Source organism: Spinacia oleracea, chromosome 3 (genome assembly GCF_020520425.1).
Source record: "Spinacia oleracea cultivar Varoflay chromosome 3, BTI_SOV_V1, whole genome shotgun sequence".
Classification (NCBI taxonomy): domain Eukaryota; kingdom Viridiplantae; phylum Streptophyta; class Magnoliopsida; order Caryophyllales; family Amaranthaceae; genus Spinacia; species Spinacia oleracea.
This window is the reverse complement of record NC_079489.1, coordinates 137309399-137368626: the sequence shown is the minus strand read 5'-3', so window position 1 is coordinate 137368626 and position 59228 is coordinate 137309399. Positions and strand designations below refer to the sequence as shown.

At 36.8% G+C, this 59228-nt stretch overlaps 3 protein-coding genes across 11 annotated transcripts; 1 reads left to right on the top strand and 2 right to left on the bottom strand.

The window, feature by feature from the left end:
• The first annotated feature begins 23398 nt into the window (after window positions 1–23398).
• On the top strand, window positions 23399–25790 carry LOC110775550 (salicylic acid-binding protein 2). Its single transcript, XM_021980158.2, has 3 exons — window positions 23399–23891; window positions 24416–24559; window positions 25088–25790. Exons 1-3 carry the CDS (start codon window positions 23514–23516, stop codon window positions 25373–25375), a joined length of 810 nt encoding a protein of 269 aa, XP_021835850.2. The 5' UTR covers window positions 23399–23513; the 3' UTR covers window positions 25376–25790.
• Window positions 25791–26501: 711 nt separating this feature from the next.
• LOC110775549 (uncharacterized) lies at window positions 26502–41504 on the bottom strand. 9 transcript variants are annotated; one of them, XR_002529800.2, is made up of 12 exons: window positions 41279–41504; window positions 41104–41166; window positions 40893–41021; window positions 34228–34314; window positions 33592–34137; window positions 32206–32688; window positions 31966–32027; window positions 31754–31859; window positions 31521–31600; window positions 30510–30845; window positions 29158–29521; window positions 26502–27055 (listed from the first exon to the last, which is right to left on the bottom strand). XR_002529800.2 is itself a non-coding variant. In XM_056840835.1 (12 exons), exons 1-11 carry the CDS (start codon window positions 41366–41368, stop codon window positions 29164–29166), a joined length of 2130 nt encoding a protein of 709 aa, XP_056696813.1. In that variant the 5' UTR covers window positions 41369–41486; the 3' UTR covers window positions 26502–27058; window positions 29144–29163. The 9 variants fall into 9 exon arrangements, 8 of the variants coding, with proteins under 8 accessions (XP_056696813.1, XP_056696810.1, XP_056696812.1 ...); XM_056840835.1 differs by having other exon boundaries at window positions 26502–27058; window positions 29144–29311; window positions 41279–41486; XM_056840832.1 differs by having other exon boundaries at window positions 29144–29311; window positions 41279–41486.
• A 5626-nt stretch (window positions 41505–47130) lies between these two features.
• LOC110775547 (nuclear pore complex protein NUP58) lies at window positions 47131–54530 on the bottom strand. Its single transcript, XM_021980155.2, has 6 exons — window positions 53969–54530; window positions 53743–53857; window positions 50547–51020; window positions 49167–49890; window positions 48142–48182; window positions 47131–47682 (listed from the first exon to the last, which is right to left on the bottom strand). Exons 1-6 carry the CDS (start codon window positions 54265–54267, stop codon window positions 47647–47649), a joined length of 1689 nt encoding a protein of 562 aa, XP_021835847.2. The 5' UTR covers window positions 54268–54530; the 3' UTR covers window positions 47131–47646.
• Between the last annotated feature and the right edge of the window lie 4698 nt (window positions 54531–59228).

Below are 59228 nucleotides of genomic sequence, written 5' to 3'. Positions count from 1 at the left end.
TTAGTAACTTTTAAGGTAGCGGATAGATTTTGACAAATTTACAATAAAGTTTTAAACAATATCCTACCTTTTATTTTATTTTAGAATATCAACCGCTACTTTTACCGAACACACATATCAGTTAGCCGCTACTTTGACAACTAACCGTTACCCGCTACTATTCACCGTTACCTGCTACTCGAACCGCTACTCCCTACTCAACCGCTAACCGCTACCCGCTATCGCTAATTTTGCCGAACAGGGCCTTAATACTCGTTTCGTCCCTAAATATTTTTCCCGTTTCTTTTTAGGTGTACTATAATTATTTTTCCGTTTCTTTTCTTTCTTTTTAAATCTCATATTTGTATGTGTTTATAACCTTGTAATTCTATTGGTTTACCAATAAAAGACATTGTAATCTCATTGGTTGATTTAAGTTTTAATGGATTAACAAAATGACACTTTTATTCCTTAAATTTTGTTGGCTTCACAACAATTACAACTATTTTGTTTTCTTGTAAAAAAGGAATCAAAAGATAACAATTTCCCTTAAAAGTACAACAATGATAGTTAATCTTAGAGCATGTGTTATGGTGAGTTTCTAGTGACTCACAACACCCTCTCTCCTTTTTGTGGGTAAGCTCACCATTATAGGTAGTGCCCCATAACATCCCCATGGTATGAGGTTGTAGTGACTGCTGGGTCACTGACAGTCTTGGCCCACGAGCCATCATCCAACTAAATTTTGACACTGTCACCTACTTGTTTGATTTTTCCGCTCAACTCCTCCCATTTCTGTTTATTTAATTGATAAATGTAGGAGAGAGAGAGTTGTAAGGATGTTCACCATTGTAGAAAAATATAAGAGATGACTCATAATAGTGACTCAAGATAGTGGAAGGTGATAGTGGAGGATGATGTAGAAGAAATATAAATTTATTATGTTTGTGAGCAACCTCACCATTGTTCATGATCTAATGTTCCATTCTCCTTAACAATCGCATAAAATAGCAAACGGGAAAAACATTTAGTGATTTAGGGACAGAGAGAGTACTTGTCTTCTGAAAATGACCTAAAAATCATTTTCTATAAAGAAGAAGACGAACAACACTATACAAAAACTTATAAAACTTATCAATTACTACCTAGGTTGTTAGATAATTTGTTATTACTAGGTTGTTAAAATTTGTCAATTAATACCTAACTTTTTAACTTTCTAACAATTGATGTCAATTGCTTTCTTAATCCATATTTCAGATTATTAGTCCACTAATAACCTCATAATTAACCCTTAATTATAATTTAATCATTTTACTCTATTAATACAAATTTAAATCCCCAAATTACCCAAAAACAAATAAAAATTATTATAAGGAGTGCTCTGTATTAGTTGGTTGTTTTTTAGTCCAAATTTATTTCTAGAGTATACTCGTATGAGCTCAATCGATAATTAAAATCCTCCGATAATATAAGACGGTTTTATGTATAATACCAACTTATTACTAAATGGCTATATTTTTTAATTAAATAGTTACGCATTGGTGTCAAATAGTTATGTTTATACTTCCAATTAAATAGTTATCGTACTTTCTAATTAATAATCAAGTAATTACAGTTAGGGGTGTAAATTGGATGGACTGGATTGGACTTCGCCAAATCCAAATCCAATCCAAAAACTTTTGGACTTGGATATTTGAGTCCGAGTCCAATCCATAAAAAACTTTCTGAGTCCGTATCTAGTCCAATCCGATCCGAATTTTTTTAAAAAAAATGCTTTATTTTGTTTTATTTTCAAAAAGTTAAACTCAAATGGTTCAACATAAATGCAAATAGCACTGTTACCAGCTAATTTTCACATAAAATAAAACGTACGAATAATAAAAATTGGGCATGAACTGCTTTAACACCTATAACTATAAGTCACTCTTCCATAAAGGGAAAATAAATAGCCTAGATATAATTGCAAATAATACTATGTCTTACACATCTAAATATTTAGACAAAAAAGGTTTCAGTTCTTAAAAAAACAAAGTTTTAAAATATATTAAAGCTTAATAATCGACCATCACAACCGACGAGAGAAAGCGAACGAGAGAAAAGTTGATAGAATATTTTGGGTTATGGGTTTTATATGGAGTGTAATTGTAACGCCCCGACCTCTAATTCAATTATTAAAGCATAATTAGCAGCGGAATTAACCTAATTGGTCGGGACATTACCTGCCGTAACTTCCTTTTTGGAAATCACAAGGCAAACATCAATCATATGCTATTAAATACTTCAATATATATATAATCCTTTATAATACCAAAATGAAAGTACATAACTTACTAAAAGTCTTTAATTAAAATTATTAAACTATTAGAACCGTAAACATAAACTAGGTGGATAATATTAAAGTGAAACTCCTCGCCACTACTCGTGTCCATCATCCCCCGCAGTACCTAAAACGGAAAACAAAACGGTGAGCCGAAGACTCAGTAACAACTACCCTAGCAACGTAAATTCATTTCAATTCACTTTATTTAATAACACAGGGAGAATAGAATAAGTAAAACATTTAATAAAACATCATATTAAATTCATTCATAAACTTTTAATGAAAAACGTCATTCATAAACTTTTAATTAACATGCTAGTTGTCGGCAAGTACGAACCGTGAAGGAATTCTCCACTGGGCCTGGGCCCATAAGAGCCTGGGCTCATCGTAACATGGGGCCTGGGCCCTGAGCCTGGGCTCATAAACCATGGGAGCCTGGGCTCGTAATCCATGGGTGGACAGGTGTCCGTGGTGCATGCATGACCGATAGATAGGAAGATGGTAGTTTATATACCGCCAGACAAACCAGGTCTTTCACTTTCATTTATCATGTTTTATGTATTTTTACCAAGCCTTGGCTTACATTTCAGTTGAAATAACTTAACTCATTTTATATCATAAATCATCATTTTGATCCTGGGATCAATAAAATATCATTCTTTCACGGCATCACATAAATATCATTTTATGAGAAAACTCAATCATAACGTCATATTTCATATTTTATAAAACTCAATCCATAAAACATGTCAAAACATTTAATTCATAAATTCAATCATAACGTCATATTTTATAATACATTTATAAGGGGATTGCGGGTACTAGCAATAGCCGTTACCTCACTTCCACGATTTTGCTAAGGAATTGGCTTGATTCGTTCGTCCTGAGCTCCGAGTCCAATTTCTTTCAAAATAGTAAATAATTGAATTAGTACTAGATCGATAAATAATTATAAAATTAATATTTTATAAATCATAAATTTTATAAGTAATGAAATTATAAATAACGAATTTTAATAAAATACAATTTCGACATTTAAAGAAAATATTATTATTAATCGAATTTTTAATCGAAATACATATATATATTTTATAACTAAATTTTCATGTAATTAATATTTAAATTCCATTTGAATAAATAAAACTAGAATCTTTATTCTCATAAAATTGATAATAAAATCTGAAAATAATAAATAATTTATTAGTAATTAATTAGATTATAAAAACTATTTATTAAAACGTAGAAATTCTGCAAATAATAAACAATTTTTATTACTCCCTCCGTCCCGGAATACTTGACCTGTTGTCCTTATCGGGCCGTCCCTTAATACTTGACCTGTTTCTAAAAATGGAAATATTCTAACAATATTATATTATTTCTCACTCCACCCCTATTAACCACCTACCCCCTACTCCATACAAAAAATAATTAAAAATTCAACCCCTACTCTCCCCCAACCCCACCCCTTTACACATTTCCCACTAACTACAATAAAATAATACCCCACTATCAACTACTACCTATTAAATTAAATAAGTCAATTCAAGTTCCTTAAACTCTGTGCCGGTCAAACCGGGTCGAGTATTCCGGGACGGAGGAAGTAGTAATTATGTATTTTGTATAAATTATTAAACCATAAGTATTGACAAATTAAAAATCTGAAAATTCAGATTTAGCCTTACCAAAGGCCCAAATGGAATTTGGCCCAATTGTATGGGGGTTTGAGGAGAATAAAAACAAGGCCAAGAAAATCTGATTTTTATTTTGCTTTGGTTTTGGTTGAGGCACGAGCAAAACAGAGAAGGAAGGGAGGAGAGGAGGAGGGAGAAAGAGAGCGTGGAGGCTGGCTGGGCGGCTCAGTGAAGAGATGATGCGCCGGTGAAGGCGATGGCGATGGTGACGGTGGTGGAGCGGCGGCACAGCAGTTAAGGGGGGGGGTGGTGATTTGCGAAACAGGGGAAGCAGGGGAGGGGAAGGTGCGAGGGAGAGGGAGAGGGAAGACGACGGGGTGGTTCTGGGCGGTGGTTTGGTGGACGTGGTTGTTGATGGTGGTTGGAGGAGTAGAGTGGTGCTGGTGGTGTGGTGGTTGTGGTGGTGGCGTGGGGCGAAAGAGGAGGAAAGGGAGAGGGGACAGGGGAGTGTCGAAGGAGAAGAGCAGGGACGAGGGGTGGAGTGTGCGGTGGTGCTGGGGGCGACAGTGGTCAGGATGGTTGAGGTGGTTGTTGTTGGTGGTAGGTGATGGTGGAGATGGTGGACGGTGGTGGCAGTGGCTGCCGGTGATGGTGGTGGTTCGAATTAAAGAAGAACTAAGGGGAGTTTATTTTCAGTTTTGTGAATTGATTTTGGTATTGAAATGTATCAGAAATTTGATGGAATTTGTAAATTTTGGAATGATTCTAGAAGGGGGAAGGCCTTGGGGCTCAAGAAATTGAACATGGACTGATTTGAGGGAAGGAGAGGAAGTCAAAACTTCCTGGTTCATGCGTGGAGAGCAAGGGAAATAAAGCAGAAATTTTTCCCCTTTTTTTTATTTTTTTTATTTTATTTAATAAATTCACAATTTTTGCAAAATTCAGAAATTGTTTGTAATTTTCAGAAATTGCTAAAAATAGAAATGTTTATTTAAAATAATTTCTTAAAAATTATCGTTAACGAAAAATAAATAATTTTAGTTTATAAATTTTTCGTTGAAAATAAATCGTAAAAACGATTAAAATAACGAAATTCGATTATTCGTAATTTAATCAAAACGAAATCAAGTTAATAAATATTTTTAATTTTAATAAATCGAATTTAAAATTTCGGGGTATTACATCCTTACCCCCTTAGAAAAAGTTTCGTCCTCGAAACTAGAGCTCAGTAGAACTAGCCATTCATAGAAATCATACAATTCATACTTATTCGTTCTATTCGCTATACAAATATGGCGGAATATCATTATAACATAATCATTCAAATAGCATATTAGAATTCATACATCTTATCGTTTCTAAACGAATAACTGGGGATATGTCGATCTCATTTGCGCTTCGACTTCCCATGTAGCTTCAGATGTCAAGTGATTGGCCCACAAGACTTTAACCATTGGAATTACTTTGCTTCTAAGTCGTTTCTCTCTTCGTTCTAGAATTTCAATTGGTTTCTCCTCGTAAGTCAAATCGTTTCGCAACATCAAGGGTTCATGCGTAATCACATGGCTAGGATCAGGAACATATTTTCTTAACATCGACACGTGGAACACATTATGCACCTTTTCCAAGTCGGTTGGTAAAGCTAGTCGATATGCTACTGCACCTACTCTTTCTAATATCTCATATGGCCCGATGTATCTTAGGCTCAACTTCCCTGTTTGACCAAATCTCATTATTCCTTTCGTTGGCGAAATTTTCAAGAACACGTGATCTCCAACCTCAAACTCTAGTGGTCTTCTGCGTTGGTCTGCATAACTCTTTTGTCTACTTTGTGCTGCCATCATTCTTGATTAGATTAAACGAATCTTGTCAGTAGTTTCTTGAATCAATTCTGGTCCTATAACACGTGCCTCATCGATATCACTCCAACATAATGGTGTTCGACATTTCCTTCCATAAAGTGCTTCGTAAGGTGCCATACCAATGGTGGCCTGATAACTTTGTTGTACGAAAATTCAACCATAGGTAGAAACTTTTCCCAGGTTCCTTGGAAATCTAAAACACATGCTCTCAACATATCCTCAACAATTTGATTAGTGCGTTCTGTTTGTCCATCAGTCGTTGGATGAAATGCAGTACTGAAGTTAAGTTTCGTCCCAAGAGCTTTCTGCAATTCTTTCCAATAGGTTGATTGATACCTCGTATCACGATCAGAAACAATCGAACTAGGCACTCCATGCAATCGCACAATAGTGTTCACATATAGTTCAGCAATTTGATCTAAACTCGAATTGCTCTTCATTGCTAAGAAATGCGCTGACTTTGTTAATCGATTAACAATGACCCAAATAACATTCATTCCCTTGGTTGATCTTGGTAAACCTATGATAAAATCCATTGAAACTGAATCCCATTTCCATTCTGGCACATCCAGAGGTTGCAACAAACCTGCTGGTCTTTGATGCTCGATCTTGATTCTCTGACATGTCAAACATTTAGCCACATACTCTGCCACTTCTTGCTTCATGTTGCTCCACCAATACACTTGCCTTAAATCCTTATACATCTTATTTCCTCCAGGGTGAATCGAGTATGGTGAACTATGGGCTTCTTCTAAGATTCTCTTTTTCAACTTCTCATCATTAGGAACACATAATCTTCCCTGAAACCTTAACGTGCCATCTTCTTGAATGACAAAACCAGGTGACTTCCCGTTTTCCACCTCACTCCTTATTCTTTCTAATTGCGAGTCCTTACATTGCGCTTCCTTAATCTCATCAATCAAATTTGGCTTCATTACCAACAAATTCAAGCAAGCATCACCTTTGATAAACTCAATTTCCATCTTTTGTAGATCATCTCGGTTGACTCGGGAAAAAGTTAGGATAGAATTTAAGTGAGACTTCCGACTTAATGCATCTGCAACAACGTTAGCCTTTCCGGGATGGTATTGAATATCAAGGTCATAATCTTTAAGAAGTTCTAACCACCTACGTTGCCTCATGTTGAGTTCTTTTTGGGTGAAAATATACTTAAGACTCTTATGGTCGGTGAAAATTTGACACGAAACTCCTTACAAATAATGTCTCCAAATTTTGAGGGCAAAAACAACAGCTGCAAGTTCGAGGTCATGGGTAGGATAGTTTTGTTCATGAACTTTGAGTTGGCGTGAAGCATAAGCTATAACTTTTCTGTTTTGCATCAAGACACATCCTAACCCATTCTTGGAAGCATCACTATAGATTACAAATCCGTCAGTTCCAGATGGAAGGGTAAGAATAGGGGCAGTGGTGAGACGTTTCTTAAGTTCTTGAAATGCACATTCACAATCATCATTCCACACAAATTTGGTATTCTTTCTAACTAATCGGGTTATGGGTAAGGCAACCTTAGAAAAATCTTGAACGAATCTTCGATAATATCCAGCTAAACCCATAAAACTCCATACTTCGGGTACATTAGTTGGTCTAGGCCATTCCACAATTGCTTTTATTTTCTCAGGATCAACAGATACACCTTTCTCAGAGATAATATGACCTAAAAATGATATTTCCTTAAGCCAAAATTCACATTTCGACAACTTAGCATACAACTGGTTTTCAATCAACATATCTAACACTTTTGTCAGATGCTCCTCGTGTTCCTCATTACTCTTAGAATATACCAAAATATCATCAATGAAAACAACTACAAACTTATCAAGGTATGGTTTAAAAATACGGTTCATCAAATCCATAAATACAGTTGGCACATTGGTTAACCCAAAAGGCATCACAACAAACTCATAGTGACCATATCTAGTTCTAAAGGTTGTCTTTGGAATATCCTCAGGTTTAATTCGAAGTTGATGGTAACCTGACCTCAAATCAATCTTAGAAAACACTTTTGCACCTCAAAGTTGGTCAAACAAATCATCAATACGGGGTAAAGTATACTTATTCTTAATAGTAATCTTGTTTAACTCTCGATAGTCTATGCATAACCTCATAGTTCCGTCCTTTTTCTTCACAAACAAGACAGGAGCTCCCCAAGGTGAAACACTAGGTCGAAAATATCCTTTTTCAAGTAACTCATCTAATTGTTTCTTTAATTCTTGTAACTCAACTGGTGCCATTCTATATGGTGCCTTAGAAATAGGGGTGGATCCTGGAATTAATTCAATGCTGAAATCTAATTCTCTTGGTGGGGGCATACTAGGTATTTCTTCTGGAAAAACATGGGGGTACTCACAAACAACAGGTATGTCGGTAATGGAAGGTCCAGAGGTATTTAAGTCAGTAACACTACACAGATAACCAGATAAACCACTCTCAATCATTTTACGTGCTCTCAAAGCATGGACAATTTGAATCGTTGGTTTTCTTACTAACTTACGGAATGAAACTCTATCTCCATCTGGCGTTTTAAGGGTCACACTTTGCCTCGAACAATTAAGGTTAGCTTCATACTTAGTCAACCAATTCATTCCCAAGATTACATCAAATTCAGATAGGTCAAAAGCTATTAAGTCTGCTCGAAACTCAACTTTCTCTATTACAATAGGGCAATCCTTATACATGGTTCTACATTTCACAATTTCTCCACTAGGAAGGGAAACACTCATAGCATGAAAGTCACAATATGGTTTCAAATTTAAACATTTTGCAAACAATGGAGAAATAAAGGAATGTGAAGCTCCAGAATCAAAAAGAACATGGGCTGCTAAAGAATGGATAGAGAAGGTACCGGTGATAACATTATCATTCTCATCTTCCTCATCCTGTCTCATCACAAAAACTCTTCCAGCTGGCGGTGGTCGGGGTGGGTTGCGGCTTGAACCTCCTGTGTTGTTGTTGTTCCGACCACGATCGTTGTTAGTTGAAACTGGTCCTCTCGTGGATGGGGTTACCTGCTTCGGACAATCTCTGATGTAATGATCATGGCTCCCACATCGAAAACAAGTGTTCGATCCTACACGGCATTCACTCTCGATGTGGCCTCTTCTCCCACACTTGGCACATTCTTGTGCCCTGTTATTCTGGTTTCCACGATAACCTTGTCCTTTGTTTCCAACGTCGTTCCTCCTTTGGTTTCCCTGATAGCCTTGGTTAGGCTTCTTTGCTCCTCTTGACTTTGGTTTTCATTTCTCCTTTTATACCCAACAGTCTTCGCTTCTCGAAGTAGTACCACTCTCTCTACATTAGATGCAATATCAACCATATCCTGGTATGAAGTAAACCTCTGAGTGGACAACCTATCCTGGTACTTAAGGTGCAGACCTCGCTCGAAACGGTTCATCCTAGACTGCTCTGTCGACACCAAGTCTGGTGCAAACCTTGACAAATCCATAAACTTATTTGCGTATTCCAACACGCTCATTATTCCTTGTTGCAAGTGTAGAAATTCATCTTCTTTTTATTTCCTCAAGGATGGTGGATAAAACTTGTCTCTCATTAACTTCTGTAGTTCGTTCCAACCAAATCCAGGCCCATTCTTTCGTTCCTTGTTAACTTTCCACCATAATCCTGCTTGACCCGTCAAGTAAAACACTGCGAAATCAACTCTCCATTTCTCAGGGCACTGCAGGGTTTCAAACAACTGATCAATGCGACTTATCCAATCCTCGAACTCAACTGGATCGGGCTTGCCATCATAGGATGGTGGGTTGAGTGACGAAAAGTTCTTGAACATCGTTGCGCTCTCGTTCCCACTAACATCTTTCTTTTTCCGAGAATCATGGACTAATTCGGCCAACATTGCACTCACATTTTCCAATCGTTCCATCCTTTCCTCATGGCCATTAACATGGACATACTCCTCGTGAGTAATGTCGTTATCATCGTGAACATGATGCTCGTTGCGAGCTCCGTTGGTAACATCGTTGTGTTAGGTTATGATTCATATGACAAAACATAAATCATGCGGAAAAACCATAAAGCCAGGAAAGCATATTATTTACACATAATCATTTAGCATAGTTTAGATGCATACACTTTGTTGCGTGCCCTCCCTAGCTGCGCCCGAACCGAACAAGAACAAGTCTTTAGGACTCCAAGTGTCGTCCCTCCGTAGATAGTCCATAGTACGTTCGGATCCGCCTCAAGATTGACCAACTAGAATCGCCCTTAAGGTGCTAGGATTTTCGGCTAGGTTAGTGCAAGTGTATGGCTGAATTTTCTTTCAAAAACTTACCCTTTGAATACTTCAATTGTATCTATAAATTATGACCCTAGGCTCTTATTTATAGAGGTATGGAAAGGGAATTGGAATCCTACTAGGATACGAATTAATTAAACTAGAATCCTATAAGAACTCTAATTAATTAATTTATCCTTTTAGGATTATGAATTTAATCATATACCAAATCCTAATAGCTTTAGGAATCGTGCATGAACACAAACACACACACGCACTGCAGCCCACGAGGGGCGCCCATGCGCGCGCGCGCTCAGCCCACGCCACGAGGCCCGCAACGCAGCCATGGCCTTGGCGCGCGCTGGGCCTGCCTTGCGGTGGGCCTGGGCGTTGCCTTGGCTTGGCGTGTGGCGCGCGTTTGGCTTGCTGGGCGATGGCCCGGCTTCGTGCTGGGCCTTCGTCCGGCAGGCCTCGTCCGATGCTTATTCGTACGATACGCTTCCGATTAAATTCCCGGTTCCGGAATTCATTTCCGATACGAACAATATTTAATATTTTCGATTCCGGAATTAATTTCCGTTTCGAACAAATATTTAATATTTCCGTTTCCGGAATTATTTTCCGATTCCGATAATATTTCCGATTCTGACAATATTTTAGTTTCCGGCAATATTTCCGATTCCGGCAATATTTCCATTTCCGTTAATTTTTTCCGATACGTACCATGTTTCCGTTTCCGGAAACATCTACGACTTGGATAATATTTATATTTCCGATACGATCCATATTTCCATTTCCGGCAATATCATCGTTTCCGGAGTATTCATTTCTTGCTTGTGACGATCTCAGCTCCCACTGAAACCAAGATCCGTCGATTCCGAATATCCATAGATGGAGTATTTAATGCCATTAAATACTTGATCTGTTTACGTACTATTTGTGTGACCCTACGGGTTCAGTCAAGAGTAAGCTGTGGATTAATATCATTAATTCCACTTGAACTGAAGCGGCCTCTAGCTAGGCATTCAGCTCACTTGATCTCACTGAATTATTAACTTGTTAATTAATACTGAACCGCATTTATTAGACTTAACATTGAATGCATACTTGGACCAAGGGCACTATTTCCTTCAGTCTCCCACTTGTCCTTAGGGACAAGTGTGCATTTACCTAATTCCTTTGTCGCTTGATGCTTGCTCTTGAACATAAGGTAAGAGTTGTCATCCTTATTATGTCCAGAGGTGTTTCTCGGTTTCAGAGTTCAACTGATCAAATAAACAGATAATCATAGCCTATGATTCATCCGAGCACGGCCATGCATTTCACAGTTTCTAGCTCTCCGAGTGGCCTTGTACAACTTTTAAGCATCTCATCCCGATTTATGGGAGGACAATCCCAATCTTGCGATCTTGAGATTAGACTTTGTTTGATAGGTGATTACCTGAGCGTTGCCTTTATAGCCTCCTTTTACGGTGCGACGGTTGGTCAACGTCAAAGTAACTAGTTCTCAAACAAGTAATCTCAAATCACTCAGGTATTGAGGATTTAGTGTCTAATAATTTTAATGAAATTTACTTATGACAGATTTTCATCTCTTACAGTAAAGTTTCATAGGTCAGTCCTATACTAGTCTTCCCAAAGTAAGTATCTATGCAAATGATTATGACATTGCCATGTCCACATAGTTCAAGAAACAGAACTACTAGTCATCTTGCATTCTAGTCGTCTAACGTTTTCTATGCGTCCAATTTTATAGAAAACTCCGACCAGGGACCATTTTCAACTTTTGACATTCAAGTTCACTTGATAGACATTTCTTAGTCACAGGACTGGTCCTGACAGTCTATCTTGAATATTTCGTCAAATTGAAGGGACTCATCATTTAATACTAAACCAAGATTAAATGGATACATTTCATATATGATAAATGTTCAACCCCATTGTTTTAGAACCATGGGCCTCAAACCCATGTTTAAAACAGTTCATGGAATTCAAAGCTATGCTTGATTTCCAGTGCTACAATGTGAGTGTTGCTTCTCACTTGTTGCATAGGTTTATTTATCATGCTTTGCCAATCTTAATATCCTTTTCATCGAATGTTCTTCGAGATATGATGATAAGATCTTTTGAGTTTGTTTATTTTGTGATCTAGTCTTTTCTTGCTTCAAGAGTGGTTCTACGCATTTTTCAATGAAGAACCATCAAGCCAGCAGACATGTGATCTACCCAAGTTCAGTGAAGAACTATAATATAAACAACCCTGTTTTATTGCTTCTTAGGCAATAAGTACTTTTACTTTAACTTTATAGGTTGCTAGTGATGCTTTGTTTGGAATTACCTATCCAAGCAGTTCACAGATATGTGGAATACTTTCCAGCTGTATCTTAGAACATAGAAATTAATATTTTAATTTTCCCACGCAACAACTCATGGTCTCCAATCCATGTTGCCATTTCAAAACACGGTGCTCTTTAGCTCGTCCTTGTCAATGGTTAACTCCAAAGGGTCTTGCTTGATCCTTTGCCAGTGTTTACGCGTGTAGCATCAATATTTAGCATATCTTTATTTCCTTGAATCAAGAACTATTCCTATGTACCTTTTCAAGTACCATAAGTATTCTTGATCTCAATCTAGTTGATCTTCACTTAGATCAATAGAGATTGGTATATGTTCGTCATGCCTAAAGTCATACGATACGTTTTTGGCGATCCTCATATTATATCATACATGATAAATTCTTTTGCAGAATAATTCCCAATTGAATTCTATTCATGTAACTTTAGCTCATTCAATTTCAGTAGATACTGAATCTAGCTAAATTCTTTGACATGTAATATAGGTTAAGAATCTTACTTAGATTCTTTGATGTTTAACTTAGTAAATGCTTATACATAGTTCAAACATCCTTTACTTAGATTTATTCATATGGGTCAAATGTCTCCAATGGAGACTTTCGTGTTTGATTTAGTAAATGTCATTACTTAATCCAAAACAATATTATAAGATCTTTGTAAATAGATCTTAATACCCAGTATGTACTAAGTTTCGCCATGGTCCATCATTGATGAATAATTTCAAATCTAAGTCATTAGCATTTGAATGTTATTTCACAATAGAGAGATATGTGTGTGATACACATAGGACCAATTAAGTTTCACGTACTCCCACTAAACTTCTTATATATTTATAAGAATCATGTACATTTTATGAAACTAAAATTCTTAATAGCTTCACTAAAATGCGGTTTCAATTCCCAATTGCTTGCTTAAATCTGTATTTAGATTTCATAAGCTAGCTTTCCTTTTTCAAGCGTTTATTTGGATCCACAAATCCTATGACATACCATGTACATAGTTTCTTCCAACATTTGATTGAGGAATATGTTTTGTCATCCAATTGTCATATGTATCCATATGCAATCATTGCTTGAATTATAGACTTGAGCATTACGATTATTTATGAGGTTTCAACACAATCCACGCCGTGAATTTGCTGGTAACCTTTAGCAACTAATCTAGCTTTGTGTGTGAAAACAATTCCATGTTTGATGGTTTTTATCCTTAAAACAAACTTGCAACCAATAGGTGTGAAACTATTCTTGCAAATCAACAAAATTTCAATTTTGTCATCAAAACATTGAGTATGTTTTATGGCCTCTAACCATTTTAGGGAATCTGGGTTTCGTCATAGCTTTCTTACAGGTCACAAACTCATTAATCTACATGATAATAGTTTGACTGTAAGTTGTAGGTTTCTTCACTATCTAATAGAAGAATTGCATAGTGACCTGAACTCCATGTTTCTTCACTATCTAATAGAAGAATCTCATAGTTTCAGTGACTTGAACTCTATGCCTACTAGGTTATAGAACATCAAACGATAGAATATCAACAGACACTTGAAAGATCTTTGAATATTCTGTTCTCCTTGAAGCACTTGTAAAGTCTTCTAAGAGATGTCTATTCTTTAAAGCCACTTCTAAAGTCCTTAAAGAATACATGTTCGGATTTTCTAAAGAACTTCGAAAAGCCTCCTGAATGTCCGTTTATGTTTGTTGTTCGCCTCGAAGACTTTCGAGGTCTATTTTCTCCCACTTGTCATTTTGGAAACGAATCTCCAAAAGGACATTATTTCGAGCAAACAAACATTATGTTCTCAAAAATTCGTGGTAGAAAGAATAACCTTGTGTCTCATTTGAATAAATCACAATGAAACATATATCTATACTTGGGCCTTAGTTTGTTGAATAACAAACACTAAGCTCCCACTAAGTTTAGCAACTCTCTAGATATATATTATCGAAAAGATATTCTGAAATTACTTTTCAATAGCTTTGACGAATTTGGTTTAGTTTGGTGGTAGTTGAGCATTTTGTTTTAGAAATTATAGGAAAAGTCTTTATGATCCATCATTGATCGAATCAAGTACTAATCGACTTCGATCATTCCAACTTAGATATGCCATATCTTATGGAGCTAGATTGTGAATTTTACTACACACAATTATTGATGATCATTCTTGACTTAAGTAATCATCAACATGATCTAACCTGGATCTTTATGATTTCTTGCCAAGTGGGATTTATATTCTGAATCTTTGAACTAGCCAAACAGATTCAAACTTATATCACATTGAGTAAATAAACCTATATTCACTCAAATCTATGTGAAATAATAAAGTCATAAAACCTTTCTTTAGCTTTGAACTCTATCGTCTAGGCGTTCTAACAATAATTCATATCTTTTGTTACTTTCAACAAGTAAGACTAGCTTGTCTTGAATTGATCTAGAAATCAATCAACTTTCAAAAGTCTATCAAAATAGAGCTAATGAATGTTAACTTGTTGATATGGTCTAAGCAACAGTGCCAAAGATTAGTGGAACTCAAATCAAGGGGTTGATTTGAACCTAGTAATGTTTTATTGTTAAAGAGTTGTTTGTTTTTAATCAAGCATATTGACTCAACCCGTAAATGACCATTTCATTCAAATAAACAAACAAACAAGCATTGTTTTCGTTCTTCTGAATGTGAGTCTTTCTGTGTTTGAAGCAGAAATTTAGGTATGTTGATTATGGAACAAAATAGCCATTAAGTTCCAGCCTTTGAAAGGACTTAAAACAAACTAGATGACCCTACAACTAATGTAGCATTGCCATGCTTCATTTCCCACTTGTAGGTCATTAGTGTATCCTAGCTTCCAATGTTTGAGTTATTACCGAAGTAAGAACCTCAAGCGGTATATGATACCAAGGAAGTTTGATTGCTAGGTCACTTCTCTTTAAACATAAACTTATAGGTGGAAACGAAATCGTAAAATTTCTTTCATTTGTTCCTTATTTTCCTATTTCTTGTACCCTTTCTTATAGTCTTAAGAATTGAATTCTTTAGTGTTGACTTTTATACATTGTTTAGACATGTCCAATGTCACTCCAACAAAGTTCTTACCATTTTAATTTATGTTGAATATTTTGTTTCAACTAGATGATCTTACCAGAAGCTTCTAAAGTTCTCTAAGCATCGATCTATTCGAATGTCTAGGGACTAGACTCATTCGAGAATCAAATGGACAAAGATTTTAGGTTGTTAACCATTGGTAAAGCTGAGCGTTTAAACTTAATGCTTTATGATCTCAAAACTACATTGTATTTTGAATCCACAAGCACCAATCGGTTCGCCATTCGATTTTGATACTCGAAAACAACCATAAAAATCACTAAAAGAAACGTACATTTAAATTTCTCATTTTCTCTCATTTCCGTGAATCGTTCTTGGATTCATTACCAATCGAGGAAATTTACTGTTACCTTTCTAAAAGGATTTACCGCAGTGCAAGATATTTAATTATAAACAATAATTAAAACATACATTGAAGCATGCAAAGTCTAAACATTTATCATGAATAATAACTTGAAAATTAAAGCAATCATGCAATTCAAACAAGTTATTAGCATTTTATTCGAATTTATTGTTCCGGCAGGTGTGAATAAAATGATTCCAAGACCCTAAAATCATTGAAGAATTAAGCACATTATGTTTGACTCAATTCTAAAATATTTTAGGTAAAGCAAAAGCCTTTTGCTAATAGTCTAGAAACTACTCTTGGTTGATAGGTACGTCTAAGAACTTATTAGGAAAACCTATCGAATTTGCCACGACATAAAAGGACTCCTTACTTATATCGTTGAGTTTCACCAAAACTAACATGTACTCGTGATTTTATGATATGAGCGAGCCAGAAAGGTAATTATTTGTGTACCTTACCCCTTTAGTATCGATAAGTAACACCTCGCTATGGCGGAAAACTATTACTAAGATCGATGAAGAAAGGATATCCAAGTAAGTGTTATTTTGGCATGGCACCTTTTAACTCAATTTTTAAGTTTGGAACTTAAAGCTCTTACTATGTTGGTTAGATTTTAAGTGAACTAAAATCCTTAATCATGCAACATAATCAAGCATTGATCTCATGCATATTTAAGACATATTTAAAAGCAATAAATAACTTAAAACATGCATAAGATAAATGTGATCTAGTATGGCCCGACTTCATTTTGAAGCATCAACTTCAAAGTCCGTCTTGAAAATCTCCGTGGGAGGCACCATTTTCTTCAAATAGGATAAGCTATAATTAAACTAATTACAACTATTTGATGGTACGCAGACCATATTTGAATTGAAAAACAATTTTGGTATTTTAGACAAATTACATTCAAATTAATGGTACGCATACCATATTTTCTATCCTATTTGGGCCATACTAGTCACTTCATAACCTGCAAAACAGTACATATGCAATATATACCATTCACCCATTCATTATCATGAATGGCCCACATAGCTGGTTAGTAAAACACGTTATGCATCACATAAATATTTGCAGCAATTAATCAAGGGCACCAATAATCTACCAATTATTCAGTCCTTATTAATTCTAATCAAGTTGTTTAACCTTAAGGGATTTGTAGACCTAATCAAGAGTTTATGACTAAAATGCTCCCACTTAAACCAATAAATTCATATGCTTTACTAATTTTAAACATAAAAATGTATTTCTAGTCTAACCGAAAACATACAAATTTAATTAAAATTTAAAGCTCATATAAATTTATAATCGAATACATTAATTTAATTTATTTCAGTTGAATTAAACGAATTTAAATTAATTCAAGATTTAATTTTAGTATAATTAGTATAAATAAAATTTATAATAATTATAATATTCAAAATCAAAATCCAAGAAAACAATTTAAATTTTGAATTTTAAAATTAATTAAAATCGTTTCCGAACTGAAAATTAAAATTAAAATCAAAACGTACCAATCGCCGCGAGACGAGGCACTTGGGCTTGCGCCCAAGCCCCATCAAGCTACGAGGCAGCGCGCCCCGTTCGATTGATCGTAGCACAAAGCACACACAGCGACACGCCGCAACTGGCCACGCTGCGCGCAACCTTGTGATGTGTCGCGTGTTGCTGCGCAGGCCAGCGCGCGCCGAGCGAGGGATCGCTCCCTGCTCGCGCGTTCTGCTTGTTGGCTGGGCGAGCCAGGCGCGCTGTGGCGCGGCAGCATCGCTGCCCACACGCGTCTTGCTCGTCGCTCGTGCATTGCATCGTCGCCCTCGCCCATCGCATAGCACACACGCACACACGCATGGTTGTGTTGCCTCGTGCGCGCGCCATGTGCTATGTTGCTCGTTGCATTCGTACCGCACGGGCGACGAGCTCCCTTGCTCGTCGTCGCGTGCCCGCACTATACAACACCCCTTAAGGGTAACACGTAGCTTCCATTGCTTTGTGCGTGCAACTTTAATGAGCGTTTTCATAAAAATTTAAAATTTTTAATTCAAAATTAATGACAAATTAATAAAACATATTAATTTCATAATTTTAGGGCGAAAAATCGAAAATTTATTAATCAATTAATTTCCGATTAACATGGATTCAAATCTAGGTCATAGAATTTAAAAATTTAACATAAATTAACAATTTTTTATGGTGGATTTTAATCATAAGTACCTAATTAAACTATTAATTAATTATAAAAATCAAATTAATTCTAAATTATTCGAATTTCAACAAATTAATCATAATTACGAATTAGGTTGTATAATTAACAAGGCTAGGCATTCAAACTTGTTAAACATATACTGTAGGTCAATCAAAAATTGAAGATTTATCAACAAGAATCGCAAATACTTAATTTAACATCTTAAATTTACAAATTTTTGCGTTCGAAAAACTAAAACCTCCGAAAAGTCATAGTTAGGCTTCGAATTTGGGAATTCTGGGTTCGGATGAAAAAAAAAATGTCAAAATTTTAGAATGCCTTTTACATGCGGAATTGACACAAAAATCACTCGATTTGGATGAGTAACGAAGAAGCTGCCGAAAAACTGCGTACAAATAATTAAATAAACGCAATTTGCAATTAATTGACAATTACGAAAATTAATCACCCCTTTTAATTCCTTGCAAATTTGTGAAATTTAACCATGTTATGCAATTTAGATTATGAAAATAATAAGAGGCTCGTGATACCACTGTTAGGTTATGATTCATATGACAAAACATAAATCATACGGAAAAACCATAAAGCAAGGAAAGCAAATTATTTACACATAATCATTTAGCATAGTTTACATGCATACACTTTGTTGCGTGCCCTCCCTAGATACGCCCGAACCGAACAAGAACAAGTCTTTAGGACTCCAAGTGTCGTCCCTCCGTAGATAGTCCACAGTACGTCCGGATCCGCCTCAAGATTGACCAACTAGAATCGCCCTTAAGGTGCTAGGATTTTCGGCTAGGTTAGTGCAAGTGTATGGCTGAATTTTCTTTCAAAAACTTACCCTTTGAATACTTCAATTGTATCTATAAATTATGACCCTAAGCTCTTATTTATAGAGGTATGGAAAGGGAATCGGAATCCTACTAGGATACGAATTAATTAAACTAGAATCCTATAAGAACTCTAATTAATTAATTTATCCTTTTAGGATTAGGAATTTAATCATATACCAAATCCTAATAGCTTTAGGAATCGTGCATGAACACAAACACACACACGCACGGCAGCCCACGAGGGGCGCCTATGCGCTCGCGCGCTCAGCCCACGCCACGAGGCCCGCAACGCAGCCATGGCCTTGGTGCGCGCTGGGCCTGCCTTGCGGTGGGCCTGGGCGCTGCCTTGGCTTGGCGTGTGGCGCGCGTTTGGCTTGCTGGGCGATGGCCCGGCTTCGTGTTGGGCCTTCGTCCGGCAGGCCTCGTCCGATGCTTATTCGTACGATACGCTTCCGGTCCGGTTCCGGAATTCATTTCGATACGAACAATATTTAATATTTCCCATTCCGAAATTAATTTCCGTTTCGAACAAATATTTAATATTTCCGTTTCCGGAAATATTTTCCGATTCCGATAATATTTCCGATTCTGACAATATTTTCGTTTCCGGCAATATTTCCGATTCCGGCAATATTTCCATTTCCGTTAATATTTTCCGATACGTACCATGTTTCCGTTTCCGGCAACATCTACGACTTGGATAATATTTATATTTCCGATACGATCCATATTTCCGTTTCCGGCAATATCATCGTTTCCGGAGTATTCATTTCTTGCTTGTGACGATCTCAGCTCCCACTGAAACCAAGATCCGTCGATTCCGAATATCCATAGATGGAGTATTTAATGCCATTAAATACTTGATCCGTTTACGTACTATTTGTGTGACCCTACGGGTTCAGTCAAGAGTAAGTTGTGGATTAATATCATTAATTCCACTTGAACTGAAGCGGCCTCTAGCTAGGCATTCATCTCACTTGATCTCACTGAATTATTAACTTGTTAATTAATACTGAACCGCATTTATTAGACTTAACATTGAATGCATACTTGGACCAAGTGCACTATTTCCTTCACGTTGATAGCATCAATGGTCGACATTCTGCATTACATATCTTATCAGATTGAAGCGAAATAATAATATAAAATAAACCCTTTGATCCCGTTCCTACACTCACACTCATATTCATTTTAACTTAGCAAGATTTTAGAAAATTCTTTTTAACTCATTCCTTAAAATTCTTTACTTGAATCCTAATTAATTCTATTCGTGCGAAAGCCCGTAAGGTTTAGCACTTATGGTCCAGAACCTTTGCTCTTGATACCAAAACTGTAACGCCCCGACCTCTAATTCAATTATTAAAGCATAATTAGCAGCGGAATCAACCTAATTGGTCGGGACATTACCTGCCGTAACTTCCTTTTTGGAAATCACAAGGCAAACATCAATCATATGCTATTAAATACTTCAATATATATATAATCCTTTATAATACCAAAATGAAAGTACATAACTTACTAAAAGTCTTTAATTAAAATTATTAAACTATTAGAACCGTAAACATAAACTAGGTGGATAATATTAAAGTGAAACTCCTCGCCACTACTCGTGTCCATCATCCCCCGCAGTACCTAAAACGAAAAACAAAACGGTGAGCCGAAGACTCAGTAACAACTACCCTAGCAACGTAAATTCATTTCAATTCATTTTATTTAATAACACATGGAGAATAGAATAAGTAAAACATTTAATAAAACATCATATTAAATTCATTCATAAACTTTTAATGAAAAACGTCATTCATAAACTTTTAATTAACATGCTAGTTGTCGGCAAGTACGAACCGTGAAGGAATTCTCCACTGGGCCTGGGCCCATAAGAGCCTGGGATCATCGTAACATGGGGCCTGGGCCCTGAGCCTGGGCTCATAAAACCATGGGAGCCTGGGCTCGTAATCCATGGGTGGACAGGTGTCCGTGGTGCATGCATGACCGGTAGATAGGAAGATGGTAGTTTATATACCGCCAGACAAACCAGGTCTTTCACTTTCATTTATCATGTTTTATGTATCTTTACCAAGCCTTGGCTTGCATTTCAGTTGAAATAACTTAACTCATTTAATATCATAAATCATCATTTTGATCCTGGGATCAATAAAATATCATTCTTTCACGGCATCACATAAATATCATTTTATGAGAAAACTCAATCAAATCATATTATAAAGAATAATTCAAACAAATCATAATTAATTCCCACAATCCATAAAACATGTCAAAACATTTAATTCATAAATTCAATCATAACGTCATATTTTATAATACATTTATAAGGGGATTGCGGGTACTAGCAATAGCCGTTACCTCACTTCCACGATTTTGCTAAGGAATTGGCTTGATTCGTTCGTCCTGAGCTCCGAGTCCAATTTCTTTAAAAATAGTAAATAATTGAATTAGTACTAGATCGATAAATAATTATAAAATTAATATTTTATAAATCATAAATTTTATAAGTAATGAAATTATAAATAACGAATTTTAATAAAATACAATTTCGACATTTAAAGAAAATATTATTATTAATCGAATTTTTAATCGAAATACATATATATATATTGTAACTAAATTTTCATGTAATTAATATTTAAATTCCATTTGAATAAATAAAATTAGAATCTTTATTCTCATAAAATTGATAATAAAATCTGAAAATAATAAATAATTAATTAGTAATTAATTAGATTATAAAAACTATTTATTAAAACGTAGAAATTCTGCAAATAATAAATAATTTTTATTAGTAATTATGTATTTTGTAAAAATTATTAAACCATAAGTATTGACAAATTAAAAATCTGAAAATTCAGATTTAGCCTTACCAAAGGCCCAAATGGAATTTGGCCCAATTGTATGGGGGTTTGAGGAGAATAAAAACAAGGCCAAGAAAATCTGATTTTTATTTTGCTTTGGTTTTGGTTGAGGCACGAGCAAAACAGAGAAGGAAGGGAGGAGAGGAGGAGGGAGGAAGAGAGCGTGGAGGCTGGTTGGGCGGCTCAGTGAAGATATGATGCGCCGGTGAAGGCGACGGCGATGGTGACGGTGGTGGAGCGGCGGCGCAGCAGTTAAGGGGAGGGGGTGGTGATTTGCGAAACAGGCGAAGCAGGGGAGGGGAAGGTGCGAGGGAGAGGGAGGACGACGGGGTGGTTCTGGGCGGTGGTTTGGTGGACGTGGTTGTTGATGGTGGTCGGAGGAGTAGAGTGGTGCTGGTGGTGTGGTGGTTGTGGTGGTGGCGTGGGGCGAAAGAGGAGGAAAGGGAGAGGGGACAGGGGAGTGTCGAAGGAGAAGAGCAGGGACGAGGGGTGGAGTGTGCGGTGGTGCTGGGGGCGACGGTGGTCAGGATGGTTGAGGTGGTTGTTGTTGGTGGTAGGTGATGGTGGAGATGGTGGACGGTGGTGGCAGTGGCTGCCGGTGATGGTGGTGGTTCGAATTAAAGAAGAACTAAGGGGAGTTTATTTTCAGTTTTGTGAATTGATTTTGGTATTGAAATGTATCAGAAATTTGATGGAATTTGTAAATTTTGGAATGATTCTAGAAGGGGGAAGGCCTTGGGGCTCAAGCAATTGTACATGGACTGATTTGAGGCAAGGGAAATAAAGCAGAAAATTTTCCCCCTTTTTTTTATTTTTATTTTATTTAATAAATTCACAATTTTGGCAAAATTCAGAAATTGTTTGTAATTTTCAGAAATTGCTAAAAATAGAAATGTTTATTTAAAATAATTTCTTAAAAATTATCGTTAACGAAAAATAAATAATTTTAGTTTATAAATTTTTCGTTGAAAATAAATCGTAAAAACGATTAAAATAACCAAATTCGATTATTCGTAATTTAATCAAAACGAAATCAAGTTAATAAATATTTTTAATTTTAATAAATCGAATTTAAAATTTCGGGGTATTACAGTAATTTGATTCTTTTTTGTTGTACATAGTAAATAAAAGCCCAAAAATCACATATTTTACAATAGTTTTAAATTACATATGTTAATCTATAAATAAAATCAAAAAACTTCGGACTTAATTGGATTATTGGACTCCAAAAGGTTGAGTCCAAGTCCAATCCAGAGATAATTGGACTTTGTAATTTGAGTCCGAGTTCGATAAAAAAAAAAAAATTATGTCCGGTCTAGTCCAATAAATTTGGACTGGACTGGACTGGGATGGATTGAACTTTGGACTTTTCTCAATCCACTTACACCCCTAATTACAGTTTGTATTCTAATAACTGCATTTTGTTCATAGTATATTTATGTTTTTTTCTTTAATATTGACATTAACAATTGTATGCAACACTAAAGAAAAAACATAAATAACGACGATCTAAAAAAAATGTACTTAATGCTGGATTGTGCCAACTGCCAAGCTAAGTGAAACAGAACCAATAAATGTGACATAACGACGATGGGTCCATTACTCCATTGTCCATAATACCATATGTACAAGTTCTTCCATTACGCAACGTAAGTGTACACCGTTATTACGAATCAAATAAATTCCTAACCACATGCACTAGAAACTAGAAAGTCAATAAGAGAGATAGAGATAGAGATAGTGTTAGGGATATAGATAGAATGGGAGACGACAACGACTCCTGCACGAAACATTTTGTGCTAGTTCATGGGGCATGCCATGGAGCATGGTGTTGGTACAAGGTTAAGCCCCTGATTGAGGCCGCCGGTCATCACGTGACACCGCTCGACATGGCGGCCTCGGGGATCAACCTGAAAAAGATCGATGAAATCCAAACACTTAAAGAATACACAGAGCCGTTGATTCAGTTTTTGACAGCTCTACCTGATGATAAGAAGGTCATACTTGTTGGGCATAGCCTTGGAGGATTCAATATAGCCATGGCTATGGAAATGTTCCCTCTAAAGATTGAAACTGCTGTTTTTCTAACGGCATTTATGCCTGACCATGTCCATACTCCTTCCTTCATCTTTGATCAGGTAATTCACGTTTATTAAAAAATAAAATAGGAATGTATTGAACGCTTGTAGTTAAAAATTGAAAATTTGACATTCTCATTTGCACGTAGTAATACTCATACTTGTTAGTGTTCCGGGTAATATCCCTAAATGTTGCATATAATTTAAGTTTATTTTATTCATTTTTAATTCACTCATAAGTTTCTTTATGCATGCATTTATAAAATGAGTAATTTCTCTCCGCTTTCAACTCCATGTTAAGTTCTCCCAACAAGAAATTGGTTTTCCATTTGGTGTTCATTAACACCAATTCTTGGTTGGTTTCATTATCTCTGTTCATTTCTCTCTTATCTTTCTACCTCTTTTATAATTTTTTATTCACTTCTCTCCCTTGAACACCAAGAAATTGGTGTTTGATAAACATGCTCTTAAAGTATATAGTATATTTTTGAAAATTTCAGAGGTATATATACGAATTAAGTTAAGTTCATGGGTATATGGTGAAAAAACCGTAATAAAAATGAGTAATTTCTTTAATGGTGTAGTTCATTGCAAAAAAGGGTGATGGAGTCAAAGATTTTTGGATGGACACCGAGTTCAAGAGCTCCGGTGATCCAAATGAGACCCCGACGACAATGTTATTCGGTCCACAGTTCATGGCAAAGCTGTATCATTTGTCTCCCCTTGAGGTAATTCTTTTTTTTTTTTTTTAAATGCACCACTTGCTTCTTAATGAGTATTTCTTTTCAAATGCGTCAATTCCACATCTAATAATTTGTAATTTAAACCTACTTAAATTTTGGATAACTTGCAATTTTGCAAATTTATACCTACTGACCAAGTTACATTAGTAATTACATTAACTTAGTATTACCTCCATTTTAAAATGATTTTTATGCTTTTTATTTTAATTTGTTTCATAATATTTTTTGCACTATGCTTTATTCTATTTGTGAATATGAATTTTTATTGTCTTACCCTCTTAAACCACAATATTTACAACTTTTCACTCACTTTCTCTTACTTTATTCATTTTTTTTTTTACACTCACCCCTTTTTAACCATCTACATACTTTATCCATATTTTATTGTATTCAACCATATTTTTACATAATTTTCCCTATTTTATTTTAATATGTACAAATAGTAACCGTAAAGATCATTTTGAAACGGAATTCTGTAATGCCACTTGATTCTAATTGATGGAATGGTATAAGGATTTGGAGCTAGGTATGACATTGAAAAGGCCATCGTCGATGTTCGTTCATGATACATCGAAGCCAGAGGCGAAGCTTTCAAAGGAGAGATATGGAACGGTAAAAAGTGTTTTTGTGATATGCGAAGAAGATCAAGGGATATCCCAAGCTTTTCAACAATGGATGACTGAAAATAATGGGTTGAAAGAGGTGAAGAAGCTTAAAGGCTCGGATCATATGCCTATGCTTTGTATGCCTAAACAACTTTCTATTTGTCTTCTGGAAATAGCCCACACTTTCCAGGAGTGATACTCGCTCAAACCATTGTTAAAAGTGACAACCCGAAGTCATTGTTCAGCAAAAATCACCGAAAGATACTGTCATAATGTTACAAAATAAAAATCACATAATTTCTATTAAACAAAATAAATCGAAAAATAAGAACTAAAAAAAATCGGAAAATAATTTTGTTTTATAGATATTACGTAATTGTTTATTTTAATAACATTATGGCATTATATTCGAATGATTTTTGCCGGAAAATGATTTCAGGTTAAAATTTAAAATGGATGTATAAGTTTAAATTGTATTTGGCAAAATTAGAACTTTGTGGTTATAATTAGCAAATAAGGAACGTTATTATTAGGTTGTATTTGTCAAATTTACCTTCTCTAAAAGTACCATCGTTGCATATCAAACATTTTATATACCCTATTTACATCAATGTATTTTGCAGTCTTTTTCAGCAAAGAAGTCTACGGATCTGCCGTAGCCGTGAAGATAATTTCTTTATGATTCGATCATTAAATTGTAGTCGAAAAATAACATATTTTTCGATCCCGCATAAATCTTAATTTATCACCGTCTACCCGAGTATGGGCAATGAATCATAGTCCTCAAATTACCAAAAATAGTTGTTGATTTTGTAATATCACAATTAATTGATCCGACAGTAGTCCCACTTGCTTTAATAGCCTACGCACTTACGCACTTACGCACTTTGCACAATTGCACTTAGCAGCATCTCCAGCAGAGTCTGGCAAGTGGCAACCAGTTTAGATTTTAGGGTATGGTCACATTTTCCGAATGCCGACATGTAAATAAGGGGAGACTCTTATCTTGACGACTCTTAATCTTTCCCCTGCCACCTAAGTTATCAAAATATACATAGGGATAAAATTTTCACTCTGCTCCAAGTGTAGTTTAAGGCTCTTTGCCCATCTTCATTTACTCCCAACATTTATTGATCTGATTTCCCCCCACTTCTTTATCAATCTTGTAGGCACACAATCTGGCTCCCAGATTTCCAGCAAATAACATCCACAAATCAAGTATCGGATTGAAGTAGATGGGTCGTAGAGCCTTAAATATTGAGGGGATGCAAAATTGAAGTAGATGGGTCCAAAAATAATCAAAATTCTGTCCAAAAAGAAAATGATCATAAGAGAAATTACTAAATAGCCCTTGATAAGGGTCATGGACCTCATGGTAGCCTCCAGAATCAACAAGAACATGAAGCATTGAAGCCAATAGATAAGATCTATGCCTTTAAAGAGTATTACAAGCCTTCCCTTGTATTGATGGCATTGTTGTCCAAAGATAAGGTCGTTCTGGTTGGGAATAGTCTTGGAGGAAGGGTCTTAGGGTCATTAGCTCATTGCCCTTTATAAGGAAAATTCCTCACAAAAATATATCAGTAGGAGTTTTCTTCACTGCCTTTGCGCTTAACACCAAACCATCATTTGATTTGTAAAAGAAAAAGCGCATCTTTTATGGATACCGAAATTATATGAAAAGTAGTAATAATACGCTAGGTTTAAAATGTCATTTCTTGCTTACACTGTTGAAGTTTGCTGAGTCAGTTCCTGAAGAATTCTGGTTCAATACACAAGTCTGACATACGACTCCCCAGGAGAGGCCTTGACAGCAACGCTCTCGTAGGAGTATATATAGACATCCTTTCTTCCCCAACTCCATCAACACATGATCCTACTTAAAATTCAATGGAAAATAAGAACAGTTTATACAGTAATAAAGTAAATAATATGAAAATTTTGTTGAAACTTTAATATAAAAAAGTGCCAAGGAAATTTGAACTTCATAGGACTACTTTGCACATCACATCATACTTCTGCATTGAAAGAACTCTAAAAAAAAACCTCAGTATGCACTTAAGACGGTAAAGGATTTTGGCACGCCACTTTGTTGATTTTGGCACAGATTAATAGAGCACAGTTTCATATGGTCTCACAATAGGTGTGCCAAAATCACTTCTCGCTTAAGAAACATAGAAACTAAGAATCATGCTAGAAAGAAATATTCTCATTTACTTTTGACTATACTCTAATAAGTACAACATTTCAATCGCATTGCAATATTTAGGATGCTCGGACTGTTAACATGACTACATGAGTGTCACACTGGGGCATAAATCTGAGAGGCTAATACAAAAAGTTTCGAACTTGAAGATACAAGGACACTATATCAAATGTCTCGAAGTTAAAAGGATGTGGACCCAAGGATACCGATTTTGTTATACGAGTACTCCTTGTACGTTTTAAGTTAGAAAGTATAAAGACAACTTGATCCTTTTGGCAAAACTTTGTGTATAAATGACAATACGCATTTAGAATGTCATCTATCTGACACAAGAACTTGAGCCAAAATGAAGATTCTGAGCATTATACTTGCCAAAAAAAACAATGTCACAAAATTGCTGGAGTTTAGCTTAGCAATGAAGTTGCAAAGACCACCACCATCATTTTTTGCTGCTGATCTGTCAAAACCAAGGAAATTTTCCAACAATGGTTCTGGCTCAACGAGGCTAGTTTATACCGTTAGTAAGGAAGACAAAGGGGTTCTGAGGAAATCGCTAGAAACCAAAATGAGAATTGAGAATAGTAGATACCAAGAGGCAAGGTAGACAAGGCATGCTGATCTCTTGATGCTGCTAAGCCAGCTACAAGGGCATATAACTACTATACGCTTTCCCCATGGAGATAGCTAGTACTTCAACATAGCCTCATGCTTTAGCAAGGATTTCACCCTTTCAATTACACTAGTATTATGCTAGAGTACTCACTGAGATAACTAAGGCATTGGCATTCATTTTTAACATTGAAACTCTCTATCATACAAAATGTTAAAGGTATACAAACAGAGTACAAACTTATACTTTTGTCAAAGCACTTCATTTTCTTTTTCTTATCTATACACATCTGACTTAAATTACATCTTTTTAACAGCTAACATATGACTTGACTTGCATAATGGATTAATAAAATACTCCCTCCGTCCCATAATATAGTGCCCGTTTGACCAAAATCACGGTTATTAAGGTAAAGTATAACATTGATAATAAAAACAATAATTATTTGTTCTTTCAAGATAAAGTACATGTTAGTTGGCTTTTATGGAGAGAGAAATTAGAGATTAAAGGTGTGTACATAATAAATAGGCCTAAAAAAGACAAAAATCAAGCACATGGGTTGAATAAAAGTCAAAAAATACAATTTTCAAAGTAAAAATTAATGGTTTAAAATAGAAATAGGCACATCATTTAGGGACACCATTTTAGGAAAACAGGCACTATATTATGGGACGGAGGGAGTATAAAACTAAGATCTTTGCATAACATGTACTAGGCTTCTAGCTTAATCAATTGTGCAGATTATTCTACAGTCTAGATGGAGACATAATGTCGATAAATAAGAGTGGATTGTCAAAATTATATTAACACCAATAAACCTATAGACATGATAAGCATACAGCCATACAGTAAACAATTCTCTACAGCAGCAAAGAGATAAACCTGTAAATTTAGAATACAGGTTTATGGAACAGCATTTGCACTAGGATAAGGCTTCACTTTTGCAGCAGTAGTTTCTCCTCCCATCCAACACATATAGGGAATAGAGATTAGGGTATTAGAGAGTGAATGGCTACAATGGATGCAAGACACTCTAATTATTTCACAATCAGTACGGTGATGACTGTTCCAGCGTTTTCGACAAAAAATGATTTCAACGGATGTTAAAGAAAAATAATAATTCTGAAACATGAATGTATTGCACTTACAGAAACTGGCATACCGTAGATCACTTTAAGAAGTTGAAACTTGAATACAAGCCTCCCGCATTCGAAGCTAAGTAAGATCCAAATTGGTTGAACATGAATACTGCTTTGGTTCCACCTCCGTCTAGACAACATTCCAGGCAGTAAGTGCAAACGAAAGCATCAAGGATACTGTATACCATGGCACAAAAGCTGATTCTTCAATTATGAAATTATCCACCCAATGTTTCCAAGAACATCAAATCCTTCTTGCAGCTTAGAATTACCACATTTGCAAATGAACAAAGGGGCTGCACAAACGACGTAGATGCCTATATCTTCTGTCTTAAGAGTGCTAGAGTCTAAACAAGTTGATCACAGAGCTCCTCAAACCTATTTAAACTGCAAATTAAGAAAGGTTACTTAATCTACTTTTGGACTTTCAAGAACTGGTCAACTGCTATGTAGCACCGAAGCTCTCATGAAGCTTGCGTTTTATGTTTGCGAACATGGAAACTGAGACTCAAGGAAACTCAACGAAACACTTTCTTTCTTAGACCAGCAAGTTTTCCACCTCAAGTTCTTTACAGTTAAAAATTGATTTTTATTTTCTTTATCAGAACTCTTTTTCATAAACCAAACTAACTAAAGTACCCTCTTCACTTACATTGTTGTTAATGATAATAAATAAATAAATAAAAGAATATTAGATTTCGAAGCAAAACTATTCATTTATTGCTTAGTTTTTATGTTTCCAGAACTACACATTTCCTAAATGTATAGAAAGTGTGTTTCTCCGTTTCGGTTTCCCTTTTCTATGCTACATAGGTAAAGGGTATTGAATCCATATTAATCTAGTATAGAGAACAAACTGACAAGGACACGATAAAATAAAATAAAATAAAAACATACTACCACTGTTCCATATTGATCTTTACGCTTTCTGTTTTAGTCCGTTTCACTAAGTTCTTTACAATTTCACCTTATTCTGTTTTTGGCGAAGTTTTTCAGAATTATACTTTATACCCATTTAGCCAACCACCAAGTTACTCACTTGAATTGTTTGGTAATTAATAACTACTAGTTTTCCCATTTTCACAAACATTTCTGTGCAAACAATAACTGTAAACATCAATATGAAAAAGAGGTATTAGATATCATTAGATACCTGCCATTCCCATTAGCACATTTGAGAATTACAATTTCAATGTTAAAGCATACTAGATTGAATGACAACTATATCTAATGACACCACTGACTTTTGAACAACACCAAATACCAAAGGGGTGAAAAATTTAGGACCGACAGGAGAAATTTTATTACAGCTCCAGCATAAATTATACTGAAAATGCGCCACAGTTATATAGGGGTAAGTTCTAATAAAACATACCGTCTTATAAGCACTTCTGGATTATATGGAAATAACTTCCTCTTATGAAGCTTTCTCAAGGCGCTTTTCAGAGAAAGCAAGCATCCTTTGGCACCCTCAACTTGCAGGTATCTACTCCCGAAAAACTTGCTGCCCAGATTGAACTCTCCTTGGTTTTGCTCAGACAACAAGCCAAGCTTACTTTGCCCCGTCGTATCAATCCGCCCATCAGAAGAATCCTCATGAGATGCCCTTCTTCTCTTGCAACCCTCTTGAGAAAATCCTTGGCAAACAAGACTTTCTCTGACAGAGTACTCGACAAATAGTTTCCACGAATCACACACAATACGCAAGCACCTGAAACAAAAATCACAATTCACAGAGTTAGATATCAACTTTTATCAGCTTTTTTCACTCAAACGTATCTCAATTCTCAAACGAGTATCAGAAAACAAGAAGTGCATTGCAACACACCCACCTAATCCACCATGGCAGCCCATTCTGCATACTTACGCAAGGAAATAAGCAAAACAGAACGGCTAGGAGCAGCAGCTATATGGACAAACAAGTTCGGAAGCCACTAGGAAGCGTGGTTAGGCATCAAGGAGGAACTAAAGCTCGTTTGTCTTCTACAACTTCTTTTATTGCTTTGTCTTTTTGTAAGGGATTTGTAATTAAAAGGGGAAGAGGGGAGAGACTGTAGAATCATCTTGGTAGTATTGGATAGTCTTGGAGAGAGAAAACCTCTCGAAAGTTCTCATTTTGTTACTCAAAGCTTTCAGCTTTTATCTATCAAACAAAAATACATACTTCCTCTATTTTGTGCTTATAATTACCTTATTATTGCGAGGGAGAATCTGGGTTCGTTCCATGCATCATACATTCATACACATATATTCACAAATCACAATCAAGGAAATATGACTACAGACTACATCTTGAACATATACAGTCCGGATCACAGATATATAGACCTGTGATTACTAGTTCGTACTCGAGTGTAAAATAGACAGCAACTTGTAAAAAACTTGCCTTAACAGATATTCGGCACATTTCCCTCCTACGTCTTTCGAAATAAGATAATCAAGAAGCAGTTGATGATCATATTGCAACTGCAAATAAGAAAAAAACTAAACGTTCGTAACTCTTTTGAAATTAATGCTGCAAGAATAATAATCACATTTCTATCTAACTGATAAGCCACATCTGAACAACAAATTATAATATGAACAACAATTTTCACCATTTGTATAGTACATACTTACTTCCGCAAGAAATACATGAAACAGAAGCAAAGGGTTAAAAAGATTTGACATGTAAAAAAGAATGTCGTCTTCAGTGTCATGACAAGCCCTCCCCTGTTCAGAAAACCTGATACAAAACAAGAAGACTTATACAGCTGATTCTGGGAAAATTGTAGCAACTGGCTTGCGAACACAAATCAACATAATGACAAACTGAAATTCTATACACTTACAGTCTATCAGCCCATGAAGGTATAGTGAACATCTGCAGGAGTACTTCAAATAACATATCATCCTATGGTACAATAACGAACACTCAATAAGCAACTATAAAGACATAAGCTGGAAAAGCAAATACCAGAGATGAAACAAGAATAATTTTATAGCTAAAAATGTCTCACCAATATGACTCATGAGTTGACCTAGAAGAACACAATTTAACCTGAAACAAACTCCTTAAAAACAGAACAAACCTCTTGCATGTAAAATCTGATGAAGGATGCAGCAAATTTGATGCACTTATCAAGATTTATCCCATTTTCTGATAACACGTTGGAAGGAACATGACCCTGAAGCCACCCATGCAACTGAAGTAGCCCCTTCTTTTTGGCAAAACAATCTTTGACTGTTTTCAAATCAGATTCAATGAATGAGTTTGGCCTTGCACAAGTACATTTGAAGTCAGATGTTTTTCCGAGGTTAATCAAGCTCATGGTCCATCTTAAGAAAAGAAAAACAGATTTCCTTTGTAGATGGTGTGAAGACAGTTGACAAACTTCTTGGTCATCAAGAGACAACAAGAAAGGAGAGCCATCCAAAGTATCATTTTGACCACATTCAAGCTCAGAAATGGAACTTGAGAGTAAATCTTGATAATATTCATGAAGTAGTTGCAACCACAGAATGAGAACTGAACAATCAAGTTGCATATGAATGCTAAGTTTTGTCATCAACATCTGTTCAGTACCAGGAGTAACTTAAGTATACTGATAAAGCTAAGATGGGAAAGAACTTCAATTATGTAAAGGACCAAGCAAAATAAACACAGACACTAAAGATCAAGCCCAACAGGACAGCAACATGAGAGAATGCAATCCAAACAAGAAGTAAAAATTACGACCAGAACGAGAAGCTTAGCCGCAAAATCATGATGATGAACTGACCATGCAACTTTAAGATCCCTGTATTAATTTTCACTTTCATCATCAAAATAAGGTTCTGTATAAAAATCACCCAAGACACCCTCCCCACTGTTTACATATGCTGTGACTCTGTGAGGAAGGGGAGGCAATGCTGGCATTCCATAAAGAAGTTAATGAGAGCAAATGGGAAGGGGTATGGTGGTGGATCAATATTAAAGTTTGTTAGAGATCGAGCATGGGACTATTGGGAGTTTGGGGAGTGGTTAACTAGAGAAGACTTGTGTAAGGCGCATTGAGAATTGTAGTGAGAGAAATTCATTTCAGAGAGTGGAATTATCTGTAATTGATACTCTGATCATTCATTTTTCAGCAAAGACAGTAATATAAAAAATCTTCTCTTCTCCCCCCCATTTCTGGCTTGTTTTCCTTAATTACTAATTAAAATCACTCATACTACTGAGTTCATAGCACTTTAGCACATACTTGTTGTCAGTAATATCCAACCTCCTCCTACACCCAAAGTCCCAAAGTGTCTAAGGTGTTCAGTTAAATGACTCTTCAATCTTCATTAAGAAGCCAATAACAGAGAATAAGACAAACTTTTAAAGGCAAAAAGATATTCAACAACACGGACACTAAGGATGTAAATCCAAGTCAAAGAAAAATAAATGAACAAAAAGTTAGATATATAGGGAAAGAGATTTAACAACTCCGTACCAAAATTTTGTGCCGGAAATATTGAAGGATATGACTCCATTCTTCAACATGGCACCATACTAGCAGTCTAGGAATAATATCACAGGTCTCATGGAGAATAGTCAATTTATGGTCAGAGCCAGCCGAGTCTTCATACCCAATAACACTAACTACAGAGCAGAGTAGCTGAACAAGATTCCCCATAAACAAGAGTTTTGCTGCTGCCTCACCAGACGAACCTCCAACTTTGACATCACTGTCGTGAATTCCATTCAGTAAATCCCAAGGAATTTTCGTCAGACAGATACTCAAAGAATCCAGCAATACTCCCACAGATTCATCATCATCTGTACCCTTCAATTGTTTTACTATCCCCCGTAAGATACGTAAAATTTCAGCTATACCATTCCAGGTTGAATTGTCCAAGACAAGTTTCATGTTTGATACAATAGACTTTGAGTTGTCAGCTTCAGTCACCAAAGATTGTGGCAAATGTCGTAGGATATTACACATTGCAAGCTCAAAGCAAACACATAACAGATGAATAAACTCGTCCCAGCTGCCTCCCTGTAAAATAATGACTACCAACCAATAATTTTCAGAATAGTCAAAGACTGCTGATACGCGAAACTAAAAATTGCAATAACGGAAGCATACATAGGGTAGAAGAAACTCCGAGATGACTAGAAATATGTTTCCCACCATATGACGAACATATTGACTCTTGGCATTCAGTAATGAGACCTGTCAGAGAAATATATATTATCAAATTCAAACTTTTCTAAGAAGGTTAAAAGCCAGAACCTTTCCAACTAAGCACATTCCTGGTAGCCTGTAGGATAACAGTACTGTTGTGGGTCCAGCCCACTTGTTGCACAAGTAAGTAATTTGTGTTTGTGAGCCCAACATGTTGGGTTATGTTTTTAGTCCATTTGGGCTAAATGGGTTGGCTTTTCTTAGAAGCCTTGAAGTGTTTTTTGATGTTTAGTCATAACCTAAGGTGAGTTAGGTTGGCTAAGTGAAAATCAGATTAAAACACACACAAAAAAGGAGAGGAGAAAAAGAGAAGAGAGAGTTCGTAGTTTTCAGGGCAGCCATCAGAAAACTGCTGTTTGCCGGAGATTGAACGGTCGGATCGTGCTGATTTTTGGTCAGCTTGTTGAGGATACATAGGGCCTCATTTTGAACGGTCGGATCGTCCTTTTGAGCTCTGGTTTGTCCGTGGTCGCTGCTGGACAGAACCTACGTTTTTGGGTGATATTCTTCATCTCTTGTCTCTTAATTGTTGATCTCTTATGTATGGAAGTGTTGGTGGGTTGTGAACCTTTGTATGTCTGATTTGGGTTCTTTTCCCTCAATTTTATCATAATAAGAGAAGGTGACAAGGGTGGACTCCTCACAAGTCCCGTGGTTTTTACTCTTCACATCGAAGGGGTTTTCCACGTATAATCCGTGTGTTGTTGATTGCATTTTGTTCTTCCGCATTTGATTTTAGTTGCTGTCCATTATTGGTTGATTGTTAGGTTATTTATGTGGTGGATTATTTGTGGTGAATTGGAGTTGTATTGTTTGGTTGATTGTCTTGGAGGTGATCCTTGTGGGTAGTTGATATACTACTAGGGTCCTATCAGTTGGTATCAGAGCGGGGTTTAATTTGATCATTGTTATGGAGTCTACTAGTAGTGGTGGAGGTAGTTCAATGGTTAAATTGACATCAATCAATTATTCCTTCTGGAGACCGATGATGGAGGATTTGCTATATTGCAAAGATTTATATGATCCAAATGAAACAACCACAAAAGCTGATGGCACCATTTCTAAACCTGAAAGACCAGAGAAAATGGAAGAGAAAGATTGGGGAAAGTTAAAGAGAAAAACTTTGGGGACTATTAGGCAGTGGGTTGATATTAGCATTTTCAACCATGTGTCTCAGGAGTCTGACCCATATGATTTGTGGAAGAAATTAGAAGGTCTTTATGAAAGGAAGACCGCACATAACAAAGCTTCATTAATCAAGAGACTTGTTAATTTGAAATTGAAAGGTGGAAAGTCTGTTTCTGAGCATTTGAGTGACTTTCAGGATATTATTAACAAGCTGACTACTATGAAGATTGTTCTTGATGATGAATTGCAGGCTTTGTTCTTGTTGAGTTCTTTGCCAGATAGTTGGGAAACCTTGGTTGTGACTATTAGTAACTCTGCTCCAGAAGGTGTTTTATCTTTGGATGTGATCAAAGAAAGCATGTTCAATGAAGAGATAAGAAGAAAGGAGATAGGAGTTAATAATTCACATGCTCTTGTTGTTGAGAATCGTGGAAGAAGCAAGAGTAAGGATCCCAAAGGCCGTGATAACTCAAATGGGAGGTCCAAGTCTAGAGACAAAGAGACTAGGACATGTCATTACTGCAACAAGCCTGGCCATATCAAAAAGTTTTGCTACCGTTGGAAGAGAGAACAAGGTAAGAAGCAAGACTCACAAAAGCAGGGAGATGATAAAAATACTGCATCAACCGCTTCTAAGAGTGATGATGATGTTGCTTTGATTTGTGCAACTAGTGAGTGTCATCATGTAGGGAGTTCAGACACAGAGTGGCTTGTAGATTCAGGTGCTTCATATCATTGTGTTCCCAAAAGGGAGTATTTCACGGACTATCAATCTGGTGATTTTGGTAGTGTGAAGATGGGGAACAAGAGCTCAGCTAGCATTGTTGGGTTGGGTGATATTCGTGTGAAGACAAGTGTTGGGTGCATGCTTACATTGAAGAATGTGCGCCATATTCCTGATTTACGCCTTAACTTGTTGTCTGCAAATGTCCTTGATCTAGAAGGGTACCGACACACCTTTGGTGATGGTAAGTGGAAGTTGTCTAAGGGCTCGATGACAGTTGCTCGTGGCGAGTTGTGTTGTTCTTTGTATAAGACATACTTGAGTGTATGTTCTGGTGAGCTGAATGCAGTTGAAGAAAAGAATTCTCCAAATTTGTGGCATCGGAGGCTAGGGCATATGAGTGACAAGGGGATCAAACTGTTAGCAGGTAAATCTCTCTTATTCCTGTTGATAAATCGGTTTCTCTTGACCCTTGTGATCATTGTTTGGCAGGTAAGCAGCATAGAGCTTCCTTTTCTAGGAAGTCCACCAGAAGGCAAGAAAAGTTGGAGTTAATTCACTCCGATGTTTGTGGTCCTATTGAGGTGGAGTCTCTTGGTGGCAATAGATATTTTGTCACTTTCGTTGATGATGCTACTCGAAGAACTTGGGTGTATATGTTGAAGACAAAAAGCCAAGTGTTCGAGATTTTCAAAAAGTTTCATGCCATGGTAGAAAGGGAGACCGAAAGAAAGTTGAAGTGTCTTCGATCTGACAATGGTGGTGAGTATACTTCGAATGAGTTCAAGTATTATTGCTCACAACATGGCATTAGACATGAGAAGACAGTGCCCGGCACACCACAACACAATGGAGTTGCTGAGATGATGAACAGAACCATTGTAGAGAAGGTGAGGTGCATGCTTAGAATGTCTGATATTCCTAATACATTCTGGGCCGAAGCAGTGCAATGTGCCGTGTATTTGATTAATCGATCTCCATCGATTCCTCTTGGTCTTGACATTCCAGAGAGAGCATGGAAGGGACGTGATCCCACTTATTCACATTTGAGAGTCTTTGGCAGCAAGGCATACATGCATGTGCCTAAAGAGCAGAGGTCAAAGCTTGATTCGAAATCCAATCCATGTGTGTTTGTTGGGTATGGGGATGAAGAGTATGGTTCCAGACTCTATGATCCAGAAAAGAAGAAGGTAGTGAGAAGCAGAAATGTAGTATTCTTTGAGCACGAGAAGGGTGCAGATCTTCTGAGTACAAGGTACACTTCTACTTCAGATTTGTCTTTTGATACCACTAATGGCTCTACTTCTACTCCTCCTGTTATTCAGCCAGCAAATGAGAATGTCGAGGATGTACTTGATGATGTACATGATGATGTTGGTGAGGTACAACCTGATGATAATGTACCAGATCATGTTGATGATGATGATGATCTTGATGAGTCTTTATCTGATGAAGAAATCCATGAGGAAGATGCACATGAGGAAGTGGTTCATGAAGAGGTTCAGGGGGAGCAACCTACCCCTCAAGTGGAGGATACACATGTTCGAAGGTCCACTAGAGAGCATAAACCTTCAACAAAGTATCCAAGCTCAGAGTTCATTCTAGTTAGTGAAGATGGAGAGCCAGATAACTATCAAGAGGTGTTGTCTCATGATGAGAAAAACCAGTGGCTCGATGCAATGAAGGAGGAAATGGATTCCTTGGAAAAGAATGACACCTATGAGCTAGTGAAGCCTCCAAAGGGCAAGAAAGTCTTGAGAAACAGATGGGTTTTCAAGAACAAGAAATATGGTGAGAAGATAGTGAAGCGCAAAGCCGGATTGGTGGTAAAGGGATGCAACCAGAAAAAGGGCATTGACTTTGATGAGATCTTCTCTCCGGTGGTTAAAATGACATCTATCAGAACTGTGTTGGGTTTAGCAGCAAGTCTTGATCTTGAGTTGGAACAACTTGATGTAAAAACTGCATTTTTACATGGTGACTTGCATGAAGAGATCTACATGGAGCAACCTGGAGGTTTTGAAGAAAAAGGGAAAGATAAACTTGTTTGCAAGTTGAAGAAGAGTCTTTATGGGCTCAAACAGGCACCAAGGCAGTGGTACCGAAAATTTGATTCGTTTATGACAAGCAATGGTTATAAACGAACTACAGCCGATCCTTGTGTGTATTTCAGAAAGTTCCCTGAAGGTAATTTCATCATCCTTCTTTTATATGTAGATGATATGCTGATAGTTGGACAAGATGCAGATATGATTCAAAGTTTAAAGAAAGCATTGTCCAAGTCATTTGACATGAAAGACTTGGGTCCTGCAAAGCAAATCTTAGGCATGGAGATTGCTCGTGACAGGAAAGCTGGGAAATTGTGGTTATCCCAGGAGAAGTATATTGAACGGGTGCTTGAAAGGTTCAATATGAAGCATGCTAAGCCTGTTAGTACACCACTAGCTACTCACTTCAAGCTAAGTAAGAGAGCTTGTCCTACAACAGAGAAGGAGAAAGAAGTTATGTCATCCATTCCTTACTCTTCTGCTGTTGGTTCTTTGATGTATGCTATGGTGTGTACTAGACCTGATATTGCACATGCGGTCGGTTTGGTGAGCCGTTTCTTATCCAATCCGGGTAAGGCTCACTGGGAAGCAGTGAAGTGGATCTTCAGATACTTGCGGGGCACCTCCAAATTGAGTCTATGTTATGGAGGTGGAAAACCTATACTTGAAGGCTATACTGATGCAGACATAGCAGGTGATCTTGATAATAGAAAGTCTACCTCAGGTTATGTGTTTACATTTTCAGGGGGAGCCATCTCATGGCAATCCAAGCTACAAAAATGTGTAGCTTTGTCCACAACTGAGGCAGAGTATATTGCAACAGTGGAAGCAAGCAAGGAGATGCTTTGGCTTAAGAGGTTCCTTCAAGAGTTGGGTTTGAAGCAAGGTGAATATGTAGTATTCTGTGATAGTCAGAGTGCTATGGATTTGAGCAAGAATTCAATGTATCATGCTCGCACCAAACACATTGACATTAGATATCATTGGTTGCGAGATGTAATTGAAGAAAAGAGAATGAAACTGAAGAAAGTCCACACCGACAAGAATGGTGCAGATATGTTGACGAAGGTAGTTCCCGGAAGCAAGGTTGAGCTTTGTAGTAAGCTTGCCGGGATGAGGCTCAAGTGATCATGGAGTGATCGTGTCTTCCCCGTGATGGGCTGGAGGGGGAGATTGTTGTGGGTCCAGCCCACTTGTTGCACAAGTAAGTAATTTGTGTTTGTGAGCCCAACATGTTGGGTTATGTTTTTAGTCCACTTGGGCTAAATGGGTTGGCTTTTCTTAGAAGCCTTGAAGTGTTTTTTGATGTTTAGTCATAACCTAAGGTGAGTTAGGTTGGCTGAGTGAAAAATCAGATTAAAACACACACAAAAAAGGAGAGGAGAGAAAGAGAAGAGAGAGTTCGTAGTTTTCAGGGCAGCCATCAGAAAACTGCTGTTTGCCGGAGATTTAACGGACGGATCGTGCTGATTTTTGGTCAGCTTGTTGAGGATACATAGGGCCTCATTTTGAACGGTTGGATCGTCCTTTTGAGCTCTGGTTTGTCCGTGGTCGCTGCTGGACAGAACCTACGTTTTTGGGTGATATTCTTCATCTCTTGTCTCTTAATTGTTGATCTCTTATGTATGGAAGTGTTGGTGGGTTGTGAACCTTTGTATGTCTGATTTGGGTTCTTTTTCCCTCAATTTTATCATAATAAGAGAAGGTGACAAGGGTGGACTCCTCACAAGTCCCGTGGTTTTTACTCTTCACATCGAAGGGGTTTTCCACGTATAATCCGTGTGTTGTTGATTGCATTTTGTTCTTCCGCATTTGATTTTAGTTGCTGTCCATTATTGGTTGATTGTTAGGTTATTTATGTGGTGGATTATTTGTGGTGAATTGGAGTTGTATTGTTTGGTTGATTGTCTTGAAGGTGATCCTTGTGGGTAGTTGATATACTACTAGGGTCCTATCAAGTACAAGCAGACAATTTCGCCATTCACTATTACTTCTTCCATTCAGAAATAATTGTCACAGTATCCCAACCATCACATAGAAGGATTTTAACACGATTTTACAAACATAACCTTTCTAATAGTTGTCCCTCCCACCCTTTTTCTCCGTTCGATTCAGGCTTTGTTTGTTATGGTGTAACATGTTTTCATGGAAGACAATTTTCCCTTTCCAATCATTTACATTGTTTGGATTGGTAAGGGATGGAAATAATTTTCCATAACTCCCTCAAATATGGAAAAACCTTTTTCCATTTGAAAAGGAGGAACCATTTTTTCATTTTTCCTCTTTACCTCCCTTTTGTTCTTCACATCAATCTTCTCCAATTTTCCATTCCAATTTTCCATTTTCTATTAATTTTCTTGAAAGAAACCAAACAAAGAGAGACTAGTTTAAAATTGTGTTTTTCCTTGGAAAACATTTTCCATTGAAAATCATTCTTTGTTTAAAACGTTTTACACGAAACCAAAAACAGCCTCAATCATAGAGATCATGGATGATCTAGCATGATCAATCAGTAAACATGCAATGATGCAAATATGTGATTAAAATCTGATAATTGTTTCTTACTAACTCTTGAATTGTTCAGAATTACTAAAATAGCACTTGTACCACATATTGGCATATGAGTAGTTAAGAGTACTCTACAAAATGGGGAGAAAGAGAAATACCAAATTTGCAATTATCTTGGTCAGAAGTTCGTCATCTCCACAATGCAAATCGGAGTTCCGGCTGTCGCTACTTCTGATACTCCCTTGTTGTAGTTGTCCATCCGTCCAGCATCGAATTTTGTTTACAGTCTGAAAAAATTAGGATTTAGGAATGAAGCAAACGCCAAAATTGAAATTTGAAAGACATGCGAGAATGTGGTGAATACCTAACCTGGGAGAGAGAAATAAGAAGCTCTGTCTCTTTCTCTTTGGTTAACGTAATCAGCTCCAGTTCCTGCAACAATAATCAGTGGAATTAGTAGCAGGAAGTGGAAATTGAAGCTTGTTGATGAGATGATGAAAAACAATAAGCGAAAAGAAGAAACCCTAGAAATCGAAAATCATACGGTGAAAGGACGGGGGAGAAATTTTTCGATGAGAGAGAAAAGGCGCGAAATGACGGTGCCGCCGTCAGTGCAAGCTTCCGCCGTCGCCATCACCGCAAGTTCGAAAGGTCACGACGCACACGCTTCGCAAAACTACCACTTGGCGCGCTTCCTCGTTTTTTATCAGCACTCCGTATATTTTGTTTTTGGATATCTTACTGGACAATTAAGTATACAGTCACCGATGGACTTATTTTTGCACAGATATTAGGCTGTATTTTCTAATGACCTAATGCAGTCAAGTCACAACCTTACGAGCTGAAACTTAAAACTGTGTTGGTTCGATTTATTTTGAATTGTTTCATACATATTAAGTTTAGATTAATAAAAGGTCGTGCACACATAAGATTTATAATCTAATCTAATATACATATATAAAGGAGGCATATTTGCTGAAAGATTAGAGCGCCACCTAGGATTACTAATGGTTTCGGCCAATGAAAAATAAGATTTCTAATTTCTTTTTGAATTAAAAAAATCAAGTACCACGTAGATAATTAATTAGGTGCCACGTAGATATTTTAATTAATTAATTATTAATATATACAACTCCATCGAAAATCAAGCACTTTAATAATTAAAAAATAATCGATTGCCACGTAGATAATTAATTAGGTGCCACATAGATATTTTAATTACTTTATTAATTACTAATATATATAACTCCATCTAAAATCAAACACTCTAATTATTAAAAAAATAAATCTAAAATAAAATTCATCCAAAATCAAACAATAATCTAAACTAAAATAATTCAATTTAAAATCAAACATTAATCCAATATTAGAGCGCCACGTAGAAAAATCTAAAAGTTTCGGCCAATGGAGGAATATTTGCTAAAAGATTAGGGCGTCACCTAGGAATACTAATGGTTTCGGCCAATGAAAAATAATATTTCTAATATCTTATTGAATTTAAAAAATCAAGTGACACGTAGATAATTATTAGGTGCTACGTAGATATTTTAATTAATTAATTACTAATAATATATACAACTCCATCGAAAATCAAACACTCTAATAATTAAAAAATAATCGATTTCCACGTAGATAATTAATTATGTGCCACGTAGATATTTTAATTAATTAATTACTAATATATACAACTCCGTCTAAAATCAAACACTCTAATAATTAAAAAATAGATCTAAAATAAAATTCATCCAAAATCAAACAATCATCTAAAATAAAATAAATAAAATTCAATTTAAAATCAAACATTAATCCAATATTAGAGCGCCACATAGAAAAATCTAATGGCTCCGGCCAATGAAAAATAAGATTTCAAAATTAATTTTGAATTAAAAAAGTCGAGTGCCACGTAAAGAAATGATTAAATTTCACGCATATATTTTTTATTAATTATTTATTAATATTACGCATATACAATTTCATCCAAAAACAAACACTTTCATAATAAATAAAAAAAATCTAAAATGAAATTCAATGCAAAATCAAAAACTACCCTAATCTAATGTATAAAAGTGGTATATAATCGAAAATCAAGTACTTTAATAATTAAAAAATAATCGATTGCCACGTAGATAATTAATTAGGTGCCACATAGATATTTTAATTACTTTATTAATTACTAATATATATAACTCCATCTAAAATCAAACACTCTAATTATTAAAAAAATAAATCTAAAATAAAATTCATCCAAAATCAAACAATAATCTAAACTAAAATAATTCAATTTAAAATCAAACATTAATCCAATATTAGAGCGCCACGTAGAAAAATCTAAAGGTTTCGGCCAATGGAGGAATATTTGCTAAAAGATTAGAGCGTCACCTAGGAATACTAATGGTTTCGGCCAATGAAAAATAATATTTCTAATATCTTATTGAATTTAAAAAATCAAGTGACACGTAGATAATTATTAGGTGCTACGTAGATATTTTAATTAATTAATTACTAATATATACAACTCCATCGAAAATCAAACACTCTAATAATTAAAAAATAATCGATTTCCACGTAGATAATTAATTATGTGCCACGTAGATATTTTAATTAATTAATTACTAATATATACAACTCCGTCTAAAATCAAACACTCTAATAATTAAAAAATAGATCTAAAATAAAATTCATCCAAAATCAAACAATCATCTAAAATAAAATAAATAAAATTCAATTTAAAATCAAACATTAATCCAATATTAGAGCGCCACATAGAAAAATCTAATGGCTCCGGCCAATGAAAAATAAGATTTCAAAATTAATTTTGAATTAAAAAAGTCGAGTGCCACGTAAAGAAATGATTAAATTTCACGCATATATTTTTTATTAATTATTTATTAATATTACGCATATACAATTTCATCCAAAAACAAACACTTTCATAATAAATAAATAAAATCTAAAATGAAATTCAATGCAAAATCAAAAACTACCCTAATCTAATGTATAAAAGTGGTATATATATAGGATTTTTATTTAAACATAACAATTTAATAGAATCCGTGCATCGCACGGGCTAAAATCTAGTATAATCTATACCTAGTAGTATTTAAAAACTCAAACCAAACTCAAACTACTCATGACAAGTGGCATCCCCTCCATTTATCCCCTTTTTAAATTTATTTAAAAAACACTCTCTACTTTTTCTATTCTACGCTACAAAGATTATTGGGAAATGTCCCTTCAACTTCATCATCTCCCTAAGACACATCTAATTCATACGGTTCTTCAACATTCAAATTCAATCCTTCATTTAAATTTATTAATTAATTTCTTAACTATCCATTCTCTTCTTTCCATTTATCATTGAAAGGGTTTCTGTAATTTTTATCATTAATTAATGAATACTAAGAGGTTTTTTGTAATTGTAGTCATTAATGATTAATTAATGAATCTATAAATGGATGAATTTGAAACGTGTTACGAGTTTGTGGGAGTTTATAGGTGTTTATAGAATCTAATTAGTCACACCAAAAAATTCATTTAATCTATACCTAGTAGTATTTAAAAAGAAAAACCATAGATTATTTGAAGCCATGTGGCATTTCATTATTAGAAGTCATGTGGCATCTCTCCTTTCATCCATCATTTTGTTTTTGTTTTTTTTTCTTTTCAAATTTTCTTTATTGTTTCTATGTTTCCAACTTTTAATGTCTCCTCCACTCCATTTTCTTTTTTCAAAATCAAGTTATTAATAATGTACTATACTCATTAGTCTCTTCCACTTCACCCTTTTAACATCCAATATTTATTCAACATTATAGTTTTTATAGTTTTTATAATTTTCCAACCTTCAAATTACACATCTATTTAATTCATCCGTTACCAAAAATCACAAGTACTCACTAATGAAAACTTCAAAAGACATCTGAAAAACCACTATACAACAGCCCGTTCTTTGAACGGGCTCAAAAGCTAGTTAGTTATCAACTTATCATACCAAATAAATTTTCATTCGGATACATTTCTTTGCTTTCCTCTATTGCAACAATCTTAGTCCTCTTTTTTTTCAGGATATTTTCGAAATGGATGCATTTTGGTCGGGTTATCTAAAATTGACCGAAAATAATGCAAGGTTTTTCTTACAATCTTATTTTGGTTGTGGTAATTTTTTATCTTCCATATATTTATCTTTTGTTATATTTTTATCCCTATTTAAGCATAATCATATCTTGCTCTCTACTCTCTTTCAGATTCATGCTATAAGAACAATGTCTATCTCCGAATTTTGTTATGGTTCTGATCTGAATTAGCGCTTGATATTTTTTTAATCTATTCAATTGGATTCTTTCATGGAAAATAATAGTCTTTTGACACTCTTCTTGAAAAAGAAGAGCAATTCAAGGAGCCCACTGAGGTCATTGGCAGGTTTGTTATTTTCTACTATGTTCTGATCTGAATTAGCGTTTTTTTTAATCTATTCATTTGGTTCTTTTTAACTGGGGTATTATTTCTGAAATTTGTTCGACTGGGTTTAATATCATGTTTTCCTAAATTTGGGAATGACTCAAGTTGAGAATGTCATATGTCTTTAAATCTTGATTCCTTTAGTGGACAGCAATGACATAAATTACTCTTTTTAGCGTCAAGATGGATCATGAATTTATGTGAATATGTTGGATTGCAAGTCAGGTTTCATGACTTGAGAACGGAACAATATAACTTTTTTTAGAAGTTTTAGGGGCATTTTATGGCACAAGGAAGACTTTAGAGCAGGTGGGAGTTCAATTCGTGTAAAAAAAGCACTTTTCTTCTTCCTATAATCAACCCGTTCATCGACCGGGCCAAAGAGCTAGTTATTGTATATTGAGATAACTTTTAGCCAGTTTTGTTTTTGCGAACTTTATATTATGAGAAAAAAATTGAAGTGTTAAATGAAGTACTTCCTCCATTTCCATTCTTACTTACGTGGCACAACTGGATTTTGGACACTATTCACACAAGCTATTTTGACTTTCTTTTGTGATTTATACTTAAGAAAAAAAACATAGTCGTGTAGAATCAACTTTCTATAATTTTTTCTTATCCATAATTGAATATATTAATGTTTTAAATCGTTATTAGCAAACGTAACTAAATAACTGTGTCGTGTATAAAAGAGGAAATACATTATTAGTGATTTTGAAAGAGTAATTTTGATTAAAATAATAAAAAAAAATCACTAAATATAGATAATTTTTACATATATCAGGGTAACTTTAAACATTTTGAATTAATTTTTACTCCAATATACAATACTTATTGTACACCACATTTAAATTAGAATTTGTGTCAAATAAGTTGGGTTAAGATAAGGTCAGGAATTTAAAAAAAAAAAAAATACATTTCACAAGTTTATTTCAAACAAAAAATACGGAGTAAGTTATTTTCCAAATAAAATAAGTTCAGACAAAATAAGTCGCTTCTCCCCTCTCTCCCTCCTTTCTCTCTCTTTTTAGGGTTTATAAAAATTAGGGTTTTCTAGGGCGGAAATAACCAATTTTCTTTGGAAATTTGGTTATTTTCGCCCCTCTCTTTCAATTTCGTTGTGTTTTTGCGTTAGATCTCAATAAAACTACATAGTTTCAGTGTAGTAAGTACCCCTATGGTGGGTTTGATTGTTTCGGTGTAGTAAGTACCCCTATGGTGGATTTATTTTTAGTTAAGGTTTGTGTGTTTAGTTTAGTTCAGGTTGTTTCTTGGTAAAGATTTATGCGGGATCGAAGAGGATGTCAATCTTTCGACTACAATCAGACGAATCAGAAGGAAATCATATTTGTCACGGCTGCAACAGTAGATCTATGGTGGGTTTATTTTTAGTTGTGTGTTTAGTTTAGTTCAGGTTGTTTCTTTGGTAAAGATTTATGCGAGATCGAAGAGGATGTCAATCTTTCGACTACAATCAGACGAATCAGAAGGAAATCATATTTGTCACGGCTGCAACAGTAGATCTATGGTGGGTTTATTTTTAGTTAAGGTTTGTGTGTTTAGTTTAGTTCAGGTTGTTTCTTTGGTAAAGATTTATGCGGGATCGAAGAGGATGTCAATCTTTCGACTACAATCAGACGAATCAGAAGGAAATCATATTTGTCACGGCTACAACAGATCTATAGACCCCATCGTCAATAAAAGCTGTAAATCACAGCGATATAAAAGAGGGTATACAGAATATTTGAGGAAGTTTTTATTTGTCGTATGACTTTTTATCAATGAATTAATTTATTTATCAAAAAAAATAAAAAAAAAATAAGTTGAACAGAACAAAGCCTACACTTTTACGCATGTTAATTCTCTTACCGGTCCTACCATTTTTAAAAGGAATTTTGAAAGGATCTTACCTAACATACAGTTATACTGGTGAGATGCTTAGTCAAAAGGATATCTGGATGCTGGAAATCTTTTATTAAAAATAAACGACCACCGTACAATCTCCCAAAATTTGAGCTATGAACATTATGAAAATCAAACACTTAACAAAGCTTTCACAAAACCTATAAGAACTCGTTACAAGACAATTGTTGAATGAATTAACAAACAAGATAACCCCCCATTCCCCCCAATGCAATTTGAAACACTCTTCTGCATCAAGTACTTCGGCTTTCTTTTACCTTCTTTCGGTACTACAACACTTTCCTTTTTCTTTTCGGGGGGAGGGGTAATCTGTCATCTACAAAAGGAATTCTAATACCTAAATCAATGCTTATTCTACAAATTTCAATGTGTTGTGCTCCACTGCAGCAACAATCATGCAGAAGCAACTCCACTTCAAGAGGCAAACACTGGTGTCGGTATTCCTTTGAGAAATTTCAGAATATCCGGCTTCACGGGCATTTCAGAACTTCGCAGATAAATCTCAGTAATTCTTGATTTCACATGCTCGTATTACCGCCGAGAAGTACGAGACCTTGGCTTAGCTCTCTGTCAATTCAAAAAGAAATTGGGTGAGTAACGAGGATTATCGTACTAGTAAAGTATCGACCTCTGTTTTAAGGAACAATAACACATACAGCTTAAGATATCTGAACTTCAGTAAGTTCATTGTTTCATTCTGACCAGATGCTTATGTAGCGAGATGTTCTCACGAATTCGTCCAAGTATGAACATATTGTAAATCAATAAATGAAATTGCATGAATAAGAATGGGCAAAGGCTGTTTTGTTCGTTGTTACTCGTATCAAAAAGCAAGAGAAAAAAGTGGGCCCCGCATCACCTTGGAGGGGGGGGGGGGGGTTTAGCTTAAAGTATGTAACAAAATAATTATTTTAGAACATATGAAATTAGTACCCGGAAAGATAAAATATACGGCAGAGAGAGTATAAACGGTATTATTATGAAGATATAAATGACCAACATATTGGAGATTTGGAGACTGCTTACATTTGTAGCATTGAAGCTTGACCCTGATCCTAATGCAGCACCTGTTAATCAAGGAAATACAGGAATCAGATGAATGACAAAGGTCCTGCAAGTTTGCTTAGAACAATTAATCCTTTATAGATTGATCAAAGTCAGAGTACGTCGCTGTGCAATGATCAAAGCATTCTAAGAATCACAATGTTGCTCATTCGATGTTTTAAAAGAGACTGGACATTGTCACAAATTCAGCCGCTCTTCATTGAGTTATACAACTCAAATGAAGAAGATATTACATTATGGCCCTGGACATGAACAATATGAACTTACTAAATTAAATCTTACAGAACAATAAGAAAACAAATAATCTTCCTTCCAACAATTATAATAACACAATTAGGGGAAACTAAGAACTGTCTATACAGGTCCAAAACCCATTAGAAAAGAAACTCTATATACATGTAAAGTCCATCACATATATCTAAGAAATTAGACAGCTACATTCAGATGGAGGACAATGTCTAATACAGCTTAATTTTCATTCCTTTTTATTGGTGGAAGGTGGACGCAAAATGTCCAATTGCCCAAAATCCCAAACATATGTACTAGACCCAAAAAGAAGGACTATCTTCCACCCCATGGTAATCCTAACTTGGGCAATCAATCTGCAAATCCTGATCACTTAACCGGTTACATCAGTCCCTAAATCCTAGGAACATACTATAAAAATGATACAGGTCGATAAGGACAACAACGACTCAATATACAATCCCTTTAAGGATCTGTTCAAAACATATTCTTATGAGAAAACACCAAGTTCAGGCTACAATTAAATTTTTAGAGTTAAGCAGCATTTTGTTATAGATATCCTATCAGAGGGACTGTCCCAAAGGGTATCGAAATATAATATTTAATATTTTCACTTAAAAAATGAAAATAACCATCCATCTCCCCTCTAGAGAGAGCAACACACATAATTAACTAATACTCCATTTAAGTATCTAGAGAAGATTTTTAGTACAAAGGATAATTCTTAAAGCATTAGGTACCTGTACCAAAAGGCGTTGAGAAGAGAGTGTTTCCCGCAGGTGTAGAAGCCGGAGCACCACCACCAAAGAGGGAGGGGGTTGAAGCCGGAGCACTACCACCAAAAAGGGAGGGGGTTGAAGCAGGAGCACTACTGCCAAAGAGGGAGGGTGTTGAAGCCGGAGCACTACCACCAAAGAGGGAGGGTGTCGAAGCCGGAGCACTACCACCAAAAAGCGATGGTGTTGAAGCCGGAGCACTACCACCAAAGAGGGAGGGTGTTGAAGCCGGAGCACTACCACCAAAGAGAGAGGGTGTTGAAGCCGGAGCATTACCACCAAAGAGGGAGGGTGTTGAAGCCGGAGCACTACCACTAAAGAGGGAGGATGTTGAAGTCGGTGCATTACCAGGGGTTGAAAACAGGGATGATGAGGACGTGCTAGCAGGAGTAGCTCCAAAAAGAGAAAACCCTGTTCCAGATGAAGATGACACTGGTGCTCCAGAAGTCTGTGGGGTAGTTGATACACCAGGAGCCCCTGAGCTAGCAAACAACCCAGCAACCTGAGTTGTTGGCTGTGTTGCTGCTGGAAGATGCAATGTTGGATGCACTCTTTTAGCAGCTGCTTCTTGTCTGGCCACCTCACGCCTGTCAGCTTCTAAAAATGGATCACCAACATCCCCACGATGTCGCTGGTCAGCAAGATATGCTGATCTCATGGATTCGATGTACTGATGAATGCTTTCGACCTGAAACATTGTAGCACAGGATTATGGAATATTCAAAAGAGAGTCAAGGGAAGAAAAGAAAGAAATAACTAAAAGAAAAATAAGGAATAACACATTAAGTCATTCAGAACTGCAAAAGCCAATAGACAGCGGAAGAGCCAGAAGTCAGATATTGGACTAAAAAAAGGTGATAGCTAAGTCTTAGTGGCACGAAGCTCCCTTCGAACAAGGTTAGACAAGCCTCAAACTCAAGACCTCACAACAAGACACCTACACACTGTGCCACAGCACACCGCGGGGAAGTTCCAATGAAAAGCCCCGCAAAGGTGCTTGTTTGGTTACCCAGGGAAATTTCCAGAACACAACACATTAAATGAAATAAGGGAGGTTCTAAGTGTTACTAGCACCAAAGAAGCCAAATAAAAATGGTAAGCATAATTATCACACTTACATATTTTGTCCATATAAAGCATTTACAGCAGAAAGTATATTAGCTTGGCCAACAATTAGACAACAAATGCACCACTTGTAAACTACACAACTACAAACATATTGTGAGTTTATATCACTGAGGGACCAGTGTTAGGGCTTGAGTACGAAATTTTAGGAGAGGATGTAATACAAGCCAGGCAGAAAGAAAGAAATTAAGGAATAACACGGATCACACGTTCCATTACCTTAGCAGCCACGTGGACAAAAAATTCATGCACATTGGCCAAAACTTTAGGAAAAGACTGCAAAACTGATGAATTGAAATTTATGGAATTTCGGTCAGAATCTGAGAGAAGAAGCTGCTCTAACTCTTCAATCCATTGTCGGCATTCCCCAAGGTACTTCTCGAATCTGCCAACTGTTTGCTGCATAAATGGAGATGGTTTCTTTGGAATCCCACTGTAAAAATCAACAAATGGCACCATAGAGCTAGCAGCAGCTTGACCTGAACCGCCAGGTGCTGTTATTGCACCAGGGGTTTGAGCTGGTGCAGTAGAATTTGAAGCAGTGCCAGCCTTTTGATGAAGGAACCTAGGCCGAAGAATCATAAAAGAACGGATAGCAATCTCGGCATTTCTTAGCATTTCTTTCACAACAGCCATCAACTCCTGCAGTGACACCTTCTGTCTTTCCATTGATGTACTAATTCCACCTAGTTCCTGTCAAAAAATCAAAAGATCTCTTTCAACACTCTTCTGCTGTTTTCCTCTAATAGCTGTTTTTCCCCCCAAAGAAAAGGGGGGGGGGGGGGGATCTAGAAAGATAAGAGATTTGATGCATAAATGCAAGATTAGTATGCATATTTGAAGATATGAACATTCTAATAGCTCTTTTTCTTCCGGAGAAAAAAGAGGAAATCTAGAAAGATAGGAGGTTTAATGCCTAAACACAGGATTAGAATGCATATTTGCAGATAATAACATAACTATCCACATCTTAAGTAGTTACAGAAATAAAAATGAATTTTGCACATCCAATAGTGCTTAGAAGTTACATAAACAAATAGGACTGACATATGAATCAAACCAGAAAATGAAGGGACTAGAATCATGCATGGTTCGTTGCATAGGAGTATGGAAAATAAGTGAAAGGCATATTGCCGTAACTTGAGATCATACACATCAGCAAAAAAAAAAAGCTAGCAACTGAAACAACTTTAACATTTGACGTCTATAGGCAGATCTAACAGTCGAACTTTACACAGTTCTCATAATAAACCTCATACCACCCTTCACCAAAATAAAAAGGCAGAAAAAAATTGGGCGGGTCTATATAATTGGATTCCATGGGTTTCTTTTTGTTGTGGTTCAATGATTTGTAATTTTGTGTTAGCAACAAATCCAATAATATTATTAGTACTCTTATATTACTGATGCTGTTTGTACCTTAGAGTTTAATAGTACAAAATCAGAGAAAATTATTTTTAACAATGGTTTAGAAGATGTAGAGTCAACTTGACAAATTTGTTCAAACAAACTAAGGCATCATAGAACCTTTGTAATATTGTAAAATAGTGAAAGTGTGAAACCACTTGAAATTGTCAGTATAGTACAAATATTTGTTGAATTCATACAATTTGTGTAAATGTATATACGGAGTATCATCATCATTACCCCATTGCCTCAAAGAGGCTCCCGCAAGAAGCGGGATAAGGGGGGTCGGACGTACGCAACCTTACCCCTGCAATTGCAGAGAGGTTGTTTCCAATTGACCCAAAAGCAATAACGGGACAACAACGGGACGGCCATCTTCTACTTCATGGAAAGGAAGCGAAGAGGTATTAAGAGCCATTTGGATTTAGTCCATTACATCCCACAACCAAAAGAACAAATGAATCTTTGGCTCCATCAGAAATGGACGGAGTATATTCGGAGTATAGTATATTAAAAAAAAAAAAACAGAATTACAATCATCACCAAGAGAGAATCCAACGCTTTTCAATTTCAGCATACTAATGCTTCCTCCGTTTGGAAATACTCGCAACGTTAGTCACTTTCACGCATGTCAATGCACAATTTTCATCGTTAATATCTTAAATTTTCTTCAAGGAAAAATTATAAAAAGTTGATATTTTGAAAATACACATTGAGGCGAATCTAAGAAGATCTCACATGACTATGTTTTATCTAACATATAAATCACCAACAATAGTCAAAGTAGAATATATGAATAGTGTAAAAAGTCCAAACTTTGCGAGTATTTCTAAGCAGAGGAAGTATAAAATATAAAGGGGTAAAATAGTGAATTATTGCAAAATAATACAAGTAGAAAAGTTTGAACTTAATAATAAGCGAAGCATTATCACTTCATTTGGATTGATTCGTGAACAAGTGTACTGATGTAATAGAGAGTTCGACGATAAAAGTTTATTCAGTTATAGTTATATAATCTGCTCGATAACCAAAGAAATACTAAGTAATGCATCGATTCGAATTTGACTTTTACTCAAAAATGCAATTACTGATGAAAGGGAAACTACAGAGTTAATGAGTGTGGAATGTGTTAATAGATGTTGTCATGAAGAATAGATTGTGCCAGCCAAACATTGGATGTCAACAAAGCAATGGTGGCCGGTGAATAATATGGGTTTGTAAGTGGACTAGTGAATGTTAGTTACAGTGGTGGTCGTGAAGATAACAGAGGTGGGAGACTAGGATGTGCGGAGGTGATTGGTTGTGTGAGATACAAAAGGTCGATATAGTGGTCATTGTTGTGTGCATTCACCTTTTCTTTGCCTATATACTTATATAGGATACAGTTTGGATTTCTTACAAGTTACTAAAGTCACCTAATTCGTTATCTTGATAGTTATTGCAAGTGGAACGTCTAAGACTCTAAGTTCAAAATTCAAACTATTTTTTTAATTTGAAAGAATACCACCTAACAAATACCAAATTGACATGTCGTTTACGAAAATTATGTGTCTACATGTCACTGCCAAGTGGATGATGCCCTTTGGAATGTGGTGAATCTATATGAGCAACCTCTTTTCAAGCATAGTAGTATAGATATTAGGTTTGAGTCATACTCATACAACTCAAATGACAGCAATATTAATGGTCACCGCCTCAACTCCAGCAATGTAGGGAGCATAATACACCCTTCATCTCAGAATAATAGTTTGAGGGTCAAAGAAATTAGTCACTTAAATTCAAAAATAGGGTGACTATAGAAAGGGACCAAATATAATGAGTTTTATTTAGTAAAATCATGCCATGTATATCATTATCAAGGGCTTAATTTAACAAGACAAATGACAATAGAGTTCGAGTTTCACGGTACAAGGAAAGCTGGTTGAAGCAACGAATTCAAGCTGTAATTCCAGCAACAATCAACAAATAACCTACAGAATGTTAAAAACATGATGAGCTAAGAAGTAACCTGAACAATGCGGCTAGCATCGAGCTCGAAAGTATTATTAGAGACCGAAGAATCAAAAAGGCGGCTACATTGATCTAATCTTTGACTCTCACCTCTATACTCCAGTATTCTCTCCCTGTTTTAACCACACAACACAAACACAAAACACGTTTATCAATTAAAATCACAAAATGTAGATCCTACCAATTAAAAACGAAAAGAAAAGAACCCAAGAAAGAAAATTTACTCAATTTGCAAGAGAACTTTCTGGGAGTCGGGATGGAGATCTGCCCATTTACTGCTATAACTTGCCGGGGTTTTCTCATTTGTAAACAGAAACAACTGTTGCTGTTGCTGTTGCTGCTGTTGTTGTTGTTGCTGTTGTTGGAATTGAAACTGTTGTTGCTGCTGCTGTTGTTGCTGTTGCTGCAAGAAGGGGTTGGCTTGTTGATGCGAGAAGATACTCGTTTGCTGTTGGGGTTGCGTTTGCAATTGGAAAGGGGATTGTTGTTGCTGTTGGGGAGTTGAGAATAAAGAGAAAGACATGGTTAAATCTTGAACAATGAAGGAGAGAGAAAATGTAGCATTTGGAAATTGAAAGGGTTTAGAGAACGAAATTAAGAGAATTGGGTACACCAATTTGGCGCGATTGTGAAATTGGAAAAACTTTTTAGGGGGAAATTGAAAAACCCTTTTTCTAGTGTTTTTTCTGGGTTTAAAACCCTAGTCGAGGAGGGAAGTTGAAGAATGAAGCAATGAGGTTGAAGAAAGCTTCAAATTTTAGCTGCTTTTCTGGGAGTTCGAATCTTTTAGTTCAGGGCCCCAATTTGCGCATTTACTTCGTTCTGGGCTAGAAATACCGCTAGATATGGACAAATGGCCCGGTTTAAAGCCACTTGTTTTCAAATTTGGTTGTGGCTAGTTGGCCTAGTCCACTTCGGTTGTTTGACCAACTAGTCTCGTTTCTAAGTTAGCTATTTGTATTTCATTATGGCAACACATCTAAGGTGTGTGTGGTTGCACCGTGTAAAATGGAAGAGAGTGTACGGTATATCCCGGCGCACCTAGAAAATTTAACATTATGGTTTCAGTTAAGTTTTAAATTCTTTTGTACATCGGATGTTGACTATTAATTGTATTGCTCACAAAACGCTAAATAATGAACTATTAAATCTACGTAGTTTAAGAAGCAAATTAGAACATTAGCTTTCTGTTGAGGGGTTTTTCCGATCAGCTGATGACAAAGGAGGTTTCCGGTAGCCCACAGCCCGATCTCAGCTCCGACCTGCAAAACAAGAAAATTCCTCTCGGAATATTCCCTCCGATGTCTAAGTAAGTATGGATTTTTAGAGAGAGAGACTAGAGAGAAGGCAGAGCATAAAGTATTTGTGGTTGTTATTAATTGAATGTCGTTGTCCTTGGGATTTGGGGCTTTATATAGTACTAGGTTTAGAAGGAATGACCTAATATCCTCCCAATATGATTGGTTGGGCATTTAGGGGGTGACATGTGTCCCTTAATATTAGGCAGCCAGCCTAATATGGACACAAATGAGCCTTTTGGGCTTTTGTGCCATTAACCAAGCAAATCAGTCTTTCTCTTTATACCAACAATCAGCAAACCTGGGCAGAAGTGACAGTGGGCCCATGCCAGGTGTCGTGATGTCAGCCTCTCAGTGGGGTGCGTAAGCCACGTCACAATATTTCGTAGCAATCTGAGTCATATTTCTAGGTGGCATAAGTTGGGCCACGTGTCACTCTCTTAGTGGCACAGCTGGCACGATAATTTTTCCCACAACATTTGCCCCTCAAGGAGGGTATTTCTGAAAGCGATATTTCAGATATCACTTCTTGACCCTTGGTATTTCGGATGCACTTACACAATCTCTAGAGATGATGACAAGTGTCATTCATCTCATATTTGCCCCTCTATATATATGAGGGAGGGTAATTTTTATTTTTCTCATTTCATCCTTGGAATTTTACTGAGCTGTGGATTTTGGCGATTTTCGGCGAGTCATCAAACACCAGGGGGAGGTTTTCCGGCCGCCACAAAACTCAAGCGGTTCTTCATCAAACTCAATATGTTCTTCACTATATTCAACCAAAACTCATCTGAGTTCATCTCAGATCTATTAAGGTTAGTCCTTCGATTCTCTTACATGTTTTCTTCAACTAAATTTTTGCATTAGTCCTTTGAATCTCGGTTGGTGGACGGTAGTGTTGCATTTAGACATGGGCCGGATAGTCCCTTGGTGTGCCGCTAGTTACTTGGCCGACCGTATACTCGATCGTCCTTTTTCCATATTCTCGACTCTCCCTAAGCCGTATTCTGTTAAAATATGCAGATGGCATGGCGAGAACAAAACAGACGACAGACCCAACCTGTTTACGACTGAAAGACGAGGCCGGGGGGCCTTCCTAGAGAAACTCCTCTACTGAGCCGTCCCCCGAAGAAGAATATGCCGACTTATTTCAAGAGATCGACGAGTACGTTGATCAAGGATTTGAAGAGACAGCCAGCTCTTCTGACCGCACAAGGGTGGACGAGGCGTTGTTGGTGGATCATACAGTGCAAGAGGAGGTGCCGGCCAAGGCCAAGGCGGTGGTCAAACCGGTCGGCAAGGAAGAGGCTCACCTGCTTCCGTCAGATATTCATCCAGACCAAGGTTGGATGAAATGGCTGGACAAGCACGGAGCCGAGCTTAGAGACGGCATGTGTGTCGGTCCTGGATATGAGATGAGAGTGCCGACGAACATGGATTCCACCGTTAGCCTCCTTGCTGATGGAGGGTTCCCAGTATATGTCGCCGCGCCGCACCCCTTTGTAGTGGAGGTGCTTGACGGTTTTAACATTGGGGTGGCCCATCTGACCCCAAATTCTTGGGCTGACGTCTTTGGCTATATTGCCAAGTGCGCGCTAGAAAATGTCCAGCCTTCATTTAACGCGTTCCTTCATCTAGTCTCTATCTCTCGATCTCCTAATGCCGCCGAGGGTTGGTTTACTCTGAGCAGCCGTGGCACCTACCAGATGGTGGTGGGCAAATTGTCAAAGTGGCATATGTGGCGGAAAAGGTGGGTTGTCTTTCACACTGAGGACAAAGAGATGTATTATAGGATGGGTCGTTGGAGTGCAGCGGCCAACTACATGGTTAGTGACGCCCTCCCTCCTTTGTCGGCCGCGGAATGGGATCAGATCAATATCATTTTTAAGGTGGACACTTGTCGACTTACGCCTGACAAAACCTTTCATGTGCCGACTCAGTGGTTGCCGCATATAAGCCAACTTCGAGACGAGGCGTTCTTGGCTGCCACCGGGCTAGGGTATTCCATGAATAAAGGTGGCACGTCGAGATAGTAGCCAGGGACTTTTTACTTTGTTTTCCCTGTTGTTTTTACTTATTTCTCCTCGACTTGACTGTGATTCGTTTTTGACCATACAGAGGAAGGGATGAGTCAGCTGAAGGACGCCGACATAGGAAAGGGAGACATGACGAACTGGATGACCGACATTTATGAGGCTAAACTGAAGAAGGCCACCGCCTAGCTGGAAGAGATCGAAGGTTAGTCAAGTATATTAATGGAATGTACCTTCATTGTTTGGACGAGTGTCCCTTATTGATGACGAGTCACTTCTTAGAGAGTGACTTGTGATCACTAAGGTACGCCTCGTCATTTATTTTGGGGGCCTTATTGATGACGAGTCACTTCTTAGAGAGTGACTTGTGATCACTAAGGTCCGCCTTGTCATTTATTTTGGGGGTGTCCCTTATTGTTGACGAGTCACTTCTTAGAGATTGACTTGTGATCACTAAGGTACACCTCGTCATTTATTTTGGACGGACGTCCCTTATCTTAGAGAGTGACTTGTGATCACTAAGGTACGCCTCGTCATTTATTATGGACGGGCGTCCCTTATTGTTGACGAGTCACTTCTTAGAGAGTGACTTGTGATCACTAAGGTACGCCTTGTCATTTATTTTGGACGGGCGTCCCTCATTGTTGACGAGTCACTTCTTAGAGAGTGACTTGTGATCACTAAGGTACGACTCGTCATTTATTTTGGACGGGCGTCCCTTATTGTTGAAGAGTCACTTCTTAGAGAGACTTGTGATCACTTAAGGTCCACCTCGTCATTTATTTTGGACGGGTGTCCCTTATTGTTGATGGGTCACTTCTTAGAGAGTGACTTGTGATCACTAAGGTACGCCTCGTCATTTATTTTGGACGGGCGTCCCTTATTGTTGACGAGTCACTTCTTAGAGAGACTTGTGATCACTAAGGTCCGCCTCGTCATTTATTTTGGACGGGCGTCCCTTATTGTTGACGAGTCACTTCTTAGAGAGTGATTGGTGATCACTAAGGTACGCCTCGTCATTTATTTTGGACGGGCGTCCCTTATTGTTGACGAGTCACTTCTTAGAGAGTGACTTGTGATCACTAAGGTCCGCCTCGTCATTTATTTTGGACGGGCGTCACTTCTTAGAGAGTGACTTGTGATCCTCTGTTTACTGGGGTGCCTTGACATTTTGGTCTGTTCTTCTGACAGGCTAAGGAGGCGGTCAAACTGGCTGTAAAGTCGAAGGGGAGCGGTCTTTCTCAGCTGAAGAAGCGAGCTGCGCCGACTGAGTCGGAGACGCCGAGAACGTTTAAGAAGCCCCAACCCAAGCCACGCCGCTTGGCTAAGAAGGAGGAGTCACAAGCTAATGAAGGCGTTCCCCCTGGCGAGGGCGAACAAGTAGTGGACAAGCCTTCTTCGGTTGTGGAATTGGTGTCCAAATTGAAGTCTCGTGGGGATCATGCTGAGCCGACCGATCCCTTGGCTGGCATTCCGGCTAATGTTCGCTCCCAGATACCCGCGGAGGTAGCCCGCCGAGCAAGATCATCGGGTGGTAAGTTTTATTCGAACGTCGTACAGACATATCGTGCCTCCTCTGCAGTTCTTCTTACCCTCCGCGTCATCCTAAGGCTATTGTTTTTCCTATAGCTCAAGAAGATAAGGGAAAGGGGGCAGCTCCACCAGAGGACGAGCGCATCCCTGCCACTCCTCATTTTTCTTCTAGGGAGAGAGCATCCATCATCCGCCGCGTTTATAAGGCCATCCCCCATGACTACGTTGCCTCTCTTCCTGGCCACTCTGATGCCCAATTTGCTGCAATTCAGGCCTGCTTGCTTGACGTGAGTTTCTGTTTATGTTAACTTTATATGTTACGTTGAGTGTGCCTTCTAACAACCTATGTATCTTTCTGTAGTTGTTCGTCCGTATGGAGTTCTACAAAACTTGGAAGAAGAATAAGGCCGCCGAGCTCAAGACGCAAGTGGCTGACGCCTTCCATCATGGTGATTATGCATTCAAGTCGATTGAGGAAGTTCGTCTTGAAATGCAGACAACCATAGACCTTCAGGCAAAGGAGGTGGCGGCACTGAAGTCAAACAAGGCGGAGTTGCTTAAAAACATTATGCAGCAGGACACGGATATGACGGCGATGGTGGCGGAGAGCAAGAAGG

Coding starts and splice junctions, on each gene's coding strand:
- LOC110775547 (XM_021980155.2), bottom strand. CDS start 54,267: ATGTCTTTCTCTTTATTCTCAACTCCCCAACAGCAACAACAATCCCCT. Junction 51,021..53,742: donor ATGCTAGCCGCATTGTTCAG/GTTACTTCTTAG, acceptor ATTTTTTGACAG/GAACTAGGTGGAATTAGTAC. Junction 49,891..50,546: donor TTGTCCACGTGGCTGCTAAG/GTAATGGAACGT, acceptor ACAATGTTTCAG/GTCGAAAGCATTCATCAGTA.
- LOC110775550 (XM_021980158.2), top strand. CDS start 23,514: ATGGGAGACGACAACGACTCCTGCACGAAACATTTTGTGCTAGTTCAT. Junction 23,892..24,415: donor CTTCCTTCATCTTTGATCAG/GTAATTCACGTT, acceptor TTAATGGTGTAG/TTCATTGCAAAAAAGGGTGA. Junction 24,560..25,087: donor ATCATTTGTCTCCCCTTGAG/GTAATTCTTTTT, acceptor GAATGGTATAAG/GATTTGGAGCTAGGTATGAC.
- LOC110775549 (XM_056840835.1), bottom strand. CDS start 41,368: ATGGCGACGGCGGAAGCTTGCACTGACGGCGGCACCGTCATTTCGCGC. Junction 32,028..32,205: donor TCAGATTTTACATGCAAGAG/GTTTGTTCTGTT, acceptor ATTGTACCATAG/GATGATATGTTATTTGAAGT. Junction 31,860..31,965: donor CCTTCATGGGCTGATAGACT/GTAAGTGTATAG, acceptor GTTTTGTATCAG/GTTTTCTGAACAGGGGAGGG.